Source organism: Leucopleurus acutus, assembly GCF_964270905.1.
Source record: "Leucopleurus acutus genome assembly, chromosome: X".
Classification (NCBI taxonomy): Eukaryota; Metazoa; Chordata; class Mammalia; order Artiodactyla; family Delphinidae; genus Leucopleurus; species Leucopleurus acutus.
The window spans coordinates 112,187,384-112,259,472 of NC_139148.1; the positions used below are offsets into that span (position 1 = coordinate 112,187,384).

Genomic DNA, 72,089 nt, shown 5'->3' on the forward strand with positions numbered 1-72,089 from the left:
TCTGCTTTATAACAAAGTGAATCAGTTATACATATACATATGTTCCCATATCTCTTCCCTCTTGCATCTCCCTCCCTCCCACCCTCCCTATCCCACCCCACCAGGCGGTCACAAAGCACCAAGCTGATCTTCCCGTGCTATGCAGCTGCTTCCCACTAGCTATCTATTTTACGTTTGGTAGTGTATATATGTCCATGCCACTCTCTCGCTTTGTCACAGCTTACCCTTCCCCCTCCCCATATCCTCAAGCCCGTTCTCTAGTAGGTCTGTGTCTTTATTCCTGTCTTACCCCTAGGTTCTTCATGACATTTTTTTTCTTAAATTCCATATATATATGTTAGCATACAGTATTTGTCTTTCTCTTTCTGACTTACTTCACTCTGTATGACAGACTCTAGGTCTATCCACCTCATTACAAATAGCTCAATTTCATTTTGGTGCTCAGGCTCTTCGTTGTGGTGTGTGAGCTTCTCTCTCGTTGTGGTGTGTGGGTTTTCTCTCTCTGATTGTGGTGCGTGGACTCCAGAGTGCATGGGCTCTGTAGTTGTGGTGCATAATTTTTATGTTTAAAAATTTAATATCAACTTGCCACTGGAAATGCAAAACAAATACTTCAAATATGATGGTACATTTGAAGGGAGCCCTCATTCCTGTCTTGAGATTTCTAAAGTCACAAAGAGTACAAGGCTAGGAAGGTAATAAGGGTAAGTTTCCTTTTGTTGTCCAGCATGAAGAATATATTTTAATAACTAGATCTAATTTAACTCATTTCCTACTTTCTGGAGACTGGTCGCATTTCAGACCAGCCCTTGAAGTCCAGGTTCAGACCAGACTCGCTCTCTCCATCAATAGATATCCTTGTGAGTTTAGGCCACTTCTGAAAATTCACACTTTAAAATATCAAAATTGGCAAAAGCCTGTCCTCAAAATAGCCCAAATTATTGGTCAAAGCTCACTCTACCTTCTGGTGAGCTTCTTCTTTGACTTTTCTATGTTGTTCCTCAACTCTTGCTTCTCTTTTTACTTTTTCTCCAATCTTTGTTAGAAGTAACATTTCCTTTTTTTTTGTTTGTTTTTGCGGTACGCGGGCCTCTCACTGTTGTGGCCTCTCCCGTTGCGGAGCGCAGGCTCCGGACGCGCAGGCTCAGCGGCCATGGCTCACGGGCCCAGCCGCTCCGCGGCATGTGGGATCCTCCCGGACCAGGGCACGAACCCGTGTCCCCTGCATCGGCAGGCGGACTCTCAACCACTGCGCCACCAGGGAAGCCCAGAAGTAACATTTCTTTTGTTTTCCATTCCTAAGGAGCACAATGTCATGGTAGTCAGCAGGGGTTCTCTTTCATAATCTTTTTTTGTTTTGTTTTGTCTTTGTCAGTAGGTGAATTAGGTCAAATCAAGGGCCTTACAGAAATTTGGACAACCATAATGAAAATCTTACATTGGCTTTAGAATGGGCTTATCTAACTGCTTTTTTATTCAGAATATATTGGTGGATGCAACAGAATGGCAAAAGGAAGGAAATTATTTTCTTACTGGAAACAATTCAAACATAAGCCTGGCTCCAAAGATGGATCTAAAAAGATGTTGGCAAGGGGACTTTCTCTTATGGATTTGGGGGGTTATCATATGTGATCTGTTGACCTTAAATGTATTTTGACAGAGAACCTAAACAAGTAGCCTTGTCTGAATGTTGAGGAGTGAGAGTACAGGCATGGTTATTTTTCACTAGAGTTAAATTCTAAAACTTTAAGAGCAGATGAAGTGTGACTGTACTGTGATGGATATATAATGTGTGGTATCAGTCTCACTGTATTAACTAAAAACTTGTCTGTTATAACAGTGATACAAGATTAATAGCAGTTTATTATTTAAAAAAATTATAAACAGTGGTTTACTTTTTAGACCTGAAATAACTTCAGGTAATATGGTGGGACTGTTAAAAATGTTTATAAATAAAATAATCATGCACAATTTTCCCATCAACATTTAAAATTTGGTGTTTCTCACCTCTTCAATTTATCTACGGAGACTAAGTTTTCTTAGAATGTGGTCCCAATGTCCTCTTTCTTCTTCCTTTATCTGGAGTATGTTCTGCTTTTCTGCCATGTGTTCAAGCTTGTTTAATTCCCTACTAATCATATCTAAATATCTAAGTAAAAGTGTAAATATAAGTGAAGATAAATTGGGTGTTTCCCTTATGATGGTATTATCTATTCTGACATTCCCAAACCACCTTCTGGGTTGCTTTTTATTTCTTGAACTACAGGAAACGTAGAGATTTTCAGGGACTTTTAAGCTAGTCAGATCCACCAACTCACCATGATGTACTAATTTTATCAGACTCTGTTGTTGTGGCTGGGACAATGGCAAAATATAGAACAGAGTGATTAAAAGCATTTTACACGGGGATTAGTCATAACTCAGGAGTTCTGGGAACATGAGTTTCCAAAGACAGCTGAAATCAACTTAAGCACTGACTTCAAAAAACAAGTAGATTTGAATTTCCTTTAAAAAATAAGTGGGTACTGGCCTCTCTGTAATTCCCAAGTTCTTGAACAACCTCTCATGTATAGATAGGTCTGTAGACTACTAGTCTGCCACTCTGGTGAATCAGTATATATTCTGGCATATCATGACATGAATCCATGAAATATAAGAGCCAGGTGATGGAGAACTGGCCCCCATCCCTGATAAAGGAGAAAGAGGAGGAACTATATATAATTCATCGCTTTGCCTCCTGGGGCATGGGCTTGGCCGCTGAATGGTAACATTGAATGTGTGTGGGTAATAGCTGAATGAACATACACAGTTGGTTGGGGAATAACACCTGTTTATATTATCATCAGATGAAGTTACAGCAACTCTCTCTTTTTGATCTTGCAGTAATTTCCTTAAACTTAAGTTTGAAAGGTGCTAATGACACCTTCTTTCCTCTGTTACTATGGACTTGGGTTTCCCAAGGTCAGGGATCTGATTTTGGAATTGTTCTTCAAATATCAGTTTGTCTTACCTCTTGGGCTCCCTAGTGACTCCAGTTTCTCAGGTAGAAACTCTCCTCCCTAGCCATGGTACCAAGGTTCCCAATCCCTGTTACCTCTTAATCTCCTTTCCTTTCTCTCCACATTGAAGACTACAGGAGATTAAATAGTGTCTAATACTTTTTTCATTCTGCTTTCAATTATTTCTAGTACTTTTACAACTTTCTGGGGTCCACAATATGTCCGCAAAAAGATGCATTAACTTTGGTCATACCTCTGCTTTATTAACAGCTCTTGGTCTGGAGTTGTTTGTATACTTTCCTGTAACAGCCAGTCTTGGAACTGTGTATTGTCATAATTGTCACAGGCTCTCTTGGTTTCATACAACTTATTTACTTGTTTTTCAATCATTTTCTGAGAGAGAAAAAAGAATTAAAAGTTTTTATATTGGCCAGAAATAACCCTGTCCTTTGATATGCCTTCTTATGTTTAGGGCTTGGTAAACTTCCTATAGTTTACAAATGGTTAATTAACCTGCATTTAAGTCTAGTGTGGCTCCACTCCAGATAAGTGAAAATTTCTCTGTAAGTGAAAGGCAGAGGTCTCATTTTTATCTCACAGATATTTAGAGATATTTTTTGATTTGTTACCTTAATACTTCTAGGTCAGGATATCATAAGAAAATATTCTGTATAAGACCAAACCTTTTTTCTACAACCTACATAAAAACTTTCTTACAGGCCTCAAATAAAACAAATTTAAGTGTTTAACTTACTTGTTCTCTTATATAGTTTCTTTCAAAGTCTAGTTTTAAACTGGTGAGATACTGCCTGTACTTATTCAATTCCTTCAAGGTACATACAACCTATAAAAACAAAAACCAAAAACCAAATATATAAATAGAAAGTTGTAACAATCATGAAACTTCCCAGAGAAGAGAGTCATAAGAACATTCATTTTAGTAACAATTTTGGAATCAAGGGTAGTGATAGCATATTTTGGTAATAATTTGGAAGGCAATATCTCTCTATAGTGGTTTATCACCAGGAAATTTCTACCTAAATAATATTATTTCAATAATATGGTTCACATCATAATCAAGAATTTACTATGCTTAATGAATTTGTTATTAAAACACCAGTATAGGGCTTCCCTGGTGGCGCAGTGGTTGAGCGTCCGCCTGCCGATGCAGGGACACGGGTTCGTGCCCCGGTCCGGGAAGATCCCACATGCCGCGGAGCAGCTGGGCCCGTGAGCCATGGCCGCTGAGCCTGCGCATCCGGAGCCTGTGCTCCACAACGGGAGAGGCCACAGCAGTGAGAGGCCCGCGTACCGTAAAAAAACAAAACAAAACAAACAAACAAAAAAAAAACCAGTATAATAATGATGTTAACTTTCAGAAGAATTTATTCTATCAAGCTGTATTCTGCTAGGTTTCCATTTTGTCTCTAGTCTTCTCAAAGGGTATAGGAAATATTCCTTGACAGGTATACAGTGCCATTATTACTTTTAGAGCCAGAGGAAAGGCACTAATAATACAGCTGAGAGCAAATACATAAATAAATAAATGTGTATGTATATGTCTTTACATATTCAAATCATTTGGTGCTTATCTTTTGCTTTTATCAAAGAAAACAGATCAAGTGGGAACAATTTTATTTAGAAACAGCCGCCTGATTTCTCTTTACTCAAATACTGAGTAATTCATTGAGTTTTCTGTTAGGTATTCTTTATTGCTCAATTAAAAGTTGACACAGGCTCCCAGTGAAGTACAGAAGCAAGCGTCTATCAAGTCCATATGTTTTTTCTGGTTAACAGGAAGCAGGATTCAACCCACCTTATTATTGCTGGTGACATAGCCGCCTTTCTTTAATCTCCTCAGGATATCCTTTCGCCTATAGTATATTTTTAAATGTGGATCATGCAGGCTTTTATAGCTTGTTTCCAAAAGTTGACAATAAGAATCAGTCAGGTTAAAGTCATAAGAAGGTTGATAAAGCTGCAAACACACAGATTCAAAAGTACTACGTGTAAAATGAATGAAAGCACACTTTTAAACCTCAATTTGTTGAAGTGATTAGGCTGTTTGTTGAAAATAAAACATGCAAGAAGAATCTGAAGTGAGGGAATACTCCCTCCTTCAGAGGGAATCTGAAGTGAGGCTGATTTGGGTAAATCTAATGCCTTTCTCTTCCTCTCTATCAGAGCTGACTTTAGGCTGGAGGTGGCAGCCTCAGCCTCAATCCCATTCCTGGACACTGAGATATGGCCCTAAATGTTCCTGTAAGGTAGGTAGGATACTAAATATGAGCAGAGGAGCAGACAGGAAGGGGCATGATGAGTTCTAGCTTTGTTTTTCCATTGAAAAGCTTCTTTTGTAAGTTTCTGACTACTTGATTGATGCCAGCCTCTTGTCTCTCCCAAGGGACCTATATAAGGAAGCTGGATTCCCTGACTACCAATGTTTTCTTAAAAAGGCAAAGAAAGACATCCTTCTGGGCAATGATTTAATTTACAGTGAAACTAAACAGGAAGCCCATATCTTTCCTAGAAGAGAAACAATCAGCAGTGATGGCAATTGAAACAGTGCTGCAGTTAGTGGGTTGATTATTGCTTCTTTTAGATGTTGACTTTTGTTGGTGATGGCATGTGTTGACCAAACCTTGGCTACTGACCTATCAGGAAAGAACAAATCCATTCATTAAGGCCAGGGTAAGCTTTCTATTGTCAATCAAAATAATTGGTTTCCCTGAACAGAAGAATTTATTATGTCATCACTACCTGCCGGTGGGAGATCATAGGGCAGACTTTTAAAAGTAGGCAAATTGTTCTTTTCACTTAACGTGGTATCTTTTCCTGAAAGCAAAGTGTCAAGGTTAATTGGCAAAGTATTTACTATTTACTTTATGGTAAAACCAATTTAAGGAGTTTGTGAACAGGTGCTACTCAAGTATAGTATACTAATAAGCAAATTAATTTATAGATAAATTACTTGAGAATAAGTTTACTATCAAATGTTGAAGGACTATAGCCAGTATTTTATAATAACTATAAATGGAGTATAACCTTTAAAAACTGTGGATCACTATGTTGTATACCTGTAACATATAATATTGTACAGAAACTATACTTCAATTAAAAATGTTGAAGTAATAGGATCAGTTGTCAGGTTTGGATTAATGAATAGCTAGACAGGTACATTACATTGTTATATTTTAATCTTATTGAAAAGAAGACAGTAGAATACTATAATTTCCCTTACACTTGCATTCAAAATAATATGAAAGACCTTTAAATTACATTTCTGTAGCACTCTGCTAAAGTGGTTTGCAGTTCAGGAAGCAGCAAGGTCAGGTGAAGGAGCATGGCCTAAGAAATCAGGAGACTGTGGTTCTGGTCTAAATTCTGCCACCATCTACCTGTCATAGCTTCACCTTAAAAGGTGGTCATGAGGGTAAAGTTAAGTTGAAAAAAAAAACAACTAAATGTGTAAATATAAAGTCTTACTTCCTTGAGGAGATCTTGCCAAAAGACAAAGAAGGATCCCACTAAGTTAGTCTTTACAGGAGTTGAATATAGTACCTGACCATGATTAAATGCATATGTTTTGGGCTTCCCTGGTGGTGCAGTGGTTAAGAATCTGCCTGCCAATGCAGGGGACACGGGTTTGATTCCTGGTCCGGGAAGATCCCACATGCCACGGAGCAACTAAGCCTGTGCACCACAACTACTGAGCCTATGCTCTAGAGCCTGCGAGCCACAACTACTGAGCCCACGAGCCACAACTACTGAAGCCTGCATGCCTAGAGCCCGTGCTCCACACAAGAGAAGCCACTGCAATGAGAAGCCCGCACGGCACAAAGAAGAGTAGCCCCCACTCGCCGCAACTAGAGAAAGCCGGCGCGCAACAACGAAGACCAACTCAGCCAAAAATAAATAAATAAAATGAATTATATGTAAAAAAATAAATGCATACGTTTTGGGGGAATCAGTATAATATAGAGCAAATCAGTATAATTAAGTATGGAAAAAAATCAGGAAATAAGAAGTAGCTAACAAGTGAATAACAGAATAACACAATATAAATATGGCAAATAAAAGATATTTGAGAGGGCTTCCCTCGTGACGCAGTGGTTGAGAATCTGCCTGCCAATGCAGGGGACACGAGTTCGAGCCCTGGTCTGGGAAGATCCCACATGCCACAGAGCAGCTAGGCCCGTGAGCCACAATTACTGAGCCTGCGCTTCTGGAGCCTGTGCTCCGCAACAAGAGAGGCCGTGACAGTGAAAGGCCCGCGCACTGCGATGAAGAGTGGCCCCCGCTTGCCGCAACTAGAGAAAGCCCTCGCACAGAAACGAAGACCCAACACAGCCAAAAATAAATAAATAAATATTAAAAAAAAAGATATTTGAGGAAGAAACCAACAGAGAGGGCTACATTTACAAAGTAAAAAGGAGTGTTATTGCTAGTAGTGAAATAGGCTTTGAGTATGTTTTAGGAATGCTAATTCATGGGAGTGGGTAGAACATATTGGGTTTGAAAATAGAAATTATATTGTTTTCCAGCAATAAAACTTTAAAAAATCATATATATTAGACAAATGTCTGAAATACCAAGGAGCCCTGTACTCATCCTTGATGACACCCTAGAGAGTGGAAGGGTAAGGATGTCATAAATATTCCTGTAGAACCTTTTGCTATTGTGATCAAAGCACACACTCAACCAGAGAGTTCTCAACCTCCTTCAGGCTTGGCCTAAAGCTAAGGACAGTGTGCGGAGTGTTAGGCAGAGGACTTAAAATGTGTAAAAATGTGAGTGCAGCACTCTGAACCAGTAATAGTGCTTTCAGTGCTGAGTGAGATAGTGCAGGCCAAGGGCAATGTAAATTCTAAGGAAGAATAAGACAATTGGGGGTTGGGACACTGGGGAAAGGCTTCATATAGTAGCTCTTGAAAGATGGCTCAAATTGAAGGTCAGGAAGGGGAGGAGTGCATGCCAGGTTTCAGGAGCCAGAAGAACAAAGGCACAGAAGTAGGAATTAGCATGGTACGTGTGGGTAGGCAGAAAAAACCCCGACCTTTCAGAGTTGAGACTCTGGGTTGGAGATAAAGCTGAATTGGGTGGCTGAGGCATATCATGGGGGCTTCTATCATTAAAGTGAGGTTCAGACACTGAACACTTCAACTCATTTTAACTTCACTTGGTGTGTGAAATTGAAGTTGACTCAAAGCAGAATCATAGCAGTGTTTCAAGTTTAATAGCAAGCTGAAAACAGTCAAGAAAATCACTTCAGCACTATTAAAAGTTAGTTTACCTTTTCACTTAAATTTGTAGGCAGCTTGACCCCAAGAGGAAGATTCAATAGATGAGCAGCTCCCACCTCTGGAATGTTTTTTTTTTGAGAGCTCTGTCAGATATAATTAGAAAGTTTCTTTTTTTCTAGAACTATTCTTTTAGTTTAGACCAATCTACTTAAACTTCAATAGGCTAATACCTCCAAATAAACCAAAGAATCACACACTCAGGGTTGAAAGAACCTGTCCTGCTGACAACCTGGAAGGCCTCCCAGTTTACCCTGGTCACCAACCCTATCTCTGAGCACCGTTCAGAGCTAATCCAGGCCAGAGGCAGCGCTAGGCACTAACTGCCGGGGGCCTGGGAGCCGGAAGCCAAGCGTCAAAGACCCATTCCCACCTCTGCTGAGATCTCCCCCTCTTCCATCTGACCGCCCTCCTTCCCTTCCGAGACCAGCCCCGGATCCCGCAGGAGGACCGACTGGCCGCCACTCACGGAGTCGCACTGCCCCCTGTCGGCAGTTAGGCTGCTGGCAGCCGCCTTAGCGGCGGCGGCTTGGGCAGTGTTATAGCAGTTGCTGAGGTACATACAGATCCCTGGCCATACGTCAGCCCCCAGGGGGCTGGGGGCTGGGGCGCAGCAAGCAGTCTTCCTTTCTTCTCTTCACGCACACCTTTCCCGCTCCACGCCCACATCCAGTCTGGGCAGCCAAGACAGTGGTCGCCCGGGTAAATACATTGAGAGCCGAGGCTGCACTTGGTTTGTTGGGAATTTGTACTTTGTCTCCCTGTTCTTTCATGCATCTTTTTATTGTGCTAAAAGTGCATAACATAAAATTTACCATCTTAACCATTTTTAAGTGTACAGTTCAGTAGTATTACATATATTCAAATTGTTATGCAACAGATCTCCAGAACTTATTCATTTTGCAAAACTGAAACGCTATACCCATTAAACAGTTCTCCTTTCCTCCCTTCCCCCCAGCCACTGGTAGCCACCATTCTGCTTTCTGTTTCTATGAATTGGAATACTTCAGATACCTTATATAAGTGAGTGGAATCAAGGAGTATTTGTCTTTTGTGATTGGCTTGTTTCACTTAGTATAATGACTTCAAGGTTCATACGTGTGGTAGCATGTGGTATGGTTTCTTCCCTTTTAAAGGGTGAATAATATTCTGTTATATGTATATATCACATTTTCTTTATTCATTCAACCATTAATGGACACTTAGGTTGCTTCTACCTCTTGGCTATTATGAATAGTACTGCTATGAACATGGGTGTGCAAATGTCTCTTTGAGACCCTACTTCAAAATTTTTTGGATATATACCTAGAAGTGGGATTTCTGGATGATATGGTAATTGCATTTTTAACTTCTTGAGGATCTCTACTGTTTTCCATGGTGGTTATGCCATTTTACAATCCCATCAACAGTACACAAGGGTTTCAATTTCTCCACATCATTGCCAACACTTATTTTCTTCCTTCCTTCCTTCCTTCCTTTCTTCCTTCCTCTAGCTCTCCTAATGGGTGTGAGGTGATATCTTATTGTACTTTAGATTTGCATTTCTCTGATGATTAGTGATGTCAAGCATCTTTTCATGTGCCTTTTGGACATTTCTTGTCTCCATATTTTTGGTCTACTTCTTTGTTATATCTTGGTCATTTAGTAACAATACCTATCACTTATTGAGAACTTATTAATTTTAGATTCTGTGCTAAACCTTGCCTCGTTTAATCCTCACAACAACCCCATCTATATTTACTCCATCTCTGTAGATGAAGACTGTTCACAATGACAGTGGATAATTTGTGATGGGGCTGAGATTTGAATCCAAGTTAGCTGACTCCAAAAGCGATATTCTTAATCAATACACTGTACTCTTATATGTGTTCTTGTTTTAATTCCACATATATGATTACAACTCCTGCATTTAAAACTCTAGCCTGGTTATATACACTACTGCCAGCCAAACATTTCTACACGGATGTCTGACAAGCAACTGAAATTGACGTACTCAACACTCAACTCAACCTCTCCTCAGTGAAACAGAACCAAAAAAGACCTAATTATTCCTTCTGTATTTCCTCTGTCAGTGACTCGTACTAGTTCTACTGAAGCCAGAAACCGGAGAATGCTCCTAGATGCCTCTCTTTCCCCACGACCTTGACATTCAATCCATCCTTAAGTCCTGCTGTGTTTACCTCCTAAATATTTCCTCTATTTTTCCTATCCTTGCCACTTCTTCTACCACTGCTCCAATTAAGCCACTCATCACTTCTTGTCCACACCATTATCACAACCTCCTAATATCTCTCACCTTTCACTCTCTAATCCATCTTTCATCCTGCCACCAACGTGATCTTTCTAAACTGCTAACAGATCATGTTTCTCCCCTGCTTAAAACCCCTAATGATCCTAAGGAAGAAAGAATGAAAACAAAGCATAAAACGTTTTTTGTGACTTGGTCCCTGTCTACCTCTCCAAGACACTACTGCAATACCATCTCTCAAACTTGACCCAACAGTAAGATAGAACTGCACACAACCTGCTGGTTCGTGACTCTGTGCCTTTGCTCATGCTGTCCCCTCTGCCTTGCATGACTATGCCCCTTCTTTGCCTGGCTAATTCTGGGGCCTCAACTGGAATGACTGGGGTAATTGGGCTCTCTCTCCGTGAGTTTTTCATGCTCTAGGAGCTAAGGCCATGCTTCTTCACATGGTGGTCTTAGGGTTCCCAGCAGCAAGAAAGGGCAAGCCCCGAAGTGCAACTACTTTCAAGATTTGGCTTGCATCACCTTGACCAAAGCAAGTCACACAGACAAGCCCAGTCAATATAGCGGAGGATTAACCAAGGGCATGGACACAGAGAGGTGTCATTTATCTTTGGTGATTAATATGACAATATAGCACTGGCTTCCTCTGGTCCCTGTGATTCCTGTTCCTCCTATAGACAAAATATACTTACCTCTCCCAAGACCCCAAAAGTTTCATCCAATTATAGCATCAGCTCAAAGTTCAGGATTTTGTCATCTACAGTCATACCCAGAGGTAGCTTCTTGTTATTCCAGAGATTTACGAACTGTAAAGCAATTTGCATTAGTTATCTATTGCCATGTGACAAGTTACCCCTATATTTAGTGGCTTAAAACAATACAAAATCATTTATTACTTCCTTGGCTTCTGTTTCAGACAGGGCATCAGAGAGTATAGTTTGTCTCTGTTCCATGATGTCTGGGGCTTCAGTTGGAAGGCCCTTTCAGCTGAAGGTGAAGGCTGGCAGCACCTTAAGCCTTTGTTCACTCACATGTGTGGCTTGTAGCTGTTGGCTAGGAGCCTGTCTGGGGTTGTCAGCCAGAACACACACACTAAACTCTTTGTATTGACTGGGCTTCCTCACAACATAGCACTGCATTGCAAGGGCAAGGGGAGAGAGAGAGCTAGAGCAAGAGCACGTGAGAGAGGGTGCCAGGCGAAAGCTCTGTTGCCTTTCATGACCTAGCCTCAGAAGTCATGCAGCATCACTTTCATGACATTTTATTGGTTGAGGCAGTTACAAAAGTCCACCCAAGTTCAAGGGAAAAGAACATGGATGCCACCATCTTGATGGAGAGCTGTCAATGTCACATTGTGAGAACAGCATGTGGGATAGTCTATATATTGATGTGACCATCTTTGGAAAAATACAATCTGCCACACAAGTTATCTGTACCACCCTCTAACCAACAGTGGTGATACAAGGAAAAGATAACTACAGTAAATAAACACTCCCATTTGAAAATAGAGGTACAAAGGAGTCACTGACCCATAGCAACTATGGAATCCACCTGGGTACATGTTGCCAGGTCCCCCTTTTCTTGGAGCAGAGATATCCTTGACTAGATCCTGATTATATTCCCTGGGAGTGGCTTTCTAGTTCACTGTTATCCATAGCTCTTATTCTCATCCTCTGGGCTCTTGACTTGGCCCCATGGGTCATACTTTTATATAAGAAATGGCCTGTGTTTACAACTTAGTGGCTTTCTCAGCCTTCCCCCTCCCTGCCCACAGAAAGCTGGGGGCCCAGTCGGAATTTGCAAATTGAGCAATCTAGGCTCTCTTAGATCTATTTGAAGGTATTTTGCTAGTTCAGCTCTCTTAAAAATGTGAGTTCATATGAATCTGACTCCACTGAACAGAAGTTATACCCACAACACTTTTTGAGACGGGCTTCTCTCTACTTTGGGTAGCATGTTAAGGGCTGTGGGACAATGCCCTTTTTCTTTTTAAATTGAAGTATAGTTGATTTACAATATTATCTTAGTTTCAGGTGTACAGCATAGTGATTCAATATTTTTATAGATTATACTCCATTTAAAATCATTATAAAATATTGGCTATATTCCTTGTGCTGTACAATACATTCCTGTAGATTATTTATTTTATACATAATAGTTTGTACTTCTTAATCCCCTACCTCTATCTTGTCCCTCTCCTCTTCCCTCTTCCCACTGGTAACTACTAGCTTGTTCTCTATATCTGTAAGTCTGTTTCTGTTTTGTTATATTATTCATTTGTTTTATTTTTTAGATTCCACATATAAGTGATAACATACAGTATTTGTCTTTCTTTGTTTGACTTAAGATTCACTAAGAATAATACCCTCTGGGTCCATCCATGCTGTTGTAAATGGCAAAATTTCATTCTATTTTTATGGCCGAATAATATTCCATTATTATTTATAATAATATAAATAATATTATATAAATATTATTATATAAATAATATTATTTATAATAATATAAATAATAATATTCCAAGATGCTTCCATAAAGAAGCATCTTCTTTATCCATTCGTCTGTTGGATGGACACTTAGATTGCTTCCATATCTTTACTATTGAATCAATAAATATTGCTGCTATAAACATTGAGATGCATGTATCTTTTTGAATTAGTGTTTTTGTTGGATATGTGCCCATGATTGGAATTGCTGGATCATATGGTATTTCTATTTTCAGTTTTTTTAGGAACCTCCATACTGTTTTCCATAGTGGCTGCATCAATTTACATTCCTACCAACAATGTACTATGGTTCCCTTTTCTTCACATCCTTGTTAACATTTGTTATTTGTAGTCTTTTTGATAATAACCATTCTGACAGGTGTGAGGTGGTATCTAATTGAGGTTTTGACTTGCATTTCTCTGATGATTAGCCATGTTGAGCATCTTTTCATCTGCCTGTTGGCCATCTGTATGTCTTCTTTGGAAAAATGTCTATTCAGTTCTTCTGCCCATTTTTAATTGGGTTGTTTGTTTTTTTGATGTTGATTTGTATGAGCTGTTTATATATTTTGAATATTAACCCCTTATTAGTCATATCATTTGTAAATATTTTCTCCCATTCAGTAGGTTGTCTTTTTGTTTTGTTGATGGTTTCCTTTGCTGTGCAAAAGCTTTTAAGTTTAATTAGGTCCCATTTGTTTATTTTTGCTTTTGTTTCTTTTCCCTTAGGAGACAGATCCAAAAATATATTGCTATGATTTATGTCAAAGAGTGTTCTGCCTACATACAATGCCTTTTTTCTATTTGAAAGTGTCTCTTAGGCACCAGCTTATATCTTTCTGGTGTCTTCACAAAGGATCTTACAGTTACACTCTTAATCTTTGCTGGCTTGGAAAACTCAAAATGTGAAACAGTTTCATTTTCTGACCCAGAAAATCTTTGCTTTTCGATATTTCCTCTAAAATTCTTTTTGTAAATTCTGTTAAGCTCACCTCTGTCTTTCTGTACATTATGATGTGCAGCTAAATGTCAAATGACACTCTCAACATTCTTCATGACTAGATATTCTCCTTAACTAGATACACAAGTTCATTAGGTACATTTTTTTCCATCTTCCACATTACTGCAGGTGACAGTTTTTTTTGTTGTTGTTTGTTTTTGCGGTACGCGGGCCTCTCACTGTTGTGGCCTCTCCCGTTGCGGAGCACAGGCTCCGGACACGCAGGCTCAGCGGCCATGGCTCACGGGTGCAGCCGCTCCGCAGCATGTGGGATCTTCCTGGACCAGGGCACAAATCTGTGTCCCCTGCATTGGCAGGCGGACTCAACCACTGTGCCACCAGGGAAGCCCTGCAGGTGACAGTTTTGCCAATTGTTTTGTTACTATATGACATGAGATGTCATTTTCCAACTTTCTATTACAGTTTCCTCATCACTTTTAGAGCTTCTACTTTGTTCACCCATTTCCCAGCCATTTTCTTTGCTGCTTTTCTAGCCTCTACCCACCACTCGGTCCCAAAGTTAATGCACCTGTTTTAGTTTTTTTCTTTTCTTTTCTTTTCTTTCCTTTTTTTTTTTTTTACAATAGTACGTTACTTTTAAGTACCAATTTCAGTGGTCTAAGATGGCTTTACTCATGTATGTGGGACGTTGGCTACGAAGGTTGGAATAGCTGGGATGTCTGGGCCCCCTCTCTCCACATGCTCTTTTATCCTCCTTCAGTATTCAGCCAGGGAAGTGGCAGAGCCACTACATGTTTTGTGAAATAACATTAGACTTTACACAACTTTGGAAGGGTTAGTTGGAGAGTCAGAAGATGTGAGAAACCGTCACTAAGCAACCATGCTGAAGTGCTAGCATGGATGGACAAATAGGAGTTTTCAGGGACATCTGAGAAGCTAAGCATGTTTAGTCAGTGAAGTGAGACAGTGTTGGGGGAATTGGTGGAGAGGAGGAAAGCTGGAGCCTCTGGGTTATTACGCTTTTTGTGACTTCACAGCTAAGAATATGTTGGTGGTCCTGGTGGAACTTATTAAATAAGTCAAGATGGAATCCTAAAATCATGTGCAAGTAACCCACAGAAAGGCAAAAAAATAGAAACGATGTAACAAGAAATGAAAACAGAGCTTCAAAATACATGAAGCAAAACCCGATAGACATGAGAAAAGCAATAGATAGATCCACAGTTATATGTGGGGAGTTCAACACTCCTCTCTCAGTAAGTGATAGAACAAGTAGACAGAAAATCAGTAAAGGACATAGGAGACCTGAACTAAACTGTCAACCAGCATAACCCAAGTGACATTTATACAACACTTCACCCAACAGCCCCCAAACACACATTCTTTTCAAGTGCCCATGGAATATAGGCCAAGACAGACAGACCATATTCTGGGCCATAAAACAAGTCTTGAATTTAAAAGCATTTAAATGATAAAAGTATGGTCTTCGATAATGTTATTGGTTGAATTGTGTTCTCCCAAGACATATGTTGAAGTCATACCTTAGAATGTGACAGAATTTGGAAGTAGGATCATTGCAGATGTAATTAGTTAAGATGAGGTCATCCTGGAGTTGGGTACCCTTAATCAAATATGGTTGATGTCCTTCTAAGGAGACACAGGAGACATATGAAGGGAGAATACCATGTGACAACAGAGGCAGAGACTGAAGTGCAGCAGCTGCAAACCGAGGAATGTGAAGGATTGCCAGCAACCACCAGGAGCTATGAAGAGGCAAGGAAGGATTTTCCCCTATAGGCTTTAGAGGGAGCGTGGCAATGTTGGCACCTTGATTTCAGGCTTCTAGCCTCCAGAACTGTGATATGACAAGTTTCTGTTGTTTTAAACCACACAATTTTTGGTACATTGTTATGGCAGCCCTAGGAACCTAATACAGACCATAGTGGAAATAAACTAGGAATCAGTAGCAGAAATGAAGATTTCCACTACTGGAAAGGTAGAATAGATATACTTTTCCCCATTCTTCCCACTAAGTATAGCTAAAAACCTTGTACCTTATATATAAAACAAACACAAGAAGACTCTAAATGATCTTCTCTGATAGAGAAGAAGGAAGACCTGCTAAAGACCTGAAACCTGAGGTGAGTTCCCTGGGTTTCCTTTTTGCTTCAAATGTCCCAAACTGAATACTGGAGAAACCAGCAGCCCAGAAATGCCAATGGGTACAAACAAAAAAAGTCTCAAGAAAATCCTACTTTCTTCAGCCAAGACCAGGAAAGGGGCAGCCTAGCAAGACAGAAAACTTTTTGACAATAACTAACACCCAAACACCACAGACAAATCTCTGGTTTCATCCCTACCCACAGCAGCTAAGGCTGAGTGGAGCACCTAGCATTCCCCCTTGACAGACTGTAATATATTGTCACAGCCCTCACTGCTGCGGTCATGTCAGAGAAGCTGACTCAGGAGCTGGGACTTTTACCCTCACTGGGCAGTAACAATCTTCTTTCCCTCTTCCCCCTTAACCTCCTCTTCCTCCACCTTAGTGGCAGTGGAGGCCACATAGGAGACGTGGACTTCCACCACCACTTGGCAGTAACAAGGCACTTTTCTCATTTTCTGCTAGAGTGGTGGCATGGGAGGCCTAGTGGACATTCAGGACACTCCCCACCCAACCCTGACATTAATGAGTCAGTGCTCCCTCCCTCATTCACCCCCATTCCCTTGCTAGAGCAGTGTCAGAGGAAACCTCCGGAAGCAAAAGATATAAACAGGATTCAGATCTTATAGTACTTAAAATGTCCAGGTTTAAATAGAAAATTTCTCATCATACTGAGAACCAGGAAAATCACAACTTGAATATGATGCCAACAGTGAGATGAATCAGATGTTGGAATTATCTGATAAGAATTTTAAAGCATTCATCAAAAAATGCTTCAATAAGCCATTACATATTTTCTTGAAAGAAACAATAAATAGAAAAATCACAGCAAAGAAATAGAAGCTAAAAAAAAGGACTAAATGGAAATTATAGGACTGACTGAAAAATATGATAACAGGAAAATTTAAAAACCCACTTGTTGGATGGCCTCAATAACAGAGTGAAAATGACAAAGGATAAAATCAGTGAGTTTAAAGACAGATCAATAGAATTTACCCAATCTGAACCATAGAGACAAAATAGAGTTTAAAAAAATGAACAGATCTCAAAGAACCTGTGGTACTATAACAAAAGATCTAACATTTATGCCATCAGAGGAGGAAGATAGTGTTGCTGATAGAATATTTAAAGAAATATTGGGTGGAGACATCCCAAATTTGGTGAAAGACATAAACCTATGGATTCAAGAAGTGGAGCAATCCCCCCCACAAAGATAAACCCAAAACACATCATAATTAAATTTATGAAAATTAATTACACGAAAATTCTTGAACGTAGCCAGAGATAAATGGCACATTACTTATAGGGGAACACCAATGTGCATGACAGAGTATTTATCATCTGAAACCGCGGAGGGCGGGAGGAAGTGGCACAGCATTTTTCAAGTGCTGAAAGAAATGAATTGTTAACTGTGAATTCTATGGCTAGTAAAAATATCCTTCAGGAATGAAGAAAAAGACATTTTTAGATGAAGTAAGACTAAGAATTTTATGCTAGCAAACTTATCCTTAAAGAATGGCTAAAGGAGTTCTCTAATCAGAAAAGAAATTAGAAGAAGACTTGGAACTTTAGAAAGGAAAGAAGAACATCAAAATGGGTAAAAATAGGGATAAATATAATAGACTATCCTATTTTTCATGAGTTTCTTAAATCATATTTGATGGTTAAAGTAAAAATTATAACACCATCTGATGTGGTGGTTATGTATGTAAAGGAACTATTTAAGACAGTTATATTTAAAAAGTGGGCAGTGTAAAGGGACATAAATGGAAGTAAGGTTCCTATGCTTCACTCAAATTAGGCTTTGGTAAGTTACCTATGTATATTGTAGTTCCTAGAGCAATCATTAAGAAAAGTATACAAAGTGACATATTTAAAAACATTATAAATAAATCAAAATGGACTCCTAAAAATGTTCAAGTAACCCACAAGAAGGCAATAGAAGACAGAGTAATGAGAAACAGAGGAAACAAACAGAAAACAAATAATAAAATAGCAGACTTAAACCCTAACATAGCAATGATTACCTTAAATATAAATGATCTAAACATAGTAATTAGGGAAAAAACAGTCTCCTCAATAGATGGTGTTGGGAAAACCAGACAGTTACCTACAAAACAATGAAACTGGACCACTTGCTTAAATCATTATACAAAAATGAACTCAAAATGGATTAAAGACTTAAATGTAAGACCTGAAACCATAAAATCCCTAGAAGAAAAGATAGGCAGTATAGTATGCTCTTGGACATTGGTCTTAGCAATATTTCTTTGGATATGTCTCCTCAGGCAAGGGAAACAAAACCAAAAATAAACAAGTGGACTGGATTAAAAAAACTCTTTCATAGTGAAGGAAACCATCAACAAAATGAAAAGGCAACCTACTGAATGGGAGAAGATATTTGCAAGTGATGTGTCTGATAAGGGGTCAGTATCCAAAGTATGTAAAGAACTCACACAACTCAATATTTAAAAAAACCCAAACAATCTAATGAAAAATGGGCAGAGGACCTGAATAGACACTTCCAAAGAAGACAAACAGAGAGCCAAAAGACACATGAAAAGAGGCTCAACATCGTTAATCATCAGGAAATGCAAATCAAAACCACAATGAGATATCACCTCACACCTGTCAGAGTGACTATCACCAAAAAGACAACAAAATCAAGTGTTCACAAGGGTGTGGGGGAAAGGAAACCTTCATGCACTGTTGGAGGGAATGTAAACTGGTGCAGCCACTATGGAAAACAATTTGGAGGTTCCTCAAAAAATTAAAAGTAGAACTACCAGGGGCTTCCCTGGTGGCGCAGTGGTTGAGAATCTGCCTGCCAATGCAGGGGACACGGGTTCGTGCCCTGGTCTGGGAGGATCCCACATGCCGCGGAGCAACTAGGCCCTTGAGCCACAACTACTGAGCCTGCGCGTCTGGAGCCTGTGCTCCGCAACAAGAGAGGCCACGACAGTGAGAGGCCCGCGCACCGCGATGAAGAGTGGCCCCCGCTTGCCACAACTAGAGAAAGCCCTCGCATAGAAACGAAGACTCAACACAGCCAAAAATAAAAAAATAAATAAATTAAAAAGAAGGCTGAACATTTAAAAAAAAAAAAAAAGTAAAACTACCATATGATCCAGCAATTCAAATTCTGGTGTTTATACAAAGAAAATGAAGATACTAATTTTAAAAGATATTTTAAAATAATAAAATATTTTAAAATAATCACAGGGATGTGGTAATCAATTTGCAATGTATATAATGTTGAATCACTATATTGTACACTTGAAGCTAATATAATATAGTATGTCAACTATACTTCAGTAAAAAAACTAGAAAAATAAACTAATTAAAAGACAGAGATTGGCAGAGTGGATTAAAAATATTGTCCAACTATATGCCATCTATAAGAGATGCACTTCAAATACAATGACATAAGTAGGTTGAATATACAATAATGGAAAAAAGTATTGAAGCAAATATTAATTTAAAAAAAGCAAGAGTGGGGCTTCCCTGGTGGCGCAATGGTTGAGAGTCCGCCTGCCGATGCAGGGGACACGGGTTCATGCCCCGGTCCGGGAAGATCCCACATGCCGCGGAGCAGCTGGGCCCGTGAGCCATGGCCGCTGAGCCTGCGCATCCCAAGCCTGTGCTCCACAACGGGAGAGGCCACAACAGTGAGAGGCCCGCATACTGCAAAAAAAAAAAAAAAAAAAAAGCAAGAGTGGCCATATTTATATCAGATAAATTAGACTTCACTTGCTAGATACAAAGAGGCACATTACATAATGATAAAAGGATCAAACCACCAGGAAACATAATGATTCCAAAATGTACATGTACCAAAAAACAGAGCCTCAAAATACATGAAACAAGAATGATAGAGATGAATGGAGAAAAAGACAAATCCACAGTTATAATGTGGGACTTACTAAATGCCTATCAACAGGAGATTTGATAAATAACAATTATGCTGTACTCATGCCTATACAGTAGCTTAAGTGAAAGACTTGGAACTACATATATTAGCAACATGTACTTTAAAAACATAATGTTGAGCAAAACTCAGTAAGCTGCAGAATGATATAATTTATTTGAAGTTTGAATCATGTTTATGGATAACCAGTTATGTAGTAGTAGTATAAAATCCTGCATGAAAAAGAGAAAAATTTAGGATAGTAGTCCCCTGGGGAAAAAGGGAGGTGAATGAGATCATGAAGGAATGTGAAAGAGACTTTGGTTTCATCTTTCATATGTTATTGCTTAAAACCAAGTCTGACTCTTCTTTTACCCCTTCCTTTCCTTCGCTTCCCATCTCTTCTATAAAAATTTATTCCTAAAGTAAATAGATGGGACAGAGCAAGGTAGGTGTCCATGCAGAAGAGCGGCTCTGGGTGGGGATGCTCAACTGTGGTAAGGTAGAAAACCACAGATGAAGGCAGCCTGGAGTGGAGTCAGAGCCTGAGAAGAGTGAAAAGGTTGTTTTTCTGTGGGGGTTGGTTTGGTGTAAAGAATCAGAATCCAGGAGGAGAGAGGAAGGCATCCACATTTATGAGCAATTTACAAGCAGCTCAGTGTGGAGTGTCAGAGGCCAAGCCGGTCAATGAGGGTATTTACATGGAAGGGTGATCTAGCATGGAGATTCAGAGCATGAGTAGGATGGGGGATTAGCAATGTGTGGGACAGCATGGAGTATCAGAGTCTGTATTAGTTTTCTTGGGCTGCTGTAACAAAGTACCACGAACTGGATGGCTTAAAACAATAGAAATTTATTGTCTCAGAGTCTTAGGGGCTACAAGCCTGAAATCACAGGGTTGGCGGGGCCATGCTCCCTCTGAAACCTGTAGAGGAATCCTTCCTTGACTGTTCCTAGCTTCTGATGTTTGTAGGTAATCTTTGGTGTTCCTTGACTTGCAGCAGCATAACTCCAATCTCTGCTTTCATTGTCACATGGAATTCTGGCGTGTCTCTGTCTTCACGTGCTTGTCTTCTTATAAGGACACCAGTCATAGTGGATTAGGGACCCACTCTACCCTAGTATGACCTTATTTTAACTAATTGTATCTGCAGTGATGCTATTTCAAAGTAAGGTCACATCCTGAGACACTGGGGGTGAAGACTTCAATATATACTTTTCTGGGGACGCAATTCAACCAATAATGATCTGCCCTTTGCCTTCCCCCCAAATTCACGTCCTCCCCACATGCAAAATACATTTACCCCATTCCAATAGCCCCCAAAGTCTTAACCCATTTTACCATCAACTCTTATGCCCCAAATCTCATGTAAGTATCATCTAAATTAGGTATGGGTAAGACATGGTCCATCCTGGGGCAAAATTCCTCTCCAGCTATGGATCTGTGAAACCTAGAAAACAGTTATCTGCTTTCAAGATATAATAGTGAGGCAGACATAGGACAAACATTTCCATTCCCAAAGGGAGAAACTGGAAAGAAAAAAGCTGTCACTGGTTTAAAGCAGTTTGTAACACAACAGGGCAAATTCCATTATGATTAATAGCTTTAGAATAATTCTCTGTGGCTCTGTCCACTGGCCCACCTCCTCAGCCCCACCATCTGGCAGTAGAGATGGCCTGGCCCTCTGGCTCTTGGTGGTGTCCTTGAGCCCTGGGTGGAAGTTCTGCCCCCTCAGACCTGGGCAGCTATGCTGCCCTCTGCATCAGAGGAGGTAGCCCCTCCCTCTGGAACCCAGAAGGAGGCTCTGCCCTCGGGACAGGAGGAGGTCTGTACCTCTTAGCCCTGTCCAGAGACCCCAACGCCTGGACTCAGGAGGGAGCCCTACTCTCTGGAGCCCAGAACATGGCCAGTCCCATTGGCCCTGGCTGGCAGCCTGCCTCCATCCTGGGTGGCAACTTTGCCCCCTGATCTCTGGGCAGAGATCCCACCCTCTCAGGCCTACACAGTGACCCTGTCCTCTGGAACCCTGACGGTAGCCCCACTCGGATTCTGGTGGTGGCCCCGTCCCCTAGCCCTGAGTAGCAGCTCCACATCCTCATGCCTTGATGATGGCCCTATGCACTCATGCCTGGGCAGTGGCTCTGGCCTCTAGAAGGAACTGGTGGCTCTGCCCTCTAAAACCACAAGTTTGGCCCAGGTGTCTGCATCCATGGCTCTTCCAGTTATTCTTCCTTCATTTTGTCCCTGTTTGTTCCTTCCAGTCCAGGTTGGTAGTGTTTCTGAGGTGTAAAACTCTCAAAAACTCTGTAAGCGTCCCTGCAATTCACAGAAGTCCAAGCCATTAGAAAAGAGGGCTCTCCACAGATCTTTACTGGATTACTACATCTCTATTCCTAGCTTCTGCTGAGATGGTTGATTGGATCCTGACGTCATACTTGTAAGCTCTTTATTAAAGGTTGTCCAGCCACACCTTTGTTGTTCTCTCCAGAGCAACCTTTCTCATTTTTTGCAATATAGTTAGGCTGAGAATATTTCATATCTTCAAGTTCTGGTTCCTTTTTGCTTAACAATTCATTCATTAATTTATCTCTTTCTTCTCTCTTCTTAGTATAAGCAGTAAGGAGAAACCAGGCTGTACCTTCCACACTTTGCTTGGAAATTTCCTTAGCTAACTATCTAAGTTCATTGATTACAAGTTCTACTTTCTTCCCAACAGTAGAAGATAATTCAGCCAAGTACTTTGCCACGTTGTAATAAGGGTCACCTTTCTTCTAGTGTCCAACAACTTTTTTTCTCATTTCTATTTGGACCTCACCAAAAGTACCTTCCAGTGTCTACCCATTACCCAATTCCAAATTTTAAGGTACAGTTCCACATTTTAAGGTATTGGTTACAGCAGTACAGTACCCCACTTCCCAATACCCAAATTGGTATTAGTGTTCTAGAAATGCCTTAACAGAGTTCTGAAAACCATGTGGCTGGAGACAATAAACAGAAGTTTATTGTCTCAGTTCTGGAGGCAGGAAGTCTGAAATCAAGGTATCAGTAGGGCCATGCTCCCTCTGAATCTGCAGGGGAAACCTTCTCTGTCTTTTCCTGCCTTCTGATGATTTGCCAGCAATCTTTATGATATTCCTTGGCTTTCAACTGCATAACTCCAATCTCTGCCTTCATCATCACGTGACATCCTCCCTGTACGTGTCTCTATTTATATGGACATCTTCTTATAAGGGCATCAGTTATGTTGGATTAGGAGCCCATCCTACTCCAATATGGCTTCATCTTAACTAATTATATCTGTGGTGTTCTGAGGTACTATGGGCTAGGACTTCAATTAATGTTTTTTTTGGCGGGGTGGCAGGAACAACTCAAGCTTTTACAGAGCCTAAACAAGGTGAGGAGGGTCTTCTTGTGTGTGGGTGGCCTGGCATGGAGAGTCAGAGCTGGAACAAGGTGAGGAGAGTGTCCACACATGTGAGTTGCATGGTGTGGGGTGTCAGATCCCTAGCAGTGTGAGGAGGGCATCTATGCAGGGGAAAGCTTGATGAGGGGGCCTGAGCCCAAGCAGGACGAAGAGAGCATCTGTGAGGTGTGTCGGGCTTCTGAGAGTGAGCAACCTTGTCTTGTTCCTGATCTTAGAGGAAATGGTTTCAGTTTTTCACCATTGAGAACAATGTTGGCTGTGGGTTGGTCATATATGGCTTTTATTATGTTGAGGTAAGTTCCCTCTATGCCTACTTTCTGGTGGGTTTTTATCATAAATGGGTGTTGAATTTTGTCAAAAGCTTTTTCTGCATCTATTGAGATGATCATATGGTTTTTCTTTTTCAGGTTGTTAATATGGTGTATCACATTGATTGATTTGCATATATTGAAGAATCCTTGCATTCCCGGGATAAACCCCACTTGATCATGGTGTATGATCCTTTTAATGTGCTGTTGGATTCTGTTTGCTAGTATTTTGTTGAGGATTTTTGCATCTATGTTCATCAGTGATAGTGGCCTGTAGTTTTCTTTCTTTGTGACATCTTTGTCTGGTTTTGGTATCAGAGTGATGGTGGCCTCATAGAATGAGTTTGGGAGTGTTCCTCCCTCTGCTATATTTTGGAAGAGTTTGAGAAGGATAGGTGTTAGCACTTCTCTAAATGTTTGATAGAACTCGCCTGTGAAGCCAGTCTGGTCCTGGGCTTTTGTTTGTTGGAAGATTTTTAATCACAGTTTCAATTTCAGTGCTTGTGATTGGTCTGTTCATATTTTCTGTTTCTTCCTGGTTCAGTCTCGGAAGGTTGTGCATTTCTAAGAATGTGTCCAGTTCTTCCAGGTTGTCCATTTTATTGGCATAGAGTTGCTTGTAGTAATCTCTCATGATCCTTTGTATTTCTGCAGTGTCAGTTGTTACTTTGCCTTTTTCATTTCTAATTCTGTTGATTTGAGTCTCCCCCCCCTTTTTTCCTTAATGAGTCTGGCTAATGGTTTATCAATTTTGTTTATCTTCTCAAAGAACCAGATTTTAGTTTTATTGATCTTTGCTATTTTTTTCTTCATTTCTTTTTCATTTATTTCTGATCTTTCTGATTTCTTTCCTTCTGCTAACTTTGGTTTATTTTGTTCTTCTTTCTCTAATTGCTTTAGGTGTAAGGTTAGGTTGTTTATTTGAGATGTTTCTTGTTTCTTGAGGTAGGACTGTAGTGCTATAAACTTCCCTCTTAGAACTGATTTTGCTGCATCCCATAGGTTTTGGGCCATTGTATTTTCATTGTCATTTGTTTCTAGGTATTTTTTGATTTCCTCTTTTATTTCTTCACTGATCTCTTCGTTATTTAGTAGCATATTGTTTAGCCTCCACGTGTTAGTATTTTTTACAGTTTTTTTTCCTGTAATTGATATCTAGTCTCATAGCATTGTGGTTGGAAGATACTTGATACAATTTCAAATTTCTTAAATTTACCAAGGGTTGATTTGTGACCCAAGATATGATCTATCCTGGAGAATGTTCCATGAGCACTTGAGAAGAAAGTGTATTCTGTTGTTTTTGGATAGAATGTCCTATAAATATCAATTAAGTCCATCTTGTTTAATGTGTCATTTAAAGCTTGTGTTTCCTTATTTATTTTCATTTTGGATGATCTGCACATTGGTGAAAGTGGGGTGTTAACGTCCCCTACTGTGATTGTGTTATTGTTGCTTTCCCGTTTTATGGCTGTTAGCATTAGCCTTATGTATTGAGGTGCTCCTATGTTGGGTGCATAAATATTTACAGTTGTTATATCTTCTTCTTGGATTGATCCCTTGATCATTATGTAGTGTCCTTCTTTGTCTCTTGTAACATTCTTTATTTTAAAGTCTAATTTATCTGATATGAGAATTGCTACTCCAGCTTTCTTTTGATTTCCATTTGCATGGAATGTCTTTTTCCATCCCCTCACTTTCAGTCTGTATGTGTCCCTAGGTCTGAAGTGGGTCTCTTGTAGACAGCATTTATATGGGTCTTGTTTTTGTATCCATTCAGCCAGTCTATGTCTTTTGGTTGGAGCATTTAATCCTTTCACGTTTAAGGTAATTATTAATATGTATGTTCCTCTTACCATTTTCTTAATTGTTTTGGGTTTGTTATTGTAGGTCTTTTCCTTCTCTTGTGTTTCCTGCCTAGAAAAGTTCCTTTAGCATTTGTTGTAAAGCTGGTTTGGTGGTGCTGAATTCTCTTAGCTTTTGCTTGTCTGTAAAGGTTTTAATTTCTCCGTCGAATCTGAATGAGATCCTTGCTGGGTAATCTTGGTTGTAGGTTTTTCCCTTTCATCACTTTAAATATGTCCTGCCACTCCCTTTTTGCTTGCACAGTTTCTGCTGAAGGATCAGCTGTTAACCTTATGGGGATTCCCTTGTATGTTATTTGTTGCTTTTCCCTTGCTGCTTTTAATAGTTTTTCTTTGTATTTAATTTTTGATAGTTTGATTAATATGTGTCTTGGTGTGTTTCTCCTTGGATTTATCCTGTATGGGACTCTCTGTGCTTCCTGGACTTGATTAACTATTTCCTTTCCCATATTAGGGAAGTTTTCAACTATAATTTCTTCAAATATTTTCTCAGTCCCTTTCTTTTTCTCTTCTTCTTCTGGGACCCCTATAATTTGAATGTTCGTGGATTTAATGTTGTCCCAGAGGTCTCTGAGACTGTCCTCAATTCTTTTCATTCTTTTTTCTTTATTCTGCTCTGCAGTAGTAATTTCCACTATTTTATCTTCCATGTCACTTATCCGTTCTTCTGCCTCAGTTATTCTGCTGTTGATTCCTTCTAGATAAGTTTTAATTTCATCTATTGTGTTGTTCATCATTGTTTGTTTGCTCTTTAGTTCTTCTAGGTCCTTGTTAAATGTTCCTTATATTTTCTCCATTCTATTTCCAAGATTTTAGATCATCTTTACTCTCATTACTGTGAATTCTTTTTCAGGGAGACTGCCTATTTCCTGTTCATTTGTTTGGTCTGGTGGGTTTTTACCTTGCTCCTTCATCTGCTGTGTGTTTCTCTGTCTTTTCATTTTGCTAAACTTACTGTGTTTGGGATCTCCTTTTTGCAGGCTGCAGGTTTGTAGTTCCCGTTGTTTTTGGTGTCTGTCCCCAGTGGCTAAGTTTGGTTCAGTGGGTTGTGTAGGCTTCCTGGTGGAGGGGACTCTTGCCTGTGTTCACATGGATGAAGTTGGATCTTGTCTTTCTGGTGGGAAGGACTGCGCCCAGTGGTGTGTTTTGGGGTGTCTGTGACCTTATTATGATTTTAGGCAGCCTCTCCTGATAATGGGTGGGGTTGTGCTCCTGTCTTGCTAGTTGTTTAGCATCAGGTGTCCAGCACTGTAGCTTGCTCATCGTTGAGTGGAGCTGGGTCTTAGCGTTGAGACGGAGATCTCTGGGAGAGCTCTCCCTGATTGATATTACGTTGGGCCAGGAGGTCTCCGGTGGTCTAATATCCTGAGCTCGGCTCTGCCACCTCAGAGGCTCAGGCCTGACACCCGGCTGGAGCACCAAGACCCTGTCAGCCACACGGCCAAGTAAGTGGGGGAGTTTCTTGCCTTTTGGGAAGTCTGAGGTTTTCTGCCAGCGTTCAGTACGTGTTCTGTAGGAGTTGTTCCACATGTAGATGTATTTTTGATGTATTTGTGGGGAGGAAGGTGATCTCCACGTCTTAACTCCTCTGCCATCTTGAAGGTCCCTCAGGCGGGTGATTTTTTAAGGTTAACATCAGATAGATCAATTTCCTTTTTTTTCACCTTTAGAGGAAAATTTGAAAATCCTCCAGTTAGTGTTTAGGACTTAGGTCCCTGTTCACTTGCAAGTCATTGCTGTAGGCACTAGAAGGTGCACTCCTATCAAAGACCATACAAAGTTCTGAAAATAAAATACTGTAACATTTTTTGAAATCTAAAAAAAATAATAATAAAAAATCAAATAAACCTTCAACCATTTTTTAAAACACCAACATGGTATCCTGGTATCCTTTTCATTTATCTTATGTCTGTTTACTTTACTTTCAGAATTGTAAGATGTGGAATCTACTGTTGTCTACATCATGGCTGTCAAAATTCTGGCTTTTCTATTTAAGACTAATTCTACCTCTTTGCCCTAGGTAGTAGCATGAACCCTACTGAGGCTCTGTTGGTTGTCACTACAATTTTCTCACACTTCCACAGAGATGAAATTGTCACAACTCCCTTGTCATTTGTCCTGTCATGCTCCCTTTGGAGTTATGAGACCAGTTTTTATTTTTATAGATTAAAAATATTCTTTTGTGTGTTTGATGGTTTTTGAGAAAAAGGCAAAGGTTTTTTCCTTTGAAAACCAAATCAATCCTGATATTGGGGTGTGTGGGAGGGGGGCAGGAGCTGGGTTTATTTGAGGAGGTGTTTGGGGGTGGCAGTACTTGCTAGGGGAACTTTTCCCATGAAGCAAGCCCATTGCAGACTCAAGACTGAGTCAGTTCACTGTTGCTATGATGCATACATCACTGAGACACAGAGAGTGTTAGCAGTGAGAGAGACCTAAACAAACAACATCATTTCCTGTCTGTATTTAGTGAAATCCTAGGGCTGCACAAATGTTTGATGTGAATTTTGTTAAGAAGTTTTAAGCCCAAACTTGTACTAAAGGAAACTTTGTCCACTCAAATGTCAAGCTAGCTTCTTCTGGGTTCTACCTCAACATAATTACTCTTGGTATCTCAGTACTCAAACGTCTTTTATTATTTATTTATTTATTTTAACATCTTTATTGGAGTATAATTGCTTTACAGTGGTGTGCTAGTTTCTGCTGTATAACAAAGTGAATCAGCTATACATATACATATATCCCCATATCTCCTCCCTCTTGCGTCTCCCTCCCACCCTCCCTATCCCACCCCTCTAGGTGGTTACAAAGCACCAAGCTGATCTCCCTGTGCTATGTGGCGGCTTCCCACTAGCTATCTATTTTACATTTGGTAGTGTATATATGTCCATGCCACGCTCTCACTTCTTCCCAGCTTACCCTTCCCCTCCCTGTGTCCCCAAGTCCATTCTCTACATCTCCATCTTTATTCTTGTCCTGCCCCTAGTTTCTTCAGAACCATTTTTTTTTAGATTCCATATATATGTGTTAGCATATGGTATTTGTTTTCCTCTTTCTGACTTACTTCACTCTGTATGACAGTCTCTAGGTCCATCCACCTCACTACAAATAACTCAGTTTTGTTTCTTTTTATGGCTAATATTCCATTGTATATATGTGCCACATCTTCTTTATCCATTCATCTGTCGATGGACACTTAGGTTGCTTCCATGTCCTGGCTATCGTAAATAGAGCTGCAGTGAACATTGTGGTACATGACTCTTTTTGAATTATGGTTTTCTCAGGGTATATGCCCAGTAGTGGGATTGCTGGGTCATATGGTAGTTCCATTTTTACTTTTTTAAGGAACCTCCATACTGTTCTCTGTAGTGGTTGTATCAATTTACATTGCCACCAGCAGTGCAAGAGGGTTCCCTTTTCTCCACACCCTCTCCAGCATTTATTGTTTGTAGATTTTTTGATGATGGCCATTCTGACTGGTGTGAAGTGATACCTCATTGTAGTTTTGATTTGCATTTATCTAATGATTAGTGATGTTGAGCATCCTTTCATATGTCAAGCTTCTTTTAAATTTCATTGGTTAATAATAATAATATCTGATACTGAATGCTTACTATGTAGCAAGCACCTTGCATGCATCATCTGGTTTAATAGTATGATTAACACTGTTTTTGTCCTACTTTACAGATAAGAGAACAGAGGCCTGGGGTCAAGGGGAGAGTGATTTTTAAAAATAAGATTGGTCGTTTTTCTTTTTACACCTTTAAGTGATTTGGTCACTTAACTTAGGTCTGTTGGACACTAAGTCTTACTTACTTAACCATTAAACTATATAGCCTTCCCAGATAGGTAGTTTGTAACACTGTGTTTTTTTCCCCCAATACCAGCCTGTCTGCATCTGTTTATATAAAGTTGTATAAATGATAAGCCAAAAGGCGTATATGGGCCACACTCAGCTTAAAGCTAGGAGAGCCTTTGAGAACTTGCACTGGGTGTGTGCTCTTGATGCAACAGAGAACACTGAATGAAAAGACCTGATGGAAACCTGTGCAGAAGTTTGAGGGGCAGCAAAGTAGGCCCATGTGGCTGAAGTGAGTGAATGAGGGGGAGAGTAAGAGAAGGGACCAAATTAATAAAAGAGGACCAGATTTTATAGGAAATTATAGACCTTTTACTTATAGGCTTTTACTCTGAATGAAAAGTGCAGCCATTGCGGAGTTTTGAACAGATGAGAGACATGATCTGACTTAAAGGTTTAGTAGGATTGTTCCAGCTACTGGGTTGAAAGTAGACAGTGGGCAGTCAAAGGTAGAAACAGGGAAACCAGTTAAGAGACATATTAGTTTCCTAGAGCTATTAAAAAGTGCCACAAACTGGGTGGCTTAAAACAATACAAATTTATTGTTTCACAGATCTGGAAGCTAGAAGTCTGAAATCAAGGTGTCAACAGGGCCATATTCCTTCTGATACTCTGGTTAAAACCTTTTCTTGCCTCTTCCTAGCTTCTGGTGGTGGCTGTTGAACCTTGGATTTCCTTGCCTGGCAGCTGCAGCACTTCCATCTGGGCCTCTCTCATCATATGGCTTTCTCCCTGTATGTCTCTACCCTCACATGGCCACCTTCTCTCTGTGTCTCTCTCCTTTACTTATGAGAACACCAGCCATATTGGATTAAGGGCCCATCTTGCTCCAGTATGACCTCATCTTAACTTATCGAATTATATCTGCAATGACTCTGTTTTCAACTAAGATCACATTCTGAGGTAGTGAATGTTGAGACTTCGACATTTTTGGGGGGACACATTTAACTCATAACGGGAGGATATTGTGATACTCTAGGCAAGAGATAATTGGAGCTTGGGCCAGGGTGGCAACAGTAGTGGTAGTGAGAAGTTATCTGGCTATGAATATATGTTGAAGGTAGAGTCAAAAACTTTGCTGAAGCCTCATAGCACAGGGAGATCAGCTTGGTGCTTTGTGTCCACCTAGAGGGGTGGGATAGGGAGGGTGGGAGGGAGACACAAGAGGGTGGAGATATGGGGATATATGTATATGTATAGCTGATTCACTTTGTTATACAGCAGAAACTAACACACCATTATAAAGCAATTATACTCCAATAAAGATGTTAAGAAAAAAAGCTTTGCTGATGAATAGAGAGTGAGGCCTAGATAAAGAAATGGATCAAAGATGAGTCCAAGGTGTTTGGCTTGAGGAACTGGAAGGACGAAGTTAGCAACAACTGAGCTGGTGAATGTAGAAGAGTCAGTTTAGGGGGAAATCATGGTTTGAGTTTGGACAAATTAAATTTGAGATGCCTGTTAGGCATTCAAGTGAAGATGTCCAGTATAGTAGGTAGTTAGCTATATGAGCGTGGAATTCAGGAAAGAGTTCCAAGTAAGAGACAAAGTTTTGGGAGTGATTTCTAGGGAGCATGAGAGCCCACTTACAATTTGAGGTCATGAAGCTTAAAATGAAACTTAACTCCATCTAGGTTCAGATGCCAGGATGCAGATGTAGAGAAGATGGAGAGTTGAACTTAACCTTAGTTCAGGTGTTTCTACATAAGTATGATGGTGGGAGAGGGAGTTGGGGAGTTGAGGATAGATGCTAGGAGTGATTATAATAGTGGACTGTGAAATCTAAGTAGGATAAACATGGAAATGAGGATATGAGGGAGGTGGTGGAGAGCAAAAAATGGTTGGGAGGATTTTTGGAGTGGTATTATTATTATTATTTTTTTTTTGGCTCACATTTTTTTTTAACATCTTTATTGGGGTATAATTGCTTTACAATGGTGTGTTAGTTTCTGCTTTATAACAAAGTGAATCAGTCATACATAAACATATGTTCCCATATGTCTTCCCTGTTGCGTCTCCCTCCCTCCCACCCTCCCTATCCCACCCCTCCAGGCTGTCACAAAGCACCAAGCCAATATCCCTGTGCCATGCGGCTGCTTCCCACTAGCTATCTACCTTACTACGTTTGTTAGTGTGTATATGCCCATGACTCTCTCTCGCCCTGTCACAGCTCACCCTTCCCCCTCCCCATAACCTCAAGTCCGTTCTCTAGGAGGTCTGCGTCTTTATTCCTGCTTTACCCCTAGGTTCTTCATGACATTTTTTTTTCTTAAATTCCATATATATGTGTTAGCATACGGTATTTGTCTTTTTCTTTCTGACTTACTTCACTCTGTATGACAGACTCTAGGTCTATCCACCTCATTACAAATAGCTCAATTTCGTTTCTTTTTATGGCTGAGTAATATTCCATTGTATATATGTGCCACATCTTCTTTATCCATTCATCCGATGACGGGCACTTAGGTTGTTTCCATCTCCGGGCTATTGTAAATAGAGCTGCAATGAACATTTTGGTACATGACTCTTTTTGAATTTTGGTTTTCTCAGGGTATATGCCCAGTAGTGGGATTGCTGGGTCATATGGTAGTTCTATTTGTAGTTTTTTAAGGAACCTCCATACTGTTCTCCATAGTGGCTGAACCAATTCACATTCCCACCAGCAGTGCAAGAGTGTTCCCTTTTCTCCACACCCTCTCCAGCATTTATTGTTTCTAGATTTTTTGATGATGGCCATTCTGACTGGTGTGAGATGATATCTCATTGTAGTTTTGATTTGCATTTCTCTAATGATTAATGATGTTGAGCATTCTTTCATGTGTTTGTTGGCAGTCTGTATATCTTCTTTGGAGAAATGTCTATTTAGGTCTTCTGCCCATTTTTGGATTGGGTTGTTTGTTTTCTTGTTATTGAGCTGCATGAGCTGCTTGTAAATTTTGGAGATTAATCCTTTGTCGGTTGCTTCATTTGCAAATATTTTCTCCCATTCTGAGGGTTGTCTTTTGGTCCTGTTTATGGTTTCCTTTGCTGTGCAAAAGCTTTGAAGTTTCATTAGGTCCCATTTGTTTATTTTTGTTTTTATTTCCATTACTCTAGGAGGTGGGTCAGAAAGGATCTTGCTGTGATTTATGTCATAGAGTGTTCTGCCTATGTTTTCCTCTAAGAGTTTGATAGTTTCTGGCCTTACATTTAGGTCTTTAATCCATTTTGAGCTTATTTTTGTGTATGGTGTTAGGGAGTGATCTAATCTCATACTTTTACATGTACCTGTCCAGTTTTCCCAGCACCACTTATTGAAGAGGCTGTCCTTTCTCCATTGTACATTACTGCCACCTTTATCAAAGATAAGGTGTCCATATGTGCATGGGTTTATCTCTGGGCTTTCTATCCTGTTCCATTGATCTATCTTTCTGTTTTTGTGCCAGTACCATACCGTCTTGATAACTGTAGCTTTGTAGTATAGTCTGAAGTCAGGGAGCCTGATTCCTCCAGTTCCTTCTTTCGTTCTCAAGATTGCTTTGGCTTTTCGGGGTCTTTTGTGTTTCCATACAAATTGTGAAATTTTTTGTTCTAGTTCTGTGAAAAATGCCAGTGGTAGTTTGATAGGGATTGCATTGAATCTATAGATTGCTTTGGGTAGTAGAGTCATTTTCACAATGTTGATTCTTCCAATCCAAGAACATGGTATATCTCTCCATCTATTTGTATCATCTTTAATTTCTTTCATCAGTGTCTTATAATTTTCTGCATACAGGTCTTTTGTCTCCTTAGGTAGGTTTATTCCTAGATATTTTATTCTTTTTGTTGCAATGGTAAATGGGAGTGTTTTCTTGATTTCACTTTCAGATTTTTCATCATTAGTATATAGGAATGCCAGAGATTTCTGTGTATTAATTTTGTATCCTGCCACTTTACCAAATTCATTGATTAGCTCTAGTAGTTTTCTGGTAGCATCTTTAGGGTTCTCTATGTATAGGATCATGTCATCTGCAAACAGTGACAGCTTTACTTCTTCTTTTCTGATTTGGATTCCTTTTATTTCCTTTTCTTCTCTGATTGCTGTGGCTAAAACTTCCAAAACAATGTTGAATAATAGTGGTGAGAGTGGGCAACCTTGTCTTGTTCCTGATCTTAGTGGAAATGCTTTCAGTTTTTCACCATTGAGGATGATGTTTGCTGTGGGCTTGTCATATATGGCCTTTATTATGTTGAGGAAAGTTCCCTCTATGCCTACTTTCTGCAGGGTTTTTATCATAAATGGGTGTTGAATTTTGTCAAAAGCTTTCTCTGCATCTATTGAGATGATCATATGGTTTTTCTCCTTCAATTTGTTAATATGGTTTATCACATTGATTGGAGTGGTATTATTAGAGGGAATTAGATAGAGAGAGGAGAGTGGTGTGCTTAAAACTAAGATTTTAAAGGTGATATGATAATTTGTAATGACAAGGGCTAGGAAATGAGTGTGGGCATGGGTGGCTGGGATTGGTAAGAGGACAAGATCTTTGAGTAGAAGTCAAGCAACTGAGAGGCCAGAGTATTACATGGATTGTTTACAATGTAGACAATATATGTATGTAGACTCCACATAGATTTTGAAATCTCCAAGAATGATGACATGAGCAGTTGTGAGGAAGACAGTGAACCATGAGCTAAAATCATCAATGAATAAGGGAACTTGAACAGGAGGAGGGTAGGTAATTGCAATAAGGAGGTGTAGTAGGTGCTAGAGTCTGATAGCAAACTGACTGAAAGGAGCTGGTCAGGGGGTTTAAGGAGGACCCACGGACAGAAAGTGCCAAGGAGGAGCAAGGACACATACACCACCTCTGTGTTCAGTTGTATGTCAGGCATGAGAAAAAATGGCCACCACTTGAGAAGGCTGTACAGGAAGCAGGATCCTCAGAGGGGAGCCAAGATTTTGATAAAGCAAGAAGTTCAAGGGAGATTTGGAGAATTTGAGGACATTGGGGATTTTGCAGAGAACAGGAGAGAAGGGTTTGGGAGTGTTGGGGAGGGGTGGTAGATTGAGCCAGATTAGGGGATGTAGGAATTCATTTCCATGTGCAAAAGAATGTGAGTGATCAGGTAGAGAGAATAGACTTGTGGTTGCCAAAGGGGGGCAGGGTGGGGGAGGGATGGGTTTGGAGTTTGGGATTAGCAGATGTAAACTATTATATACAGATTGGATAAACAACAAGGTCCTCCTGTATAGCACAGGGAACTATATTCAATATCCTGTGATAAACCATAATGAAAAAGAATATATATACGTATACATTCTTTTTCATATTATATTATATTATCATATATACACACACTTTACTGTATAGCAGAAATTAACACAACATTGTAAATCAACTATACTGCAATAAAATAAATTTTAAAAATATTAAAAAAAAAGAATGTGAGTGATAATGGATGATCTAGGTGGTTTGAACTTTTTGTGATGATTGAGATGAATAGGCATTTAGAGCATGATGAGTCCCTATGATCTCTTGGCTGGGAACAAATGGTCAGTTTTAAATGTAGGCTCTTCTTGAAAATGGTGTCTTATGTAGTATATAGTGGTTGATAATGGAGATTATAGGGGGAGGTGGAGTGGTGGTCTCACCAGGAGCATGTAGAGCACTGGGCCCCCCTTTGATCTTTTCCAGAGAGGTGGCAAGTCTGGAAGAGGCTTGATCTTACCAGGAGGGATTGTAACCGTTAGGGCCTCCCTTTTAATCCTGTTGGCTAATTGCAATACTTCTTTTATTTCTTTTATTTTCATATGCTGCTCATCACTTTAAAATAGCACAGTAGCACAGTGATGTTTGTTTTCATAAAATTGATATATGATTATTATAAGATATTCAAGTAGTTGAGAAAAGTGAAGTAAGAAAAAAACCTCCAGACTCCCTCTTGCAAGAGCACCAGAATCACAACTAACTGCTGAACAATCATCGACAGGAAGACACTGGAACTCACCAATAAAGATACCCCACATCCAAAGACAAAGGAGAAGCCACAATGAGACAGTAGGAGGGGCGCAATCACAATAAAATCAAATCCCATAACTGCTGGTTGGGTGACTCAAACTGGAGAACACTTATATCACAGAAGTCCACCCATTGGAGTGAAGATTCTGAGCCCCACGTCAGGCTTCCCAACCTGTGGGTCTGGCAACGGGAGGAGGAATTCCCAGAGAATCAGACTTTGAAGGCTAGTGGGATTTGATTGCAGGACTTCGACAGGACTGGGGTAAACAGACTCTACTCTTGGAGGCACACACAAAGTATTGTGCACATCAGGACCCAGGGGAAGGAGCAGTGACTCCATAGGAGACTGAACCAGACTTACCTGCTAGTGTTGGAGGGTCTCCTGCAGAGGTGGTGGTGGCTGTGGCTCACCATAGGGACAAGGACACTGGAAGCAGAAGTTCTGGAAAGTTCTCCTTGGCATGAGCACTCCCAGAGTCCACCATTAGCCCCACCAAAGAGCTGGGTAGGCTCCAGTGCTGGGTCGCCTCAGGGAAAACAACCAATAGGGAGGGAACCCAGCCCCACCCATCAGCAGACAAGCAGATTAAAGTTTTACTGAGCTCTGCTCACCAGAGCAACACCCAGCTCTACCCACCACCAGTCCCTCCCATCAGGAACCTTGCACAAGCCTCTTAGATAGCCTCATCCACCAGAGGGCAGGCAGCAGAAGCAAGAACTACAATTCTTCAGTCTGTGGAAGGAAAACCACATTCACAGAAAGATAGACAAGATGAAAAGGCAGAGGACTTTGTACCAAATGAAGGAACAAGATAAAACCCCAGAAAAACAACTAAATGAAGTGGAGATAGGCAACCTTCCAGAAAAAGAATTCAGAATAATGGTAGTGAAGATGATCCAGGACCTCGGAAAAAGAATGGAGGCAAAGATCGAGAAGATGCAAGAAATGTTTAACAAACACCTAGAAGAATTAAAGAACAAATAAACAGAGATGAAAAATACAATAACTGAAATGAAAACTACACTAGAAGGAATCAATAGCAGAATAACTGAGGCAGAAGAACGGATAAGTGACCTGGAAGACAGAATGATGGAATTCACTGCCGCAGAACAGAATAAAGAAAAAAGAATGAAAAGAAATGAAGACAGCCTAAGAGACCTCTGAGACAACATTAAATGCAACAACATTCGCATTATAGGGGTCCCAGAAGGAGAAGAGAGAGAGAAAGGACCCGAGAAAATATTTGAAGAGATTATAGTCAAAAACTTCCCTAACATGGGAAAGGAAATAGCCACCCAAGTCTAGGAAGTGCAGAGGGTCCCAGGCAGGATAAACCCAAGGAGAAACACACCGTGACACATAGTAATCAAAATGACAAAAATTAAAGACAAAGAAAAATTATTGAAAGCTACAAGGGAAAAATGACAAATAACATACAAGGGAACTCCCATAAGGTTAACAGCTGATTTCTCAGCAGAAACTCTATAAGCCAAAAGGGAGTGGGAAGATATATTTAAAGTGATGAAAGGTAAGAAGCTACAACCAAGATTACTCTACCTGGCAAGGATCTCATTCAGATTCGACGGAGAAATCAAAAGTTTTACAGACAAGCAAAAGCTAAGAGAATTCAGCACCACCAAACAAGCTCTACAACAAATGCTAAAGGAACTTCTCTAGGCAGGAAACACAAGAGAAGGAAAAGACCTACAATAATAAACTGAAAACAATTAAGAAAATGGTAATAGGAACATACATATCGATAATTACCTTAAATGTGAGGATTAAATGCTCCAACCAAAAGGCACAGGCTCGCTGAATGGATACAAAAACAAGATCCATATATATGCTGTCTACAAGAGACCCAGCTTAGCCCTAGGGACACATACAGACTGAAAGTGAGGGGATGGAAAAAGATATTCCATGCAAATGGAAATCAAAAGAGAGCTGGAGTAGCAATACTCATTTCTGATAAAATAGACTTTAAAATAAAGAATGTTACAAGAGACAAGGAAGGACACTACATAATGATCAAGGGATCAATCCAAGAAGAAGATATAACAATTATAAATATCTATGCACCCAACATAGGAGCACCTCAATACATAAGGCAACTGCTAACAGCTATACAAGAGGAAATCGACAGTAACACAATCTTAGTGGGGGACTTTAACACCTCACTTACACTGATGGACAGATCATCCAGACAGAAAATTAACAAGGAAACACAAATTTTAAATGATACAATAGACCAGATAGGGTTAATTGCTATTTATAGGACATTCTATCCAAAACCAGCAAACTACACTTTCTTCTCAAGTTCACACAGAGCATTCTCCAGGATAGATCACATCTCGGGTCACAAATCAAGCCTCGGTAAATTTAAGAAAATTGAAGTCATATCAAGCATCTTTTCCAACCAGAACGCTATGACATTAGAAATTAATTACATGGAAAAAGATGTATAAAACACAAACACATGGAGGCTAAACAATACATTACTAAATAACCAAGAGATCACTAAAGAAATCAAAGAGGAAATTAAAAAATACCTAGAGACAAATTGCAATAAAAAGAAGACAATCCAGAACCTATGGGATACAGCGAAAGCAGTTCTAAGATGGAAGTTTATAGCAATACAAGCCTACATCATGAAACAAGAAAAATCTCAAATAAACAATCTAACCTTACACCTAAAGGAACTAGAGAAAGAAGAACAAACAAAACACAAAGTTAGTAGTAGGAAAGAAATCATAAAGTCAGAGCAGAAATAAATGAAATAGAAACAAAGAAAACAATAGCAAAGATGAATAAACTAAAAGCTGTTTCTTTTTTTTTTTTTTTTTGTGGTACGTGGGCCATTCACTGTTGCGGCCTCTCCCATTGCAGAGCACAGGCTCCGGATGTGCAGGCTCAGCAGCCATGCCCCAGGGGCCCAGCCGCTCTGCGGCACGTGGGATCTTCCTGGACTGGGGCATGAACCCGTGTCCCCTGCATCGGCAGGCGGACTCTCAACCACTGCGCCACCAGAGAAGCCCTAAAAGCTGGTTCTTTGAGAAGATAAATAAAATTGATACACCTTTAGCTAGACTCATAAAGAAAAAGAGGGAGAGGACTCAAATCAATAAAATTGGAAATGAAAAAGGAGAAGTTACAACAGACACTGCAGAAATACAAAACATCCTAAAAGACTACTACAAGCAACTCAATGCCAATAAAATGGACAACCTGGAAGAAATGGACAAATGCTTAGAAAGGTATAACCTTCAAAGACTGAACCAGGAAGAAATAGAAAATATGAACAGACCAATCACAAGTAATGAAATTGAAACTGTGATTAAAAATCTTCCAACAAACAAAAGTCCAGGACCAGATAGCTTCACAGGTGAATTCTATCAAACATTTAGAGAAGAGCTAACTCCCATCCTTCTCAAACTCTTGCAAAAAATTGCAGAAGAAGGAACACTCCCAAACTCATTCTATGAGTCCACCATCACCCTGATACCAAAACCAGACAAAGATAGTACAAAAAAAGGAAATTACAGACCAATATCACTGATGAATATAGATGCAAAAATCCTCAACAAAATACTAGCAAACAGAATCTAACAACACATTAAAAGGATCCTACACCATGATCAAGCGGGATATATCCCAGTGATGCAAGGATTCTTCAATATACACAAATCAGTCAATGTGATACACCATATTAACAAATTGAAGAATAAAAACCATATGATCATCTCAATAGATGCAGAAAAAGCTTCTGACAAAATTCAACACCCATTTATGATAAAAAAAACTCTCCAGAAAATGGGCATAGAGGGAACCTACCTCAACATAATAAAGGCCATATACAACAAACCCACCGTGAACATCATTCTCAATGGTGAAAAACTGAAAGTATTTCCTCTAACATCAGGAACAAGACAAGTATGTCCACTCTCACCACTATTATTCAACATAGTTTTGGAGGTCCTAACCACGGCAATCAGAGAAGAAAAAGAAATAAAAGGAATACAAATTGGAAAAGAAGTAAAACTGTCACTGTTTGCAGATGACCTGATGCTATATATAGAGAATCCTAAAGATGCCACCAGAAAACTACTAGAGCTAATCAATGAATTTGGTAAAGTTGCAGGATACAAAATTAATGCACAGAAATCTCTTGCATTCCTATACACTAATGATGAAAAATCTGCAGGAGAAATTAAGGAAACACTCCCCTTTACCATTGCAACAAAAAGAATAAAATACCTAGGAATAAACCTACCTAAGGAGTTAAAAGACCTGTACTCAGAAAACTATAAGACACTGATGAAAGAAATCAAATGACACAAAGAGATGGAGATATATACCGTGTTCTTGGATTGGAAGACTCACTATTGTGAAGATGACTATATTACCCAAAGAAATCTACAGATTCAATGCAATCCCTATCAGATTACCAGTGGCATTTTTTACAGGACTAGAACAAAAAATGTTAAGATTTGTATGGAGACACAAAAGACCCCGAATAGGCAAAGCAGTCTTGAGGGACAAAAAACGGAGCTGGAGGAATCAGACTCCCTGACTTCAGACTATACTGTAAAGCTACAGTAATCAAGACAATATGGTACTGGCATAAAAACAGAAATATAGATCAATGGAACAGGATAGAAAGCCCAGAGATAAACCCATACATCTATGGTCAACTAATCTATGACAAAGGAGGCAAGGATATACAATGGAGAAAAGACAGTCTCTTCAGTAAGTAGTGCTGGGAAACTGGAGAGCTACATATTAAAGAATGAAATTGGAACACTCCCTAACATCATACACAAAAATAAACTCAAAATAGATTAGGGACCTAAATGTAAGACTGGACACTATAAAACTCTTAGAGGAAAACATAGGAAGAACACTCTTTGACATAAATCACAGCAAGATCTTTTTTGTTCCACCTCCTAGAGTAATGAAAATAAAAAGAAAAATAAACAAATGGGACCTAATGAAACTTAAAAGTTTTTGCACAGCAAAGGAAACCATAAACAAGATGAAAAGACAACCCTCAGAATGGGAGAAAATATTTGCAAATGAATTAACAGACAAAGGGTTAATCTCCAAAATATATAAACAGCTCATGCAGATCAATATTAAAAAAAAAAAACTCAATCAGAAAATGGTCTGAAGACGTAAATAGACATTTCTCCAAAGAAGATATACAGATGGCCAAGAAGCACATGAAAAGCTGATCAACATCACTAATTATTAGAGAAATGAAAATCAAACCCACAATGAGGTATCACCTCACACCAGTTAGAACAGACATCATCAGAAAATCTACCAACAACAAATGCTGGAGAGGGTGTGGAGAAAAGGGAACCCTCTTGCACTGTTGGTGGGAATGTAAATTGATACAGCCATTGTGGAGAACAGTATGGATGTTCCTTAAAAATCTAAAAATAGAACTACCATACGACCCAGCAATCCCACTACTGGGCATATACCCAGAGAAAACCATAATTCCAAAAGACACATGCACCCCAATGTTCACTGCAGTGCTATTTACAATAGCCAGGAGATGGAAGCAACGTAATGCCCATCGAGAGACGAATGGATAAAGAAGATGTGGTACATATATACAATGGAATATTACTCAGCCATAAAAAGGAACAAAATTGGGTCATTTTTAGAGATGTGGATGGATCTAGAGACTGTCATACAGAGTGAAGTAAGTCAGAAAGCGAAAAACAGAGATCGTATGTTAACGCATATATGTGGAACCTAGAAAAATTGTACAGATGAACTGTTTTGCAGGGCAAAAATTGAGACACATATGTAGAGAACAAATGTATGGACACCAAGGCAGGAAAGTGGCGGGTGGTGGTGGTGGTGGGATGAATTTAGAGATTGGGATTGACGTATATACAGTAATATGTATAAAATAGGTAACTAATAAGAACCTGCTGTATAAAAAATAAATAAAATTAAATTAAAAGAGAACCTCCATAAATAACCATCATTAACTAGGTATACATCATCTGAGACAACTGTATGAATTTTTACATTTGTAACTATTTTACACGTTCTTGGATCTCTTTTAAATAACATTGGCCCATTGTTAGAAACAGTTTGAATAGTGTAGATTGACTCTAATCCTCTTACTTTACAAATGAGGACATTGAGTCCTAGAGGCAAGAAAAGTCCGGTCCAAGGTCACTCATCCAGTCAGTTAGATCCAGGTCTCTTGACTTGCCAATTCAATTTTTTTTTCTATTAAACCATGTTCCTCTTTTCTTCTCTTACCATCTACATGGCATACCTCCTGCTCTTTCACCATATAAGTCTCTGAAGGGCTCACTTTGTCATTTGATTCAAACTTTCATTCATCTAGTCATTCAACAAATATTTATTGAACACCTGCTATATGCCAGGCAAAATCATAGCCATTGGGCATGTGGTGGTGAACAAAGAAGGCAAGATCTCTGACCTTGTGATGCCTACATTCTACAGAATGCACAGAAAGTTTATGTTTCACTTCTCAGTTTTCTCCAATCAGGCCACGACTCCTGTAACTATGATTTATTTATAACCCCAAATCCTTCAATGATGGGAAAACAAAATGGACGTTTGTATAAAGAGTGAAAGTTCCTCACATCCTTACCCCCAATCCCAGTCTTAGTGAGTAACCATTAACATATTGATGTGCATTTGATGTGAATGATTTCAGATCTTTTTCTATGCCCTTAGAAACAAATGTGTGCACACACATGTGTATGCACACACACATGCACATGCAAACAAAAGGGACTCATTAAGTTTTTTGTTTTTAGCTAGCGGTGGTTGGAAGCTTAAAGTTCAGTGGTTGAGAGCGCATTCCTGTATTTTCATTTTCTACGAGTAGAACAATGCAGCCATATGCCAGTCCCTCTCTGGATTTAGTACTTGATGCTTGGAATGTGAGCAGATGCTGAAGGCCATTAATGAAGCCCTTGAAGGGAGGCCCATTAGTGTATGTTGTAGACACAAGGCCAAAGTTGAATGTAGTATCTAACTGAGCAGCTGGCAAGGGGGTAGAAAAATGAAGAACACGCCCACATTGGTTGCAAGTTGATGGGCCATGGGAACCACATCATCTGGATCAGCATTCCATAATTCCTACAATTTTGTAAATGGAAGCAGTACTTAGAGCCTCATGGTCTTTTAACCTCAATTGTTAAATTAGTGTGTTACAAAACAAACAAACAAACAAACAATGCCCTGATACGGTCTAAATAAGACTGATTTGTGTCATGCCTAAAATTGGAAAACTCCAAGATTTTCAGTTTTTAAATTCCTTAGATACAAAGAATAAGCCACAGTAATGTATGTTTGATTAATGCCAACTCTCTAAACCCTTTACTCACAACTCACTACTCTTCATTGCCAAACAACACATGTACTCTTCTTTCAGTTTAGGCATAATGACCCAGCTGCAGAAGACACAGTGGTGGTCTCTATCATGCCAACAATCAGATATTTGCCTTCTAATCAGATTTCATAAAAAGCCTCAATGAAGTAGTTATAATCAGACATGAAATAATTAACCTTTGCTAATTTAAAAGGCCTAACAGGGAATGGTCTCTGTGACAGGTGTAAAATTCCATTCCTTCCAGAAAATTACTTGTCCAACACATGTTCCTTTTGACTGAAAAAGAAATTTCATTTTAAGAAAAGGTTCACCTTTTATCACGACCATTCCATGGGCACAACATATGAAGACAAGGGTTTTCCATGTAGCAGTTCATGACCTTGATCTTCTGATTGCTAATATTTATTGTTCACGTACAGATTACAAATATCCACTTGTTTCCATTCTCCATCAGTGCACTTGAGTTCTGGTGCTTACAGTCCCAGGAAGTCTTATAATATATCATAGTATTGCTTTCTCAGAGAGAAGTAAAATAGGTTGGTACGTCAAAGAGTTGAATTGAAAATAGAGATTGGGAAAAATAATCCTATTTCCACTGGCATAGAGTAGAATCAAGAGCAAAGAGAAACTATTTTGATACCATAGTGCAAATATAAGAACACTTTGACCTATCATTTGGGTGTGACCCTGGGCTTAATTTAGTACAACTTGAAGCAATTTTCTTTTTAACATCTTTATTGGGGTATAATTGCTTTACAATGGTGTGTTAGTTTCTGCTTTATAACAAAGTGAATCAGTTATACATATACATATGTTCCCATATCTCTTCCCTCTTGCGTCTCCCTCCCTCCCACCCTCCCTATCCCACCCCTCCAGGCTGTCACAAAGCACCAAGCCGATATCCCTGTGCCATGCGGCTGCTTCCAACTAGCTATCTACCTTACTACGTTTGTTAGTGTGTATATGTCCATGACTCTCTCTCGCCCTGTCACAGCTCACCCTTCCCCCTCCCCATAACCTCAAGTCCGTTCTCTAGGAGGTCTGCGTCTTTATTCCTGCCTTACCCCTAGGTTCTTCATGACATTTTTTTTCTTAAATTCCATATATATGTGTTAGCATACGGTATTTGTCTTTTTCTTTCTGACTTACTTCACTCTGTATGACAGACTCTAGGTCCATCCACCTCATTACAAATAGCTCAATTTCGTGAAGCAATTTTTTGAGTTCTTACCTTTCTCCTCCTACACTGACCCACACACATATACAATTTCTTCAAGTCGAGTTTAACATGAATGTTGCATGAATTCAAAAGAGATCTCTGGGTGTTAAAAGACCGGCCCCAAGGCCCTGAGACAGCCTTTGAGAGGGATAGGTGCTTTGCACAGAGACCTAGTTTTCAGGAGGAGGAGTTGTGTGGATGAGAGCAATGGGAGAGGGGATGGAGTCTGTACCTCCTTCGGGTTAAGCGAGATTAAATTTGAGAGGAAGTTAGTGAAGGGGGGTTGCTGATCTTGGGTATGTCAAACTTGCTGAGTGCTAACTGGAGGTGACATTAAGGTGGCAAAGCTGGAAAGGGCATAGTGGTAAAGGCTTCTGAAAACAGTGGCTGATAAATGGTCAAGCAGAGCAGACTGGCTGTTCCTCTGATTTTTTTCTCTTTCTTCTTGGGTTTCTCTCCTCTCTCTGGCTTGATTTTGTTCTCTTTCCCTCTTTTTCATGAGGTAGGAGTGAAAAGGATGGGCTTCAGAGAGGCTATGAGCTCACTGAAATTTCACTAAAGGGAAGGATCTATAGTTTGTGTAAGCTTCTCAGAGTTGTCCAAATCCAGAACCCCCAAAAGACTGGGAGCTGCTTCTCTGCTCTGCCTCACATCTAATCCAAGTTGTCTCTATATGCCCCTTTAGAGCCCTCTTCTTTGAAAGTTCCCATTTCCTTGAGTCTTTTCTTTCCCTTAGTTCTTCTCTCATTTATTTAGACAGAAAATGGAAGCAAAGTTATCTTTATTCACTTTTATTTATTGAACAGAGTTTTACCTTTTATTGTAAAAGCAAGTGAGTGGGATTTCTTTTATTTTTTTTTCTCATAAAACCTCACCTAGTTAAATTTTTTCAAGTTTTTTTTTTCTGCCCCCTTTGGGACAGTTGCTCTTTTTTTTTTTAAACATCCTTATTGGAGTATAATTGCTTTACAATGGTGTGTTAGTTTCTGCTTTATAACAAAGTGAATCAGTTATACATATATACATGTTCCCATATCTCTTCCCTCCTGCCTCTCCCTCCCTCCCACCCTGCCTATCCCACCCCTCTAGGCAGTCACAAACCACCTAGCTGATCTCCCTGTGCTACGTGGCTGCTTCCCACTAGCTATCTACTTTACGCTTGGTAGTGTATATATGTCCATGCCACTCTCTCACCTCGTCACAGCCTACCCCTCTCCCTCCCCATATCCTCAACTCCATGCTCTAGTAGGTCTGCGTCTTTATTCCCGTCTTACCCCTAGGTTCTTCATGACCATTTTTTTCTTAGATTCCATATATATGTGTTAGCATACAGTATTTGTTTTTCTCTTTCTGACTTACTTCACTCTGTATGACAGACTCTAGGTCCATCCACCTCACCACAAATAACTCAATTTCGTTTCTTTTTATGGCTGAGTAATATTCCATTGTATATATGTGCCACATCTTATTTATCCATTCATCTGTCGATGAACACTTAGGTTGCTTCCATGTCCTGGCTATTGTAAATAGAGCTGCAATGAACATTTTGGTACATGACTCTTTTTGAATTATGGTTTTCTCAGGGTATATGCCCAGTAGTGGGATTGCCGGGTCGTATGGTAGTTCTATTTTTAGTTTTTTAAGAAACCTCCATACTGTTCTCCATAGTGGCTGTATCAATTTACATTCCCACCAACAGTGCAAGAGTGTTCCCTTTTCTCCACACCCTTTCCAGCACTTATTGTTTGTAGATTTTTTGATGATGGCCATTCTGACTGGTGTGAGATGATATCTCATTGTAGTTTTGATTTGCATTTCTCTAATGATTAATGATGTTGAGCATTCTTTCATGTGTCTGTTGGCAATCTGTATATCTTCTTTGGAGAAATGTCTGTTTAGGTCTTCTGCCCATTTTTGGATTGGGTTGTTTGTTTTTTTGTTATTGAGCTGCATGAGCTGCTTGTAAATTTTGGAGATTAATCCTTTGTCAGTTGCTTCATTTGCAAATATTTTCTCCCATTCTGAGGGTTGTCTTTTGGTCTTATTTATGGTTTCCTTCGCTGGGACAGTTGCTCTTAACAGAAAAAGTACTGCCCATCCCTTCTGTGAGGGCTTTGTATTCTGCAGACCTATTGAAAAATAATATTCATAATAAGAACTAGCAGTTATTGAGCTTTCTGTGTGCCAGGGATTTAACATACATTATCTTATTTAATAATAGTACCTACAGCACAGGGTTGTTGTGAATATTAAATAAGCTCATACATATGAAGTGCTGAGTGCAATGCCTGGCACATAGCAAGCTGTCAATAAAAGTGAGCTATTATTACTGTTATTGTCACTACTCCTCCTCCTCCTCCTCTTCCTCCTCCTCCTACTCTGTTACTATAATACGACACAACCAGTGGCCTTGAAAAAGCAAAGTTCAGGGTCTACTAACCAAAATTCTTGCTAGATACAACAAGACAGCTGGGAATAGGATAGTATTCTTGAGATATGGCAGAGGAATAATGATCTGGAAGGAAGGGATAGGCTGAGAACTGCCCCAATTCCCAGCCCTGGGGATAGGTGTGACAACTTCTGAAGATGGTCTCTAGCAAGACTGACTGTTGTAGTGAATAAGAGCACATCCAGACTTGGGTTTCAGTTCTAGCTGTGTCATTCATTAGCTGTATGATCTTGGATAAATCACTTAACCATTCAGAGCCTCACTTTCCTCATCTGTAAAATGGGGGAGCTAATAGAACTTAGTTCAGAGGATTGTGTGATAACACATGTGAGATAATAATACATGTGAAGTAACCTTAGAATGCCTGCCACCTGGTAAATGCTGTTGTTATTATCATTCTCCTTCCAACCACCCTGATAAATAGGTATGATTACCCCCGTTTTATAGTTGAGAAAACTGAGACTCACAGGGCTTAAATAGCTTGTCCAAGGTACAGTCAGTAAGCACAAGGCTAGAATGTGAACTGAGATTGATCTGCCTCAAAGCCTGTGATCTTTCTATCACTCCATGATGTTTCCCAGAAACATTGTTCTTATTCCAGAAATGAGAAGCACAAGGGCAGCTATCACCTTAAAATAATAACAAACCCCAAACATGTGCCTTAGCCCTTGAGGTACCCTGGCTACTCATTTCACTCGCTTTCAACTCTAGGGAAAAGGAGCTGTTTGTTACCTATATTTTGGTGGAGCTATTTTTTTCTTCTGAAAAGCCGCTTCCCCTTTTCACTAAATTAGTGTTATTTCCATGAAACAAAGGTCGTTCTGATGTTTCAGCCTTTTCATCTCCTGCTAAACATCCACTTTCTGGCAGCTTTTTATTTTCAGGTAGACTACTGCTGCCCCAAACACAAGGGCCTCAGGTCTAAGGATTTTTCTAGTGCCTCAATATCTTTTTGAGGACAATGCTAGTGCTGGGCTTCTATACAGGGGATTCTAGACATATTTTCAGAAGACCTACATGCTTTTCTCATCCCCTACACGATGCTGCACTCACACCTTTGGCTTTAGTGTTTGGCATATGGCATTGCTGGCTCTGGCATCTGATAATCTCTGCAACTTTTGTGTTGGTTCTTTTTTTGAAATAGCATGCCCTTTTAAGGTATGGCTCACATATGTCCTGTTTAGTATTGCTAGCATATGGCGTTTCTAAAGCTTCACTATTCTTACCCTGTAGAAGAGTGAATAGGAGCACATTTATCTTGCTGAACTTGGGGAGATCAAGGATTCAGTAGGATTAATGTCTCAGGGAAATTATTGGAATTGTGAGTGGGAAGCATTATTAATTGCATGGTGTCAATTTATTTGACAGAAAGTTATTGAAAGTGTATTCTGAAGATGCATTGTGCTGAAATACTGCAGGAATACAAAGATATGGTCTCTGTCCTTATGGAGCACATGAGTTAATAGTGGGCTAAAACAATCTTTCAAGTCTTTGTGGAGTCGAGCATCTTTGAAGGCAGAGAGGAAGGGGCCTGTGGAGAGGGAAAATCTGGAAATGTGGGAGAAACTGGCTAATTCATACAAAGAATTCACAGAGGAGGAGGGCTGAGATGGGAATTAATGGAAGAGTTTTCCTTGGAAAGGAGCATTTTCTTTTTCAGACATGGGGTGAAAGGAAGAGTGATTTAAAGGAAATGTTTTGAGGAAGAGAATGAGCTGCAAGAAAAGGAGAGAGTAACAGAAGTTTGTTCAGGCCTGCATATAGAGCCTTACTCTCTTGGCAGAATCCTCAGAACACATTTCTCAAAGCCTGCCCATCACCTAGGCTTCTTCCCAAAGATTTATGGCCTGATTGATTCTCTTCAGCTTCAGTCAGAGACAACCTGACAGGTGCAGTTGGCTCAGGCCTTCTTGCAGTGAGCTGACACCATTTCTGGTGGGCTTCAACGACAGTATAAATGGCTTTCCCCTGAGAGCAGGCTATGCTGGGTGCCCAGGCAGCCTCATTACACAACCAGTTAAACTGCTATCACTTGGAAGCAATCGATGGCAGTTTAAGGTCTGCTTGAGTAGTCTTTGCATTTCCATGTTCACACATTATTACAGTCTTACAGTCAAGAAGCTCCCAACCACTGCAAGGGGAAGATGTAAACATGACCTTAAGAGAAACAGTGTATTCTCTTTCTCTTTCTCTAAGGGGAAGTCCCATGGTAAGCAAGATCCCTTTAATCTTTCTGAAGAGGAAGGAGTCCAGTCAGTTCTTTAATACAGTGGGAAGCTCAAGCTTTTTGTTCTGTTGCACCATCTGGACACAGGCATATCCGTTCTCAGTGTCTGTCCATCCTGGGGATTCCTAAGTGAGGTCCCTGGGTGTTGAGCTCAGTAAGCCAAAGTCTGGGTTTTCCCCATAGAAAGGCTGCAACTCTCTTGCAAATATATCTTTCAGAAACCAATTTAGCTGGTTCCATTGAGGTGAACTGGGAAATAACCCAACAAAAAGACTGAAGTGGGGGGCAGAGGGATGTGTGCCAGTTATATTGCTGCATCAGGAGTGGCCACGCTGGGCCTTTTGCTTTCCGCAGGAGAATGTTGACTTTCTGAATGCAACACACTTTCCCATCTACTTAACTGTGTTATTTAAATAAATTGCTTTGCTCTTGAGGGACCTTGTACTCTTTGGCTCAGTGAGAAGCTGGTAGATTGGAGTCAGAAGGAGCTGTCAACGTGGAATCTAATAGAGTTTCAGTGGGGGAATATTAGGGGTCAGGTGCAAGCTCACATTAGTTATCGCATCTTGTCATTAGATGACATGGATATTACTATAAAGAGTAAATCTGTGGGGAGCGTGAAGATGAAAGTGATAAATTGGCTAGAAGAAGTAGGAGATTTCAATATGAAAGCAAGTGCTTCTATTCAAGATGTGAACACTAAACCACTCCACGGACTGCTCAGACTCCCTGCTTTACTCTGACCTCATATCACTTTTTACTCTTTGAAATACTGTCAAGTTTGGATTATTTATTGATTCTTTTAAAACAAGGTCAGGCCTTCTTCCTTAGTGGCCTCAGCAGAGAAGAGTTCAGCACCAGCAGATTAATTTTAATGCCAACCTAAACAAACTTAATTAGGGAGGATGTTCTGCTGCCAAAAATCACCAAATGCCTTCTAAAGCAAACCTAAAGGGCTTGTGGAATTTCTGTTGTTGTTTTTCTTCTTTCTTGAAGGGCAAGGCACACAGGAGCTTATTGCTATCCTGGCTTCCCCACTGACTGGCTGTGTGACCTTGGCTGAGTTATTTAATTCCTCAGTTTCTCCTGTGTAAGATGGAGATAACAATGGGACTTACCTCTGAGAATTGCTGAGAGTGTTCAGTGAAGTCATGCATTTGGAGTGGTTGGCACAGTGCCTAACACACAGTAGGCACTAAGTAAATTATAGTTTAATAATAACAATAACAACCATTTAAAGCAAATATGTAATGAATCAGATGTGTGTGTACTCTGGGGGTTGATTCATTTTATTTGATCTGATTAAAGATGTTTTGAAAAGGACAAAAAATGTGAGGACAGAGGGGTAGGTAATATATATTCACGTGTCTGTTTTCTTTGCATCTGACGGTTTCATAATTAAGATTTTAAACTAAGTTAAGTGAGAAGGGTACAATAATCTGCCCTTGCTAGTGTCCTCCAAACTCAAGAGAAGACTGCAAAGAACTTCTGTGTTTTGTCACCCATAACTTATAACATCACTATTACTACTGGTAAAAATACATATATTTTTAAAATATATCAAGTGATGGGACCTAGGGGCCCATACTTTGTATTAGCTGAGCTATGCAACATCTTACTTCTCTTTGATCCATCATTTTTTTTAGTGGACACATCAGAAAAATTGGAACCTGCATATCCTGTGCAAATTAAGTCTTTTGGGCCTCCTTAGAGGTTCAGGTTCAGGAGGATTGGAATGGGGCTCAAGAATCAGAAGCACCACAGGTGATTGAGATGCCAGTGTGCAAAAGTCAGACTTTGAAAACCATAGGCAAGTGGGTTCTGTTCTCTCCCTACCCCAGTGACACCCCTGGCCATTCCATGCTGCAATCTGAGATCCTTTTGTATTCTTTAGTTGGCATGACTTTAGAGTCCCAGTTCAACACTGTTGTCTCCTGCAGAGTAGACATGAGTCCTTAAGCGAGGTTTGCCCTCTCCTCCTGATACGAGCTCCCTCCTGCACCCCACATCATTACCATAATTGTCTCCCAACTTCTGATTAGATACAAACATGACACCAGCAATCATGTTTCATCTTCAACTTGTAATTGGATGCAATATGGTGATTATGCATCCTGCTCGAAGGTCATTTCCATGGGGTAATAAGTGCTCACAGTAACGGTCTCCTTGGGATGTTTTTGCTTTTGCGTTATAGCTGGAAGTCCTGTCTCAACTTCCCTTCCCACAAAGGGAGAGCATGACTTCAGCATCTGCCGCTGATTTCGTCTTGATTTTCCCATCTCACACACACACACACACACACACAATCTCAAATGGTGCATCTGTTGTTAATTGGCAGCCTTTCATGGCTAGTTCTCCTTCTTGGGCTCACTCCTTCCTCCAAAAATCCCTCTAAGCCTCACGGTCACTTAGAATTGAATTGATAAAAATGATCTGTGAATCACTTCAGTAGAAGATGGGTTTATTTTCCTCCATTAGTACATAGCATCTTTTTCCTTCATTTTGTCCTCATTGTCTCATCTCTCTATTAACAGAATCGGGCCCATGGTGTTCTTTCTCTCTCTCTCTCCCCCTACCCTGTTTCTCCTCATCTGTAAATGGGGAATTAACATGGTGCAGTTATAGGGAGCCTAGGCTTAGAAGTCACATAGTCCAGTCTGCCATCTACTAACTGTGTGAACCTGAGCAAATTATCTCACTTCTCTGAGCCTAAAGTCTTTTTTTTTTTTTTTTGGCCATGCCACGTAGCATGCAGGATCTTAGTTCCCTGACCAGGGATTGAATCTGTGCCCCCTGCAGTGGAAGCATGGAGTCTTAACCACTGGACTGCCAGGGAAGTCCCATGGTCCTTTGTCTATAAGATGAGAATTGTTGTGCTTACAGCATTCTGTACTTCGCAGTATTATTTGCAGGAATAAATTATACATATGAAAGTGCCAGGCTCAGAATGAGCACGCAATAAATGCTGGTCATTGTTTTAATACCTACCACACAGGGTTTTTAAAAAATGAGATATTGTGTATAAATAGCTTAGAACAGAGCCTAGGGAGTTGCAAAACAATTAACTGCTCCCTTCCCAGTAGCTTTTTTGGAAAATAGGATCCAGAATGGAGAGGAGGAAGAAATGTCATTGGATCCCAAACCAAAGATTTAAGGATTCTTCATAATCACGCCATCTTGCACTAATGTGCAAATGGTCAAATGTTTCCACTGTACCTGACCTAGTCAGTGCAATAGACCACATTTCCCCTTACTCCTTAGAAGGCTCTGTGTCTTCCTCACTGTGTGGTACAGGCCCCCTTCTGGGAACCCTTACATTATATTCTGTATCACCCTCTGTGTGGGCTGTTCCAGGGCTTGGTGATGGTTGATACGAAGGTTATCTTCGGAAATCATTGTTCACACTCTACCTCTTTCTTTTCTCATCCTTGCCTCTTTTTACCTTGCATAACCCTGCTGTTGGCATTCAAGACTGAAGAGGGTGCTAAACTAAGTGCTATATTTCCGTGCCAACCACCAGGTATCTTACTGAATTTGATTTTTGTTTACTATTCTGTAAATGAATAAATCATGGCATATCAGAGTTTGAAAGACATTTAGAGACCATAAGTCCAAGCCACTCACTTAAAGGGAATTGACACTCAGAGATGTCAACTTATTTGTTCAGGACCAGGCAGGGAATTCATGACAGAGCTTAAGCTAGAGGCTAAGTCCCTGACACTAGTCAAGTGCTTATCCCTCTACATCACACTGCTGGTTTAGATTTTTTTAAAAATCTATTAAGCCATAAGTTACAGACAATTCTACTCTTTTGATTTATCCCAAAGGCTCCCATTTTGATTTTTTCTATCGTTTCTGGCTCCCAAAATAGTTATGGGTTGAATTGTGTCCTAACCCTCAGTACTTCAGAATGTAACCTTATTTGGAAATAGGGTATTTGCAGAGGTTAAAAGTTAAAAATGTTCAAGTTAAAAATGGGGTCATTAGGGTGGACTCTCATCCAGTATGACTGGTGTTCTTATAAAAAGGGAAAATTGGGCACCAAGACAGACATGCACAGAGGAAAGATGGTGCAAAATGCACAAGGAGGTGATGGCTATGTGACTGGAATGAAGCATCTACAAGCCAAGGAATGCCAAGAATTGCCAGCAAATGCCAGAAGCTAGGCAGAGGCAAGGAAGGATTCTCCTCTAGAGCCATCAGAGAAAGCATGGCTCTGCTGACACCTTGATTTTGGGCTTTTAGTCCTCAGAACTATGAGACAATAAATTTCTATTGTTTTAAGCCACCCAGTTTGTGGTAGTTAGCTATGGCAGCCCTAGGAAACTAATATACCCACCTTGGATACTCTTGTAATCTCCTAAGGGTAAATATTATTAAAGCCAGACAGAGAACTTTGTCAAAAGAGCAAATATCTAGCACACAAGACTTTTCTACTTTAGATTACACTGTATCTATACTTGGAAGCCAAGAAAAATGTCCATGGTATCAGTGTTATGATTGTCTCCCAAGCCTTCTATTGAATCTCTAAAATCATTTTGTTGTTGTTTTGTTGCTTGTGCTTATTCTGAGACTTGGAGGATTTCTGAAGAACGTGTTTTGGTTGGTGTTTGCAGGGGGTGAATGTGCTGGCCAACACTACTCCTCTATGCATAGTTATAGTTTTGAAGGATTATTACAGCTTCCCTACTTGTGCGGCACTCTCCAGATATACCTTTGTTCTCTCATCTTGCTTTCGAGCCAATGTATCTGGGCCATGCTAACATAAGTTTCTATATATTATTACCTTGGTAATACAGTTGTCACTGCAATCTCACAGGACAGTGAAAGAATCAGAGATGATGTTTTTGATAAGCATCAAAGTTAAGAAATTCATACCAATAAGTACCCTCTTCCCCATCCTGGCACTGGTGCAGTTACTAATAATTGTCAACATACATGTAGTGGTAATCTACACTAGGAAATACGCAAACCATACCTCATGACAGATGCTTGGAAATTTTCATAAACAGGCATCTTCACTTCTAATCCTCTTTTTAAATAAATTATTTTAAAATTCCTATACACTAACAATGAAAGATCAGAAAGAAAAATTAAGGAAACAATCCCATTTACCATTGCAACAAAAAGAATACAATACCTAGGAATAAACCTACCTAAGGAGGCAAAAGACCTCTATGCAGAAAACTGTAAGACACTCTTGAAAGAAATCAAAGATGACACAAACAAATGGAGAGATATACCATGTTCTTGGACTGGAAGAATCAACATTGTGAAAATGATTATACTACCCAAAGCAATCTACAGATTCAATGCGATCCCTATCAAACTACCAATGGCATTTTTCACAGAGCTAGACCAAAAAATTTCACAATTTGTATGGAAACACAAAAGACCCCGAATAACCAAAGCAATATTGAGAAAGAAAAATGGAGCTGGAGGAATCAGGCTCCCTGACTTCAGACTGTACTACAGGACTACAGTAATCAAGACAGTATGGTACTGGCACAAAAACAGAAACATAGATCAATGGAACAGAATAGAAAGCCCAGAGATACACCCATGCACCCATGGTCAGCTAATCTATGGCAAAGGAGGCCAGAATATACAATGGAGCAAAGACAGCCTCTTCAATAAGTGGTGCTGGGAAAACTGGACAGCCACATGTAAAGAAATGAAATTATAACACTCCCTAACATCATACACAAAAATAAACTCAAAATGGATTAAAGTCCTAAATGTAAGGCCAGACATTATAAAACTCTTAGAGGAAAACATAGGCAGAACACTCTATGACATAAATCGCAGCAAGATTTTTTTTCACACACCTCCTAGGGTAATGAGAATAAAAACAAAAATAAACAAATGGGACCTAATGAAACTTAAAAGCTTTTGCACAGTAAAGGAAACCATAAACCAGATGAAAAGACAACCATCAGAATGGGAGAAAATATTTGCAAGTGAAGCAACTGATAAAGGATTAATCTCCAAAATATACAAACAGTGCATGCAGCTCAATATCAAGAAAACAACAACCCAATCAAAAAATGGGCAGAAGACCTAAATAGACATTTCTCCAAAGAAGACATACAGGTGACCAACAAACCCATGAAAAATTGCTCAATTTCACTAATTATTAGAGAAATGCAAATCAAAACTGCAATGAGCTATCACCTCACACCGGTCAGAATGGCCATCATCACGAAATCTAGAAACAATAAATGCTGGAGAGGGTGTGGAGAAAAGGGAACACCTTTGCACTGTTGGTAGGAATGTAAATTGATACAGCCACTATGGAGAACAATATGGAGGTTCTTTAAAAAACTAAAAATAGAACTACCATGTGACCCAGCAATCCTACTCCTAGGCATATACCCTGAGAAAACCATAATTCAAAAAGAGTCATGTAAAAGCCTGGGCGCTTCTCCCTCCAGCTGCTTCCACGCTGCACCCTGGGGCAGGTTTGGGTGATGAAGAAGGGTAACCAGGCATGTACCTCTACAAATTTCCCTCTAGGAATTGCTTTAGCTGAATATCGGGACATTGATAGCCTCATCCACCAGAGGGCAGACAGCAAAAGCAAGAAGAACTACAATCCTGCAGCCTGTGGAGCAAAAACCACATTCACAGAAAGACAAGATGAAAAGGCAGAGGGCTATGTACCAGATGAAGGAACAAGATAAAACCCCAGAAAAACAACTAAATGAAGTGGAGATAGGCAACCTTCCAGAAAAAGAATTCAGAATAATGATAGTGAGGATGATCCAGGACCTCGGAAAAAGAATGGAGGCAAAGATCGAGAAGATGCAAGAAATGTTTGTTTAACAAACACCTAGAAGAACTAAAGAACAAACAAGCAGAGATGAAAAATACAATAACTGGAATGAAAACTACACTAGAAGGAATCAATAGCAGAATAACTGAGGCAGAAGAACGGATAAGTGACCTGGAAAACAGAATGGTGGAATTCACTGCCACAGAACAGAATAAAGAAAAAAGAATGAAAAGAAATGAAGACAGCCTAAGAGACCTCTGGGACAACATTAAATGCAACAACATTCGCAATATAGGGGTCCCAGAAGGAGAAGAGAGAAAGGACCTGAGAAAATATTTGAAGAGCTTATAGTCAAAAACTTCCCTAACATGGGAAAGGAAATAGCCACCCAAGTCCAGGAAGCACAGTGAATCCCATACAGGATAAACCGAAGGAGAAACACGCAGAGACACATAGTAATCAAACTGGCAAAAATTAAAGACAAAGAAAAATTACTGAAAGCAGCAAGGGATAAACAACAAATAATACACAAGGGAACTCCCATAAGGTTAACAGATGATTTCTCAGAAGAAACTCTACAAGCCAGAAGAGAGGGGCATGATATACTTAAAGTGATGAAAGTGAAGAACCTGCAACCTAGATTACTCTACCCGGCAAGGATCTCATTCAGATTCAATGGAGAAATCAAAAGCTTTACAGACAAGCAAAAGCTAAGACAATTCAGCACCACCACACCAGCTCTACAACAAATGCTAAAGGAACTTCTCTAAGTGGGAAACACAAGAGAAGATAAGGACGTACAAAAACAAACCCCGAACCATTAAGAAAATGATCATAGGAACATACATATCGATAATTACCTTAAACATGAATGGATTAAATGCTCCAACCAAATGACACAGTCTCGCTGAATGGATACAAAAACAAGACCCATATACGTGCTCTCTACAAGAGACCCACTTCAGACCTAGGGACATATACAGACTGAAAGTGAGGGGATGGAAAAAGATATTCCATGCAAATGGAAACCAAAAGAAACTTCAAAGCTTTTGCACAGCAAAGGAAACCATAAACAAGACCAAAAGACAACCCTCAGAATGGGAGAAAATATTTGCAAATGAATCAACGGACAAAGGATTAATCTCCAAAATATATAAACAGCTCATGCAACTCAATATTAAAGAAACAAACAACCCAATCCAAAAATGGGCAGAAGACCTAAATAGACATTTCTCCAAAGAAGACATACAGATGGCCAAGAAGCACATGGAAAGCTGCTCGACATCGCTGATTATTAGAGAAATGCAAATCAAAACTATAATGAGGGGGCTTCCCTGGTGGCCCAGTGGTTGAGAGTCCGCCTGCCAATGCAGGGGACGCGGGTTCGTGCCCCGGTCCGGGAGGATCCCACATGCCGCAGAGCGGCTGGCCCCTTGAGCCATGGCCTCTGGGCCTGCGCATCCGGAGCCTGTGCTCCGCAATGGGAGAGGCCACAGCAGTGAGAGGCCCACGTACCGCAAAACAACAATAACAACAAAAACTATAATGAGGTATCACCTCACACCAGTTAGAATGGGCATCATTAGAAAATCTACAAACAACAAATGCTGGAGAGGGTGTGGAGAAAAGGGAACCCTCTTGTACTGTTGGTGGGAATGTAAATTGATACAGCCACTATGGAGAACAGTATGGAGTTTCCTTAAAAAACTAAAAATAGAATTACCATATGATCCAGCAATCCCACTACTGGGCATATACCCAGAGAAAACCATAATTCCAAAAGACACATGCACCCCAATGTTCACTGCAGCACTATTTACAATAGCCAGGTCATGGAAGCAACCTAAATGCCCATCGAGAGACAAATGGATGAAGAAGATGTGGTACATATATACAATGGAATATTACTCAGCCATAAAAAGGAACGAAATTGGGTCATTTGTTGAGACGTGGATGGATCTAGAGACTGTCATACAGAGTGAAGTAAGTCAGAAAGAGAAAAACAAATATTTTATATTAATGCATGTATGTGGAACCTAGAAAAATGGTACAGATGAACCGTTTTGTGGGGCAGAAGTTGAGACACAGATGCAGAGAACAAACATATGGACACCAAGTGGGGAAAGCTGTGGGGGATGGGGATGGTGGTGTGATGAATTGGGTGTTTGGGATTGACGTGTATACATTGATATGTATAAAATTGATGACTAATAAGAAAAAAAAAGTCATGTACCACAATGTTCATTGCAGCACTATTTACAATAGCCATGACATGGAAGCAACCTAAATGTCCATCAACAGAAGAATGGATAAAGAAGATGTGGTACATATATACAATGGAATATTACTCAACCATAAAAAGGAACAAAATTGGGTCATTTATAGAGACATGGAGGGACCTTGAGTGTGTCATGTAGAGTGAAGTAAGTCAGAAAGAGGAAAACATATATTAATGCATATATATGTGGAATCTGAAAAAACTGGTATAGACGATATTATTTACAGAGCAGAAATAGAGGCATGAACATAGAGAATGAACATATGGATACCAAGGGGGAAGGGGAGGTGGGATGATTTGGGAAATTGGGATTGACATATATACACTATTGATACTATGTATAACATAGGTAACTAATGAGAACCTGCTGTATAGCACAGGGAACTGTACTCAATGCTCTGTGGTAACTAAATGGGAAAGAAATCCAAAAAGGAAGGAATATATGTATACATATAGCTGATTCACTTTGCTATACAGTAGAAACTAACACAGCATTGTAAAGCAACTATACTCCAATAAAAATTTTAAAAAAATAAAATTTTTTATTTTTTATTGAGGCATAGTTGATTTGCAATATTACATTAATTTCACTGTATAACATAGTGATTCAAAATTTTTATAGATTATACTCCATTTCAAGTTATTATAAAATATTGGCTATGTTCCCTATGGTGAACAATATATCCTTGTAGCTTACTTACTTTACACATAGTAGTCTGTGCCTCTTAATCCCCTACACCTATCTTGCCCCTTCCTGCTTCCCTCTTCCCACTGGTAATCATTAGTTTGTTCTCTATATCTGTGAGTCTGTTTCTTTTTTTATTATACTCACCAGTTTGTTTTATTCTTTAGATCCACATATAAGTGATGGCATACAATATTTGTCTTTCTCTGACTTACTTCACTAAATATAATATCCTCCAAGTCCATCCATGTTGCTGCAAATGCCAAAATTTCATTCTTTTTTATGGCCGAGAAGTATTCCATTGTATATATATACCACTTCTTCTTTATCCATTCATCTGTTGATGGACACTTAGGTTGCTTCCATATCTTGGCTGTTATAAATAATTCTGCTAACTTTTAATACTCTTGATGGTGTTTTCCCAGGGCTGTGTTTGTAGTGCTGTGGAAACTTAGATGGTTAATAATGTGCTGTGAAGACTGCATTGAGGTCAAGGAGAAGAAAGAGGGTTTATCTATTCATGACTAAAACAATCAATGATGAAAAGTGGTATCTACACAGGGCATTAATAATTGAGTACTGTGAGGCAGAATGATAACAGCAAGGACTTTGGCATCGCCCAGTCTTGGGTTTGAATTCTGTGTGACTCTGGAAATATGACCTAAATTTACTGAGCCTCAGATTTCAAAAAAGTATGAAAAATTCAAAACATTGCAAAGGTAAAAAAGAATATTATAGCAAATATAATACGCTCATCACCAAGTCTTAATATATAGAATAATTATATTTACAAATACAATTGTAGACTCATGTATATCATTCCACAAGCACATTTGCCTCCCTGCTCTCCAGTCCTGCCACTCTCCACAGTCCCACCACACACACACACTCAAGGCAATTAATACAAAAAAACTCAAAAAGATTCTGACATATAGAAAGGAAAATTGCTTCTGAAATGGCAGGGGTTGGCAGAGACTCTCTTATTGCAGGGTTGATTAATATATCAAGCAAAAGATTAGCAAAAGGGCTTTTATAGGGAAATTATGGATAGAATTTCTGCTTTAAAAATATAAATTAGAATCTGCCAGGAGAACATTAGATTTCTAGTAGGCTGCATGGTTTTCTGATCATGAACAGATTAGTTAGTCCCTATAATGAGTTCTCAGTATACACATTGGTTCTATGCGGGTATGATGGTTAAGTTTCTGTATCAACTTGGTTGGGCCACAATGCCCAGATACTTGGTAAAGAGTTCTGGATGTTTCTGTAAAGTTGTTTTTGGATGAGATAAGCATTTAAATTGCGGTGGGCCTCATCTGATCAGTTGAAGGCCTTAAGAAAACAAGGATTGGGCTCCCCTGAAAAGAAGGAATTCTGCCTTCAGGCTGCCTTTGTGTTAGAGCTACAACATGAACGCTTTCCTGGATCTCCAGCCTGCTGGTTTACCCTGCAGATTTTGGATTTACCAAGCCTCCACAATCACCTAAGCCAATTCCTTATAATTTCTCTCTCCACACACCCTTTTGATTCTGTTTCTCTGGGGAAATCCTGACTAATACAGTTGGTTAAGCAACCCCTCTTTTGCTTTCCAAAAGGTAAAATCATGGGTGCTTTCTAATCATCCTATTGGTTCCTATGTTTCAAATACATATGCACAGCTGTACATACCTTACATGTTATGTCACTCCTTAGTGCAAAAACTCTCCACAACTACCTCTGTTTACCAGGTTAAGTAAAAAATGCCTTGGCTTAGCATCCCAAGCTTTCCACAATTTTCCTGTTCACTATGTCCTTATGCTCCTATACTCCAAATAAATTGTATCGAATACCTCTGTATGTGACTCTTGTTAAACTTGGATGATATTCGCTCTGTACCCTGCATATCTTAAACCCAACTTCAGACATGTCCTACCATGTTTCAGATTCTCTTCTAGAAGCTGAACATTTGTGGGAACAAGACAGATATGGTCCCTTTTCTCATGGAGCTGGGGTAAGGCAGAGAAGGTATCCTGGAAAAAGTGACATTTAGGTTGAGAACTGAAGCATAGGTAGGACTTAGGCAAAAAAGGGGGATGGGCAGTGAGGAGAGAATATTCCAGGCAGAAGGAGTAGTTTGTATGAATATGCAGAGGAGAGAAAGGGGAGGTAGGGCGTGACTTTTGGGGAAACAAAGAGTTCAGTTAGGTTGAAAGTTAAATATGAACATGGAAAGATGAATGATGAAGCTGGAGAATTCAGCCAGGTCAGATCATAAAGGGCTTTGTAGGTTCTGCTACTTAGGTTGTGGTGATGAGATGGGTTTTATTATTATTATCTTCTTTCTACATGTAAGGAAACTGAGTCTCAGAGGGGGTAAATAATTTGCCCATGGTTTCACAACTACTAAGTAGCAGAACTGGCATTAAAATCTAGGTCTGTTTGATTTTACTACACCATGCCACCCTTTAAGAATTCAATTTAATAATTCAGTTCTTCATAGGGAATGCTGAGTAGTCTGGTTCGGCTAAAACATATAGAGGAAAATAGTGGTCAGGAAACTAGAAAAGTACAGTGAGTCCAGATTATGAGGGGGGACACTTAAATGCCCACCTGAGGAATCCATACTTAATTATTTTGATTTTACAGATGAGGAAACTGAGACTCAAAAAGCTAAGAAATTTGCCCATGGTTTCAAGGTCAGTAAGTGATGGAACTGGAATTGAACTGAGGTTTAACTGGTGCCAGAGTCTGAGGTCTGTACCATTTCCTCAAAACTGCCTTCCTACTATACCTTCAACTGCTTCCTCTTCTCTAGCTCCATCTACTCAGCCATCAAAAAAACTTCCACCTATTTTGAGCACTTACAAACTGTACAAACTGCTCTGCATTCAGTAGCTCATTTAGTCCTCCCAGCAGTTCTGTAAAGGAGAGTACTATATTTATCCTCATTTTATAAATGAGGGAACTGTGTCTCAGAGAGGTAGAGTAACTTGCTTAATGTTGTACTGTGAGCATATTGCATAACTCTGTACATAATGGTGATAGTTGAAGCTCCAGGAGTAGATGTGGTCACTGAGGAGGATAATGAGCAGGGATAGAAAGACAGAGAGAAATAGGAGAGGAGAGGCAAGGGAAAGGGACATGAAGGTGCATTAGTCAGCTATGGCTGCCATAACAAAATACCATAGACAGGGAAGCTTTAATAACAGGAATGTAGTTCTTAAAGCTCTGGAGGGTAGAAATCCAAGATCAAGATGTTAGCAGATTTGGTTCTCTGGTGAGGGCTCTCGCTCTCTTCCTGGCTCCCAGAAGGCTGCCTTCTTGCTGTGTCAGTTTGTAATGGGAGAAAGAGAGGGAGAGGGAGAGGGAGAGGGAGAGGAAGAGAAAGAGAAAGACAGAGGCAGGAAGCTTGTAAGGATACTAATCCCAGCATGAGGGCCTCACCCTCATGACCTCATCTAACCCTTATTACCTCCCAAAGGCCCCACCTCCAGATACCATCACATTGGGGGTTGGGGCTTCAAACATACGAATTTTGAGGGAGCACAATTCAGTCCATAATAGAAGGGAAGAGAAGAGAAGAGAAAGACAGAATGAAAATGTAAATAGATCCTGACAGAATGTCCATACAAACAGAGAGAAGGAGGCAAAGGAGCCAGTGGAAACAGAGACATTGTTCAAGGGAGTGGTATGCCCTGGAGGATGAGGCAGGGAAGGGGTTTCTAGGAGGGTGGGCCAAGAATATTGACTGCTTCTAAGTCACTGTAGTGGACAAGGTCACATGGAACTGCCCAAATGTTGGATTTGGTCACTTGGGATGCTTCAGCTAGCACAGTGGTAGGGACTGAGGACAGACTGTAGAGGATTCAGATGTGAGAAAACAGAGCACAGGTGAATGCTGAGGTTGAGTGGAGACAGGGCACAGAAAGGAAGGGGAGATCTCTGGTTGAAGAAAACAAATTTCCGATGGGGGATACTAAGTGATTTTGAATGATTGACAGGAAGGGGATAGTTGAGGAGAGACTGAGGTTCAAGCAAATCAGTGAGTGACAGTGGTAAATCATTGTGGTAAATCATTAATGGAGTAAGTTCCTGGAGGAGCTGAGGGGTAGGGGACTGAGCAGAGTTGGAGAGCTCAGCTTTGGACAGCAGGATACATGAGGTGCAGTGGACACAGCACAGTCTTTATAGTATTATAGACTTGATTCTTGGTTTGACTACTTATGAAGTTATGACCTTGTTGAAGTCACTTAATCTCTTTCAGCCTGAGTCTCCATAACTATCAAATGGAGGTAATGATAGGACCTATTTCTCAGGGTAGTTGTGAGAATCCAATGAGATAATAGATGGGAAACCACCTAGCATAGGGTCTGGCACCCAGGGGTGCTCTATAAAAGGATGATGAAGGAAAATGCAGAGATATTTGGAGGAGTGAAATTGAATTAGCGTATATGAACTGGGCTCATAATTCAAAAATTGCCTAAGGAATATTGTTCCTTGCTTTGATTGGGTCCACTAGTGCCCCACTATGGTAGGTTTTCATGCTGCTCACTAGTATTGCTGGTGCTTTTCTTTCTGGGCACAGAGTAGGACTATACTTTTCTCCTCTCTTGAAGTTAGATGTGGCCATATGACTTGCTTTAGTAAATGGAATACGAGCTGAAGTGACATGTGTCACTTCTAAGTAGAAGCATTTAATTGTTGGTTCTCAACTCCCCAGTGCTCTTTTCCTCTGCACTGTCAAAAAGGAAAGCCCCACTGATAATGGAAATGCAATGCTGAGCCATCAAATGGAAGACAGCTACCCTAAACAGTCACCTAGACCAGCAGTGCACTGTTTGGGAAAGAAAGAAACTCATGCTGTTTTAACGTACTGAGATCTTTAAATCATTTACTATTGCAGCATAACCTGGCCTATCTTGATTTATATGCCCTAAAAATAAAATCAAAGTGTCACTTAATTTAATACCTAGTAGTGTCTTTGAGGACACGGTATGAAAAGTGATATGAAATTAATGTGACTGATTTTTAACAACTTGCCAGAATTTACTGTCCCCCAAATTAATGTTCTTGCCTTCAAAGTAGTCACTGTGGGATTATATACTAATTTAAATGATGTTAAAAACAGTTATGAAATTACTTTTACAACTCAGCCTCAAAATTGATTAGTCATTTACTATGTGCCAGGCACTGTGGAGACAGAGATGAAGAGACATGTTCTTTTCCATTCAGGAACTCATAGTGTTGCAGCAGGAAATATGTAAGTGTTCTAAAGTGTTGCAATGCACGGTAGGACCATAGATGAAGAAATTGTCAGTTATACCAGAGAAATTCAGGGAAGGCTTCATAAATGAGAGATAACTAGGTGTTCACTAGACTGATACATCAGGGGTGGAGGCGAGGCTATCTCAGGCAAGGGGACAACAGGAGCAAAGGTTTGAAGTAACGCGGCACATTTGGGTAAGTGCAAATGCTTCTGTACGTCTGGAGCCTAGTTCAAGAAGGGGATGCTGGAAGACATGAGACTGGAGAACAGGTAGGGGGCAGATCATGGAGGGCCATCCATTGTGCTAGCAAGGATTGTAGCATAGACAGAGTAGTCCTGGGGCCAGTGGTTCAAAATCCTCTTCTGCAGAAGAGAAAAGATAATGACACCAGTACTGGTTTAGCGGGATATTGAAGATGTCTTCCAAATGCTTCAAAGTTTCTGAAAAGCGTTACCTTGATATTTGTCTCCTCAGGTTTCTGATATGTATGAATGTCTCTACTTCCTTAATGGCCTCTGTTCTGCTTTCATGTTTTGGTCTTTTTTTTTGCATTATGTTTAATCTTAAAACCCATTTCAAATTATTTGAGAAGTAGGTATGAATCCCAAATCAGAATATCAAGAGGGAGGGGATATATGTGTATGTATAGCTGATTTACTTTGTTATACAGCAGAAACTAACATAACATTGTAAAGCAATTATACTCCAATGAAGATGTTAAAAAAAATCATAGAAACATTGAAGTCTAGAGGTAGAAGAGGTCTTTGCATTTAACTGAGGGCAAAATATATGGACATCAGTAGAGTCCACTCTTACAGGTGGGACTTTGTCCTCAGGTCCTCCCAAATATTCTCTCATGCTTAACTTTCTCCATGTTTAATGGATGCGAGAGGGTGAGGTGAGAGAAGGCTTGGAAGTAGAAGGGTTGAGTAAAAATTTTGCAATGTCTGTTGCTGGTACATGCTATTTATAAATCAATGTTTAAAAGTTCAAGTGTCATGTGATAGGAAAGGGGCAATACCCTATTAAAAGCCTTATTGGAAAGATGAAATGTTAATGTAAATTCTCTAATTCTTCGGAATTAGAATTGGATAAATAAATTATAAAACTTTTTTTTTTTTTTTTTGCAGTTCTTAGGCCTCTCACTGTTGTGGCCTCTCCCGTTGCGGAGCACAGGCTCCAGACGCGCAGGCTCAGCGGCCATGGCTCACGGGCCTAGCCGCTCCGCGGCATGTGGGATCTTCCCGGACCGGGGCACGAACCCGTGTCCCCTGCATCGGCAGACGGACTCTCAACCACTGCGCCACCAGGGAAGCCCAAACTATAAAACTTTTGATGAAGAATATGCTGTTTTCAGTGATGGTGAGTGCAATATCCCTTATAATTAAAAAAATTTGCAATCAAGCTAAATGATATACTATAGGAGATTTGTTAAGTAATTCATAGTGCAATGAGAGAATGAAATATTATATAGCTATGGCTGGCAGAAAGCTAGGATGGCCTCCAAGTTTCCAGCCATGGTGTACACACCTGACATACTTTCCTCCCCAAAAGAGTGGGTAAGCATATGAATATGATGGGATAATTGCTCCCTTGATTAATTTATGTTACATGTCAAAGGTGTTGAGATAGTCACTTCCGTGATTATATTGTAGCAGACTGGATAGATATTCTCTTGTGTGTTTTGAAAAAGTTGTTATGTTGTGAGAGGGCCATGTGCTAGGACCTGAGAGTGGCCTATAAGAGCTAAGAGCAACTCTTGACAGACAACTAACAAGAAAACAACTGCAAGGAGCTGAATTCTGCCACAAACCTGAATGAGCTCGAAAGAGGACCCTGATCCTTAGATGAGATAACAGCCCTGGCTGACACCTTGATTTCAAACTGGGGAGACCCTGAGTAGACAACCTAGCTAACTCACGGCAGGAATACTGACCCATGGAAAGTGTGAAATAGTAAATTTGTGTTTTAAACTACTAATTTTTTGGTAATTTGTTATTTAGCAATAGAAAACTAATATAATAGTTATATAAAAATACAACTGTGAAAATTTATTCAATGATTTTTGAAACTACTTACAAGGCTGAAAATAAAGATATAAAGTTTTATGCATAATATGCTCTTAGACTCACCAAGAAAAATATATAGACAAAAGACTGGAAAGAAATATTCTAGCAAGTCAAAAGTGGTTGTTTCTGGGATTTGGGGTAATTTTTACTTTTGCTCTTTTTACATGTTTCTATATACATTTTCTAGATGAGAATGGATTCATTTGATAACCAGTAATCCTTAAGTATAACTTCAGAAAAAGAAAAATACAGGTATTGAGAATATAAAAATTATTGAAGAAAATATGCTTTTCTTAAAGATGTTTGTCACAGTAATTTTGCTTGTATTAATATGAACTAACAACTCAAAAAACATAGGCCTGGAACAATGGTACTCCAGTATCAATGAGCACATCTAGCACTCAGATCTTGGTTTCTAAATACTATTTGCTACTAAAAGAAAACAAAAGCTCTTTACAGAAATAGCTGATCCAGGTCTGGGGCAGGGAAAGTACAAAGTGAGCCTGGTACATCCTGTTGTGCCAGAAAACAACAAAGTACTCAAAGAGTAATGAGATCATATCAAAAGACCATAGGAAGCAGCTTGAAGGGGAACCCTCTGGTGAACTTTGGGACAGTTCAAGTATAAAAAGAATAATGATTATAATTGTTTACAACACATCTATTTTTAAAAAAATCCATGAGTCCAATCTAGTATCTATATCTATATCTATCTATCATCTAAAAGAATAACAGAAAAAAGGGAAAGTCTTCATAGTAGTGTCAAAGAATGACAGAATTAGAAATATCATTTTATTACACAATGTAATAATTGCTGATTCAGTCAGGCAGAGATCATCGGTGTATTTGAAAACCATTGGATAAAAGATTGTTGGGAAAAAGCATATTCACACAGTGCCGATAAATCACCCCACAGTTTACCTAGTAATTACAAAAGGAAAAATATCTTAATGATAGAGAGATATCTGGAGGTCATCATCTTAACCTAAAAATCAAATAATTAATAGTGGGATGATGTGACATTGTATGCCTCTGCTATGGACTGAATGTTTGTATCTCCTCTCCCCAAATTCATATGTTGAAATTCTAACTTTCAATGTCATGTTAATAGGAGGTGGGACATTTGGGAGGTGATTAGGTCATGAGGGTAGAGCCCTCATGAATGGAATTAGTGCCCTTATAAAAGACACCACAGAGAGCTCTCTCACCCCTTCTGCTATGTGGGGACACAGCAAGAAGACAGTCATCTATGAACAAACATGCGGGTCCTAACCAGACACGGAATCTGCAGGCACTTTAATCTTAGACTTGCCAGGTTTCAGACCTGTGAAAAAGGAATGTTTGTTGTTTAAGTCTATGGTATTTTTGTTATAGCAGCCTGAAAGGACTAAGATAGAAGTTGATACTGAAAAGTGAGGTGCTGCTGTAATAAATACCTAAAAATGTGGAAGCAGTTTTGGAATTGGGTAATGGGTAGAGGCTGGAAGAGTTTTTTTCTTAACATCTTTATTGGAGTATAATTGCTTTACAATGGTGTGTTAGTTTCTGCTTTATAACAAAGTGAATCAGTTATACATATATATATGTCACCATATCTCTTCCCTCTTGTGTCTCCCTCCTTCCCACCATTTCTATCCCACCCCTCTAGGTGGTCACAAGACACCGAGCTAATCTCCCAGTGCTATGCGGCTGCTTCCCACTAGCCATCTATTTTACGTTTGGTAGTGTATATATGTCTATGCCACTCTCTCACTTTGTTCCAGCTTACCCTTCCCCCACCCTGTATCCTCAAGTCCATTCTCTAGTAGGTCTGTGTCTTTTTTTAAATGTTTTTTTAACATCTTTATCGGAGTATAATTGCTTTACAATGCTATGTTAGTTTCTCATTTATAACAAAGTGAATCAGTTATACATATACATATGTTCCCATATCTCTGCCCTCTTGCGTCTGTCTCCCTCCCACCCTCCCTATCCCACCTCTCTAGGTGGTCACAAAGCACCGAGCTGATCTCCCTGTGCTATGCGGCTGCTTCCCACTAGCTATCTACCTTACGTTTGGTAGTGTATATAGGTCCATGCCACTCTCTCACTTTGTCCCAGCTTACTCTTCCCCCTCCCCATATCCTCAAGTCCATTCTCTAGTAGGTCTGTGTCTTTATTCCCATCTTGCCTCTAGGTTATTCATGACCTTTTTTTTTTCTTAGATTCCATATATATGTGTTAGCATATTATATTTGTTTTTCTCTTTCTGACTTAATTCACTCTGTATGACAGACTCTAGGTCCATCCACCTCACTACAAATAACTCAATTTCGTTTCTTTTTATGGCTGAGTAATATTCCATTGTATATATGTGCCACATCTTCTTTATCCATTCATCCGATGATGGACACTTAGGTTGCTTCCATGTCCTGGCTATTGTAAATAGAGCTGCAATGAACATTTTGGTACATGACTCTTTTTGAATTATGGTTTTCTCAAGGTATATGCCCAGTAGTGGGATTGCTGGGTTGTATGGTAGTTCTATTTTTAGTTACTTAAGGAACCTCCATACTGTTCTCCATAGTGGCCGTATCAATTTACATTCCCACCAACAGTGCAAGAGGGTTCCCTTTTCTCCACACCCTACCAGCATTTATTGTTTGTAGATTTTTGGATAATGGCCATTCTGACCCATGTGAGATGATATCTGATTGTAGTTTTGATTTGAATTTCTTTAATGATTAATGATGTTGAGTATTCTTTCATGTGTTTGTTGGCAATCTGTATATCTTCTTTGGAGAAATGTCTATTTACGTCTTCTGCCCGTTTTTGGATTGGGTTGTTTGTTGTTTTTGATATTGAGCTGCATGAGCTGCTTGTAAATTTTGGAGGTTGATCCTTTGTCAGTTGCTTCATTTGCAAATATTTCCTCGCATTCTGAGGGTTGTCTTTTCATCTTGTTTATGGTTTCCTTTGCTGTGCAAAAGCTTTTAAGCTTCATTAGGGCCCATTTGTTTATTTTTGTTTTTATTTCCATTTCTCTAGGAGGTGGGTCAAAAAGGATCTTGCTGTGATTTATGTCTTAGAGTGTGGTGCATGTGAGGAAAAGCCTACGTTGTTGTGAACAGAATTTTTTAATTTATTTATTGGGGTATAGTTGCTTCACAATGTTGTGCTAGTTTCTGCTATACAGTGAAGTGAACCAGCCATATGTATACACATATGCCCTCTCTTTTGGATTTTCCTCCCATCTAGGTCACCACAGAGCATCGAGTAGAGTTCCGTGTCCTATGCAGCATGCTCTCACTACTTATCTATTCCATTCATAGCAGTGTATACATGTCAATCCCAATCTCCCATTTCATCCCCCCCCTTCCCTGTTGGTATCCATACGTTTGTTCTCTACAAACGTGTGTGTCTCTATTTCTGCTTTGTAAATAAGATCGTCTATACCAGTTTTTTTTCAGATTCCACATATATGCGTTAATATACGGTATTTGTTTTTCTCTTTCTGACTTACTTCACTCTGTGTGACAGGCTCTAGGTCCATCCACCTCACTACAAATAACTCAATTTCGTTTCTTTTTATGGCTAATATTCCATTGTATATATGTACCACATCTTCTTTATCCATTCATCTGTTGATGGACACTTAGGTTGCTTCCATGTCCTGGCTATTGTAAATAGAGCTGCAATGAACATTGTGATACAAGACACTTTTTGAATTATAGTTTTCTCAGGGTATATGCCCAGTAGTGGGATTGCTGGGTCATATGGTAGTTCTATTTGTAGTTTTTTAAGGAACCTCCATACTGTTCTCCATAGTGGCTGTTTCAATTTACATTCCCACCAACAGTGCAAGAGGGTTCCCTTTTCTCCACACCCTCTCCAGCATTTATTTTTTGTAGATTTTTTTAATGATGGCCATTCTGACTGCTGGGAGTTGAAACCTCATTGTAGTTTTGATTTGCATTTATCTAATGATTAGTGATGTTGAGCATTCTTTCATATGTTTTTGGGCAATCTGTATATCTTCTTTAGAGAAATGTCTACTTAGGTCTTCTGCCCATTTTTGGATTGGGTTGTTTGTTTCTTTGATATTGAGCTGCATGAGCTACTTGTAAATTTTGGAGATTAATCCTTTGTCAGTTGCTTCATTTGCAAATATTTTCTCCCATTCTGAGGGTTGTCTTTTTGTCTTGTTTATGGTTTCCTTTACTGTGCAAAAGCTTTTAAGTTTCATTAGGTCCCATTTGTTTATTTTTGTTTTTATTTCCATTTCTCTAGGAGGTGGGTCAAAAAGGATCTTGCTGTGATTTATGTCAAAGAGTGGTCTTCCTATGTTTTCCTCTAAGAGTTTTATAGTGTCTGGGCTTATATTTAGGTCTCTAATCCATTTTGAGTTTATTTTTGTATATGGTGTTAGGGAGTGTTCTAATTTCATTCTTTTACATGTAGCAGTCCAGTTTTTCCAGCACCACCTATTGAAGAGGCTGTCTTTTCTCCATTGTATATTCTTGCCGCCTTTATCAAAAATAAGGTGACCATATGTGCTTGGGTTTAACTCTGGGCTTTCTGTCCTGTTCCATTGATCTATATTTGTTTTTTTGCTAGTACCGTACTGTCTTGGTTACTGTAGCTTTGTAGTGTAGTCTGAAGTCAGGCAGTCTGATTCCTCCAGCTCTGTCTTTCCTTCTCAAGGTTACTTTTGCTATTCAGGGTCTTTTGTGTTTCCATACAAATTGTGAAATATTTTGTTCTAGTTCTGTGAAAAATGCCATTGGTAGCTTGATAGGGATTGTATTGAATCTGTAGTTTGCTTTGGGTAGTATAGTCATTTTCACAATGTTGATTCTTCCAATCCAAGAACATGGTATATCTCTCTATCTGTTTGTATCGTCTTTAATTTCTTTCATCAGTGTCTTATAGTTTTCTGCATACAGGTCTTTTGTCTCCTTAGGTAGGTTTATTCCTAGGTATTTTATTCTTTTTGTTGCAATGGTAAATGGGAGTATTTCCTTAATTTCTCTTTCAGATTTTTCATCATTAGCTTATAGGTATGCAAGAGATTTCTGTGCATTAATTGTGTATTCTGCTACTTTACCCAATTCATTGATTAGCTCTAGTAGTTTTCTGGCAGCGTCTTTAGGATTCTCAATGTATAGTATCATGTCATCTGCAAACAGTGACAGATTTACTTCCTCTTTTCTGATTTGGATTCCTTTCATTTCTTTTTCTTCTCTGACTGCTGTGGCTAAAATTTCCAAAACTATGTTGAATAATAGTGGTGAGAGTGGGCAACCTTGTCTTGTTCCTGATCTTAGTGGAAATAGTTTCAGTTATTCACCATTGAGAACGATGTTGGCCGTGGTTTGTCATATATGACCTTTATTATGTTGAGGTAAGTTCCCTCTATGCCTACTTTATGGAGGCTTTTTTCATAAGTTGGTGTTGAATTTTGTTGAAAGCTTTTCTGGCATCTTTTGAGATGATCATATGTGTTTTATCCTTCAATTTGTTAATATGAGGTATCACATTGATTGATTGGCGTATATTGAAGAATCCTTGCATTCCTGGTATAAACCCCACTTGATCATGGTGTATGATCCTTTTAATGTGCTGCTGGATTCTGTTTGCTAGTATTTTGTTGAGGATTTTTGCATCTATATTTATCAGTGATATTGGTGTGTGGTTTTCTTTCTTTGTGACATCTTTGTCTGGTTTTGGTGTCAGGGTGATGGAGGCCTCATAGAATGAGTTTGGGAGTGTTCCTCCCTCTGCTGTGTTTTGGAAGACTTTGAGAAGGATAGGTGTTAGCTCTTCTCTAAATGTTTGATAGAATTTGCCTATGAAGCCATCTGGTCCTGTGGTTTTGTTTGTTGGAAGATTTTTAATCACAGTTTCAATTTCATTACTTGTGATTGGTCTGTTCATATTTTCTATTTCTTCCTGGTTCAGTCTTGGAAGGTTATACCTTTCTATGAATTTGTCCATTTCTTCCAGGTTGTCCATTTTATTGGCATACAGTTGCTTATAGTAGTCTCTTAGGATGCTTTGTATTTCTGTGGTGTCTGTTATAACTTCTCCTTTTTCATTTCTAATTTTATTGATTTGAGTCCTCTCTCTCTTTTTCTTGATGAGTCTGGCTAATAGTTTATCAATTTTGTTTATCTTCTCAAAGAACCAGCTTTTAGTTTTGTTAATTGTTGCTATCATTTCCTTCATTTCTTTTTCATTTATTTCTGGTCCTTCTGATTTCTTTCCTTCGGGT

The 72,089-nt window shown here is 39.6% G+C and overlaps 1 protein-coding gene across 1 annotated transcript; it reads right to left on the reverse strand.

Annotated features, from left to right (window-relative positions):
- Positions 1–952: 952 nt before the first annotated feature.
- On the reverse strand, positions 953–8,861 carry LOC309978049 (fibrous sheath-interacting protein 2-like; the record flags this gene model as incomplete). Its single annotated transcript, XM_082864407.1, has 6 exons — positions 953–1,072; positions 1,534–1,573; positions 3,253–3,392; positions 3,754–3,843; positions 4,816–4,977; positions 8,673–8,861. 6 exons carry the CDS (start codon positions 8,859–8,861, stop codon positions 953–955), a joined length of 741 nt encoding a protein of 246 aa, XP_082720533.1.
- Positions 8,862–72,089: the final 63,228 nt, after the last annotated feature.